Source organism: Anser anser, assembly GCF_964211835.1.
Source record: "Anser anser genome assembly, contig: HAP1_SCAFFOLD_346, whole genome shotgun sequence".
In the NCBI taxonomy this organism is placed as follows: domain Eukaryota; kingdom Metazoa; phylum Chordata; class Aves; order Anseriformes; family Anatidae; genus Anser; species Anser anser.
This window is the reverse complement of record NW_028153775.1, coordinates 4,701-76,789: the sequence shown is the minus strand read 5'-3', so window position 1 is coordinate 76,789 and position 72,089 is coordinate 4,701. Positions and strand designations below refer to the sequence as shown.

The window sequence follows — 72,089 nt, the reverse complement described above, 5'->3', positions numbered from 1 at the left end:
AGTCCAGAGAGTGCACTGGCACCACTGGGGATGCAGTGCAGTGAGTCCAGAGAGTGCATTGGCACCACTGGTGATGCAGTGCAGTGAGTCCAGAGAGTGCACTGGCAGCACAGAGGATGCAGTGCAGTGAGTCCAGAGAGTGCTCTGGCACCACTGGGGATGCAGTGCAGTGAGTCCAGAGAGTGCACTGGCACCACTGGGGATGCAGTGCAGTGAGTCCAGAGAGTGCAATGGCACCACTGGGGATGCACTGCAGTGAGTCCAGAGAGTGCACTGGCACCAGAGGGAATGCACTGCAGTGAGTCCAGTGAGTGCACTGGCACCACTGGGGATGCAGTGCAGTGAGTGCAGAGAGTGCACTGGCACCACTGGACATGCAGAGCAGTGAGTCCAGAGAGTGCACTGGCACCACTGGGAATGCACTGCAGTGAGTCCAGAGAGTGCACTGGCACCACTGGGGATGCAGTGCAGTGAGTCCAGAGAGTGCACTGGCACCAGAGGGAATGCACTGCAGTGAGTCCAGTGAGTGCACTGGCACCACTGGGGATGCAGTGCAGTGAGTGCAGAGAGTGCACTGGCACCACTGGACATGTAGTGCAGTGAGTCCAGAGAGTGCAGTGGCACCACTGGGGATGCAGTGCAGTGAGTCCAGAGAGTGCACTGGCTGCACTGGGGATGCAGTGCAGTGAGTCCAGAGAGTGCACTGGCAATACTGGGGATGCAGTGCAGTGAGTCCAGAGAGTGCACTGGCACCACTGGGGCTGCAGTGCAGTGAGTCCAGAGAGTGCACTGGCACCACTGGGGATGCAGTGCAGTGAGTCCAGAGAGTGCACTGGCAACACTGGGGTTGCAGTGCAGTGAGTCCAGAGAGTGCACTGGCACCACTGGGGATGCAGTGCAGTGAGTCCAGAGAGTGCACTGGCAGCACAGAAGATGCAGTGCAGTGAGTCCAGAGAGTGCTCTGGCACCACTGGGGATGCAGTGCAGTGAGTCCAGAGAGTGCACTGGCACCACTGGGGATGCAGTGCAGTGAGTCCAGAGAGTGCACTGGCACCACTGGGGATGCAGTGCAGTGAGTCCAGAGAGTGCACTGGCACCACTGGTGATGCACTGCAGTGAGTCCAGAGAGTGCACTGGCACCACTGGTGATGCAGTTTAGTGAGTCCAGAGAGTGCACTGGCACCACTGGGGATGCAGTGCAGTGAGTCCAGAGAGTGCACTGGCACCAGAGGGAATGCACTGCAGTGAGTCCAGTGAGTGTACTGGCACCACTGGGGATGCAGTGCAGTGAGTGCAGAGAGTGCACTGCCACCACTGGGGATGCAGTGCAGTGAGTCCAGAGAGTGCACTGGCAGCACTGGAGAATCAGTGCAGTGAGTCCAGAGAGTGCACTGGCAATACTGGGGATGCAGTGCAGTGAGTCCAGAGAGTGCACTGGCACCACTGGGGCTGCAGTACAGTGAGTCCAGAGAGTGCACTGGCACCACTGGGGATGCACTTCAGTGAGTCCAGAGAGTGCTCTGGCACCACTGGGGATGCACTGAAGTGAGTCCAGAGAGTGCACTGGCACCACTGGGGATGCAGTGCAGTGAGTCCAGAGAGTGCACTGGCAACACTGGGGTTGCAGTGCAGTGAGTCCAGAGAGTGCACTGGCACCACTGGGGATGCAGTGCAGTGAGTCCAGAGTGTGCACTGGCACGACTGGGAATGCAGTGCAGTGAGTCCAGAGATTGCACTGGCACCACTGGAGATGCACTTCAGTGAGTCCAGAGAGTGCACTGGCACCACAGGTTATGCACTGCAGTGAGTCCAGAGAGTGCACTGGCACCACTGGGGATGCAGTGCAGTGAGTCCAGAGAGTGCACTGGCACCACTGGGGATGCACTGCAGTGAGTCCAGAGAGTGCACTGGCACCAGAGGGAATGCACTGCAGTGAGTCCAGTGAGTGCACTGGCACCACTGGGTATGCAGTGCAGTGAGTGCAGAGAGTGCACTGGCACAACTGGGGATGCAGTGCAGTGAGTCCAGAGAGTGCAGTGACACCACTGGGGATGCAGTGCAGTGAGTCCAGAGAGTGCACAGGCACCACTGGGGATGCACTGCAGTGAGTCCACAGAGTGCACTGGCACCACTGGGGATGCAGTGCAGTGAGTCCAGTGAGTGTACTGGCACCACTGGGGATGCACTGCAGTGAGTCCAGAGAGTGCACTGGCACCACTGATAATGCACTTCAGTGAGTCCAGAGAGTGCACTGGCACCACTGGGGATGCAGTGCAGTGAGTCCAGAGAGTGCACTGGCACCACTGAGAATGCACTTCAGTGAGTCCAAAGAGTGCACTGGCACCACTGGGGATGCACTGCAGTGAGTCCAGAGAGTGCACTATCACCACTGGGAATGCAGTACAGTGAGTCCAGTGAGTGCACTGGCACCACTGGGGATGCAGTGCAGTGAGTCCAGAGAGTGCACTGGTACCACTTGGGATGCAGTGCAGTGAGTCCAGTGAGTGCACTGGCACCACTGGGGATGCAGTGCAGTGAGTCCAGAGAGTGCATTGGCACCACTGGGGATGCAGTGCAGTGAGTCCAGAGAGTGCACTGGCACCACTGGGGATGCACTGCAGTCACTCCAGAGAGTGCACTGGCACCACTGATGATGCAGTAGAGTGAGTCCAGTGAGCGCACTGGCACCACTGCGGATGTAGTGCAGTGACTCGAGAGAGTGCACTGGCACCACTGGGTATGCAGTGCAGTGAGTCCAGAGAGTGCACTGGCACCACTTGGGATGCAGTGCAGTGAGTCCAGAGAGTGCACTGGCACCACTGGGGATGCAGTGCAGTGAGTCCAGAGAGTGCATTGGCACCACTGGGGATGCAGTGCAGTGAGTCCAGAGAGTGCACTGGTACCACTGGGGATGCACTGCTGTGAGTCCAGAGAGTGCACTGGCAGCAGTGGGGATGCAGTGCAGTGAGTCCAGAGAGTGCACTGGCACCACTGGGGATGCAGTGCAGTGAGTCCAGAGAGTGCAGTGGCACCACTGGGGATGCAGTGCAGTGAGTCCAGAGAGTGCACTGGCACCACTGGGGATGCAGTGCAGTGAGTCCAGAGAGTGCACTGGCACCACTGGGGATGCAGTGCAGTGAGTCCAGAGAGTGCTCTGGCAGCACTGGGGATGCAGTGCAGTGAGTCCAGAGAGTGCACTGGCACCACTGGGGATGCACTGCAGTGAGTCCAGAGAGTGCACTGGCACCACTGGGGATGCACTGCAGTGAGTCCTCAGAGTGCACTGGAACCACTGAGAATGCACTTCAGTGAGTCCAGAGAGTGCACTGGCACCACTGGGGATGCACTGCAGTGAGTCCAGAGAGTGCACTAGCACCACTGGGGAATGCAGTGCAGTGAGTCCAGTGAGTACACTGGCACCACTGGGGATGCAGTGCAGTGAGTCAAGAGAGTGCACTGGCACCACTGGGGATGCACTGCAGTGAGCCCAGAGAGTGCACTGGCACCACTGGGGATGCGGTGCCGGGAGTCCAGAGAGTGCTTTGGCACCACTGGGGATGCACTGCAGTTACTCCAGAGAGTGAACTGGCAACACTGGGGATGCAGTACAGTGAGTCCAGAGAGTGCACTGGCACCACTCAGGGTGCAGTGCGGTGCGTCCAGAGAATGCACTGGCACCACTGGGGATGCAGTGCAGTGAGTCCAGAGAGCGCACTGGCTCCACTGGGGATGCAGTGCAGTCAGTCTTGTGAGTGTACTGGCACCACTGGGGATGCAGTGCAGTGAGTCCAGAGAGTGCACTGGCACCACTGAGAATGCACTTCAGTGAGTCCAGAGAGTGCACTGGCACCACTGGGGATGCACTGCAGTGAGTCCAGAGAGTGCACTGGCACGAACGGGGATGCACTGCAGTGAGTCCAGAGAGTGCACTGGCACCACTGGGGATGCACTTCAGTGAGTCCAGAGAGTGCACGGGCTCCACTGGGGATGCACTGCAGTGAGTCCAGAGAGTGCACTGGCACCACTGGGGATGCAGTGCAGTGAGTCCAGAGAGTGCACTGACACCACTGGGGATGCAGTGCAGTGAGTCCACAGAGTGCACTGGCACCACTGGGGATGCAGTGCAGTGAGTCCAGAGAGTGCACTGGCACCACTGGGGTTGCAGTGTAGTGAGTGCAGAGAGTGCACTGTGAACACTGGGGATGCAGTGCAGTGATTCCAGAGAGTACACTGGCACCACTGGGGATGCAGTGCAGTGAGTCCAGAGAGTGCTCTGGCACCACTGGGGATGCACTGCAGTGAGTCCAGAGAGTACACTGGCACCACTGGGGATGCAGTGCAGTGAGTGCAGAGAGTGCACTGGCACCACTGGGGATGCAGTGCCGTGACTGCAGAGAGTACACTGGCACCACCGGGGATTCACTGCAGTGAGTCCAGAGAGTGCACTGGCACCACCTGTGATGCAGTGCAGTGAGTCCATTGAGTGCACTGGCACCACTGGGGATGCAGTGCAGTGAGTCCAGAGAGCGCACTGGCACCACTGGGGATGCAGTGCAGTGAGTCCAGAGAGTGCACTGGCACCACTGGGGATGCACTGCAGTGAGTCCAGTGAGTGCACTGGCACCACTGGGGATGCAGTGCAGTGAGTGCAGAGAGTGCACTGGCACCACTGGGGATGCAGTGCAGTGAGTCCAGAGACTGCACTGGCACCACTGGGGATGCAGTGCAGTGAGACCAGAGAGTGCACTGGCACCACTGGGGATGCACTGCAGTCACTCCAGAGAGTGCACTGGCACCACTGGGGATGCAGTACAGTGAGTCCACATAGTGCACTGGCACCAGTGGGGATGCAGTACAGTGAGTCCAGAGAGTGCACTGGCACCACTGGACATGCAGTGCAGTGAGTCCAGAGAGTGCACTGGCACCACTGGGGATGCACTTGAGTGACTCCACAGAGTGCACTGGCAACACTGGGGATGCAGTGCAGTGAGTCCAAAGACTTCACTGGCACCACTGGGGATGCAGTGCAGTGAGTCCAGAGAGTGCACTGGCACCACTGGGGATGCAGTGAAGTCAGTGCAGAGAGTGCACTGGCACCACTGGGGATGCAGTGCAGTGAGTCCACAGAGTGCACTGGCACCACTGGGGATGCAGTGCAGTGAGTCCAGTGAGTGTACTGGCACCACTGGGGATGCACTTCAGTGAGCCCAGAGAGTGCACTGGCACCACTGAGAATGCACTTCAGTGAGTCCAGAGAGTGCACTGGCACCACTGGGGATGCACTGCAGTGAGTCCAGAGAGTGTACTAGCACCACTGGGGATGCAGTGCAGTGAATCCTGTGAGTACACTGGCACCACTGGGGATGCAGAGCAGTGAGTCCAGAGAGCTCCCTGGCACCACTGGCGATGCAGTGCAGTGAGTCCAGAGAGTGCACTGGCACCACTGCAGATGCAGTACAGTGAGTCCAGTGAATGCACTGGAACCACTGGGGATGCAGTGCAGTGAGTCCAGAGAGTGCACTGGCACCACTGGTGATGCAGTACAGTGAGTCCAGTGAGTGCACTGGTACCACTGGGCCTGCAGTGCAGTGAGTCCAGAGAGTGCACTGGCACCACTGGGGATGCAGTGAAGTGAGTCCAGAGAGTGCACTGGCACCACCGATGATGCAGTACAGTGAGTCCAGTGAGTGCACTGGCACCACTGGGGATGTAGTGCAGTGACTCGAGAGAGTGCACTGGCACCATTGGGGATGCAGTGCAGTGAGTCCAGAGAGTGCACTGGCACCACTGGGGATGCAGTGCAGTGAGTCCAGAGAGTGCACTGGCAGCAGTGGGGATGCAGTGCAGTGAGTCCAGAGAGTGCACTGGCACGACTGGGGATGCAGTGCAGTGAGTCCAGAGACTTCACTGGCACCACTGGGAATGCAGTGCAGTGAGTGCAGAGAGTGCACTGGCACCACTGGGGATGCAGTGCAGTGAGTCCAGATAGTGCACTGGCACCACTGGGGATGCACTGCAGTGAGTCCAGAGAGTGCACTGGCACCACTGGGGATGCACTGCAGTGAGTCCAGAGAGTGCACTGGCACCACTGGGGATGCACTACAGTGAGTCCAGAGATTGCACTGGCAGCACTGGGGTGCAGTGCAGTGAGTCCAGAGAGTGCACTGGCACCACTGGTGATGCAGTTTAGTGAGTCCAGAGAGTGCACTGGCACCACTGGGGATGCACTTCAGTGAGTCCAGAGAGTGTACTGACACCACTGGGGATGCGGTGCAATGAGTCCAGAGAGTGCACTGGCACCACTGGGGATGCAGTGCAGTGAGTCCAGAGAGTGCTCTGGCACCACTGGGGATGCACTGCAGTGAGTCCAGAGACTGCACTGGCACCACTGGGGATGCAGTGCAGTGAGTCCAGAGAGTGCACTGGCTCCACAGGGGATGCACTGCAGTGAGTCCAGAGAGTGCACTGGCACCACTGGTGATGCAGTCCAGTGAGTCCAGTGAATGCACTGGCACCACTGGGGATGCTGTGCAGTGAGTGCAGAGAGTGCACTGGCACCACCTGTGATGCAGTACGGTGTGTCCAGTGAGTGCACTGGCACCACTGGGGTTCCAGTGCTGTGACTCCGGAGAGCGCACTGGCACCACTGGGGATGCAGTGCAGTCAGTCCAGTGAGTGCACTGGCACCACTGGGGATGCAGTGCAGTGAGTGCAGAGAGTGCACTGGCACCAATGGGGATGCACTTCAGTGAGTCCAGAGAGTGCACTGGCACCACTGGGGATGCAGTGCAGTGAGTCCAGAGATTGCACTGGCACCACTGGGGATGCAGTGCTGTGACTCCAGAGAGCGCACTGGCACCACTGGGGATGCAGTGCAGTGAGTCCAGAGAGTGCACTGGCACCACTGGGGATGCACTGCAGTGAGTCCAGAGAGTGCACTGGCACCACTGGGGATGCAGTGCAGTGAGTCCAGAGAGTGCACTGGCACCACTGGGGATGCAGTGCAGTGAGTCCAGAGAGTGCACTGGCACCACTGGGGATGCAGTGCAGTGAGTCCAGAGAGTGCACTGGCAGCAGTGGGGATGCAGTGCAGTGAGTCCAGAGAGTGCACTGGCACCACTGGGGATGCAGTGCAGTGAGTCCAGAGACTTCACTGGCACCACTGGTAATGCAGTGCAGTGAGTGCAGAGAGTGCACTGGCAGCACTGGGGATGCAGTGCAGTGAGTCCAGAGAGTGCACTGGCACCACTGGGGATGCACTGCAGTGAGTCCAGAGAGTGCACTGGCACCACTGGGGATGCACTGCAGTGAGTCCAGAGAGTGCACTGGCACCACTGGGGATGCACTACAGTGAGTCCAGAGATTGCACTGGCACCACCGGGGATGCAGTGAAGTGAGTCCAGAGAGTGCACTGGCACCACCGATGATGCAGTACAGTGAGTCCAGTGAGTGCACTGGCACCACTGGGGATGTAGTGCAGTGACTCGAGAGAGTGCACTGGCACCACTGGGGATGCAGTGCAGTGAGTCCAGAGAGTGCACTGGCACCACTGGCGATGCAGTGTAGTGAGTCCAGAGAGTGCACTGGCAGCAGTGGGGATGCAGTGCAGTGAGTCCAGAGAGTGCACTGGCACCACTGGGGATGCAGTGCAGTGAGTCCAGAGACTTCACTGGCACCACTGGGAATGCAGTGCAGTGAGTGCAGAGAGTGCACTGCCACCACTGGGGATGCAGTGCAGTGAGTCCAGAGAGTGCACTGGCACCACTGGGGATGCACTGCAGTGAGTCCAGAGAGTGCACTGGCACCACTGGGGATGCACTGCAGTGAGTCCAGAGAGTGCACTGGCACCACTGGGGATGCACTACAGTGAGTCCAGAGATTGCACTGGCAGCACTGGGGATGCAGTGCAGTGAGTCCAGAGAGTGCACTGGCACCACTGGTGATGCAGTTTAGTGAGTCCAGAGAGTGCACTGGCACCACTGGGGATGCACTTCAGTGAGTCCAGAGAGTGTACTGACACCACTGGGGATGCGGTGCAATGAGTCCAGAGAGTGCACTGGCACCACTGGGGATGCAGTGCAGTGAGTCCAGAGAGTGCTCTGGCACCACTGGGGATGCACTGCAGTGAGTCCAGAGACTGCACTGGCACCACTGGGGATGCAGTGCAGTGAGTCCAGAGAGTGCACTGTCACCACTCGGATGCAGTGCAGTGAGTCCAGAGAGTGCACTGGCACCACTGGTGATGCAGTCCAGTGAGTCCAGTGAATGCACTGGCACCACTGGGGATGCTGTGCAGTGAGTGCAGAGAGTGCACTGGCACCACCTGTGATGCAGTACAGTGTGTCCAGTGAGTGCACTGGCACCACTGGGGATGCAGTGCTGTGACTCCGGAGAGCGCACTGGCACCACTGGGGATGCAGTGCAGTCAGTCCAGTGAGTGCACTGGCACCACTGGGGATGCAGTGCAGTGAGTGCAGAGAGTGCACTGGCACCAATGGGGATGCACTTCAGTGAGTCCAGAGAGTGCACTGGCACCACTGGGGATGCAGTGCAGTGAGTCCAGAGATTGCACTGGCACCACTGGGGATGCAGTGCAGTGAGTCCAGAGAGTGCACTGGCACCACTGGGGATGCACTGCAGTGAGTCCAGAGAGTGCACTGGCACCACTGGGGATGCAGTGCAGTGAGTCCAGAGAGCGCACTGGCACCACTGGCGATGCAGTGCAGTCAGTCCAGTGAGTGCACTGGCACCACTGGGGGTGCAGTACAGTGAGTACAGAGAGTGCACTGACACCACTGGGGATGCACTGCAGTGAGTCCAGACAGTGCACTGGCACCACTGGGGATGCAGTGCAGTGAGTCCAGAGACTGCACTGGCACCACTGGGGATGCAGTGCAGTGAGACCAGAGAGTGCACTGGCACCACTGGGGATGCACTGCAGTGAGTCCAGAGAGTGCACTGGCACCACTGGGGATGCAGTACAGTGAGTCCACATAGTGCACTGGCACCAGTGGGGATGCAGTACAGTGAGTCCAGAGAGTGCACTGGCACCACTGGACATGCAGTGCAGTGAGTCCAGAGAGTGCACTGGCACCACTGGGGATGCACTTGAGTGACTCCACAGAGTGCACTGGCACCACTGGGGATGCAGTGCAGTGAGTCCAAAGACTTCACTGGCACCACTGGGGATGCAGTGCAGTGAGTCCAGAGAGTGCACTGGCACCACTGGGGATGCAGTGAAGTGAGTGCAGAGAGTGCACTGGCACCACTGGGGATGCAGTGCAGTGAGTCCACAGAGTGCACTGGCACCACTGGGGATGCAGTGCAGTGAGTCCAGTGAGTGTACTGGCACCACTGGGGATGCACTTCAGTGAGCCCAGAGAGTGCACTGGCACCACTGAGAATGCACTTCAGTGAGTCCAGAGAGTGCACTGGCACCACTGGGGATGCACTGCAGTGAGTCCAGAGAGTGTACTAGCACCACTGGGGATGCAGTGCAGTGAATCCTGTGAGTACACTGGCACCACTGGGGATGCAGAGCAGTGAGTCCAGAGAGCTCCCTGGCACCACTGGCGATGCAGTGCAGTGAGTCCAGAGAGTGCACTGGCACCACTGCAGATGCAGTACAGTGAGTCCAGTGAATGCACTGGAACCACTGGGGATGCAGCGCAGTGAGTCCAGAGAGTGCACTGGCACCACTGGTGATGCAGTACAGTGAGTCCAGTGAGTGCACTGGTACCACTGGGCCTGCAGTGCAGTGAGTCCAGAGAGTGCACTGGCACCACTGGGGATGCAGTGAAGTGAGTCCAGAGAGTGCACTGGCACCACCGATGATGCAGTACAGTGAGTCCAGTGAGTGCACTGGCACCACTGGGGATGTAGTGCAGTGACTCGAGAGAGTGCACTGGCACCACTGGGGATGCAGTGCAGTGAGTCCAGAGAGTGCACTGGCACCACTGGGGATGCAGTGCAGTGAGTCCAGAGAGTGCACTGGCAGCAGTGGGGATGCAGTGCAGTGAGTCCAGAGAGTGCACTGGCACCACTGGGGATGCAGTGCAGTGAGTCCAGAGACTTCACTGGCACCACTGGGAATGCAGTGCAGTGAGTGCAGAGAGTGCACTGGCACCACTGGGGATGCAGTGCAGTGAGTCCAGAGAGTGCACTGGCACCACTGGGGATGCACTGCAGTGAGTCCAGAGAGTGCACTGGCACCACTGGGGATGCACTGCAGTGAGTCCAGAGAGTGCACTGGCACCACTGGGGATGCACTACAGTGAGTCCAGAGATTGCACTGGCAGCACTGGGGATGCAGTGCAGTGAGTCCAGAGAGTGCACTGGCACCACTGGTGATGCAGTTTAGTGAGTCCAGAGAGTGCACTGGCACCACTGGGGATGCACTTCAGTGAGTCCAGAGAGTGTACTGACACCACTGGGGATGCGGTGCAATGAGTCCAGAGAGTGCACTGGCACCACTGGGGATGCAGTGCAGTGAGTCCAGAGAGTGCTCTGGCACCACTGGGGATGCACTGCAGTGAGTCCAGAGACTGCACTGGCACCACTGGGGATGCAGTGCAGTGAGTCCAGAGAGTGCACTGGCACCACTCGGATGCAGTGCAGTGAGTCCAGAGAGTGCACTGGCACCACTGGTGATGCAGTCCAGTGAGTCCAGTGAATGCACTGGCACCACTGGGGATGCTGTGCAGTGAGTGCAGAGAGTGCACTGGCACCACCTGTGATGCAGTACGGTGTGTCCAGTGAGTGCACTGGCACCACTGGTGTTGCAGTGCTGTGACTCCGGAGAGCGCACTGGCACCACTGGGGATGCAGTGCAGTGAGTGCAGAGAGTGCACTGGCACCAATGGGGATGCACTTCAGTGAGTCCAGAGAGTGCACTGGCACCACTGGGGATGCAGTGCAGTGAGTCCAGAGATTGCACTGGCACCACTGGGGATGCAGTGCTGTGACTCCAGAGAGCGCACTGGCACCACTGGGGATGCAGTGCAGTGAGTCCAGAGAGTGCACTGGCACCACTGGGGATGCACTGCAGTGAGTCCAGAGAGTGCACTGGCACCACTGGGGATGCAGTGCAGTGAGTCCAGAGAGTGCACTGGCACCACTGGGGATGCACTGCAGTGAGTCCAGAGAGTGCACTGGCACCACTGGGGATGCAGTGCAGTGAGTCCAGAGAGTGCACTGGCAGCAGTGGGGATGCAGTGCAGTGAGTCCAGAGAGTGCACTGGCACCACTGGGGATGCAGTGCAGTGAGTCCAGAGACTTCACTGGCACCACTGGTAATGCAGTGCAGTGAGTGCAGAGAGTGCACTGGCAGCACTGGGGATGCAGTGCAGTGAGTCCAGAGAGTGCACTGGCACCACTGGGGATGCACTGCAGTGAGTCCAGAGAGTGCACTGGCACCACTGGGGATGCACTGCAGTGAGTCCAGAGAGTGCACTGGCACCACTGGGGATGCACTACAGTGAGTCCAGAGATTGCACTGGCACCACTGGGGATGCAGTGCAGTGAGTCCAGAGAGTGCACTGGCACCACTGGTGATGCAGTTTAGTGAGTCCAGAGAGTGCACTGGCACCACTGGGGATGCACTTCAGTGAGTCCAGAGAGTGTACTGACACCACTGGGGATGCGGTGCAATGAGTCCAGAGAGTGCACTGGCACCACTGGGGATGCAGTGCAGTGAGTCCAGAGAGTGCTCTGGCACCACTGGGGATGCACTGCAGTGAGTCCAGAGACTGCACTGGCACCACTGGGGATGCAGTGCAGTGAGTGCAGAGAGTGCACTGGCACCACTCGGATGCAGTGCAGTGAGTCCAGAGAGTGCACTGGCACCACTGGTGATGCAGTCCAGTGAGTCCAGTGAATGCACTGGCACCACTGGGGATGCTGTGCAGTGAGTGCAGAGAGTGCACTGGCACCACCTGTGATGCAGTACAGTGTGTCCAGTGAGTGCACTGGCACCACTGGGGATGCAGTGCTGTGACTCCGGAGAGCGCACTGGCACCACTGGGGATGCAGTGCAGTCAGTCCAGTGAGTGCACTGGCACCACTGGGGATGCAGTGCAGTGAGTGCAGAGAGTGCAATGGCACCACTGGGGATGCACTTCAGTGAGTCCAGAGAGTGCTCTGGCACCACTGGGGATGCAGTGCAGTGAGTCCAGAGAGTGCACTGGCAGCAGTGGGGATGCAGTGCAGTGAGTCCACAGAGTGCACTGGCACCACTGGGGATGCTCTGCAGTGAGTCCAGAGATTGCACTGGCACCACTGGGGATGCAGTGCAGTGAGTGCAGAGAGTGCACTGGCACCACTGGGAATGCACTTCAGTGAGTTCAGAGAGTGCACTTGCACCACTGGGGATGGGTTTCAAGCCAACTGCATTAACCGCTCATGCTTCTTTCTTATGAGACGTTAGTAAACCAATTACATAGCCTTGTCAAGACTAAATCACAGGTAAAAATCCTGTACATCTCATGTGGCCAACCACTCCCAACTAGGATTCCAAGAACCAGGAGGTTCGGTGAAAATAGGGCTAGTGCTATTAGAGGGGTGATTATTAGGGTAAGCCCTAAGCTGTCTTTAATGGAGAAGTATGGGTGGAATGGGATTTTGTCGCAGTCTGATACGATTCCTAGTGGGTTATTTGAGCCTGATTCGTGTAGGAAGGTTAGGTGGACTAGGGTGATTCCTGCAATTAGGAAGGGCAGTAGGAAGTGGATGGCGAAGAATCGGGTTAAGGTTGGATTGTCTACTGAGAATCCTCCTCAGGCTCATTCTACTAGAGTTTGCCCAATGTACGGGATGGCTGAGAATAGGTTGGTGATTACGGTGGCCCCTCAGAATGACATTTGTCCTCATGGTAGGACATACCCTACGAAGGCAGTTGCTATTAGGGTGAGTAGGAGGATTACTCCTGTGTTTCAGGTTTCTTTGTATAGGTAGGAGCCGTAGTAGAGGCCTCGTCCGATGTGTAAGTAGATGCAGATAAAGAAGAGCGAAGCACCGTTGGCGTGGAGGTTGCGGATGAGCCATCCGTACTGGACGTCTCGGCATGTGTGAGCTACTGAGGAGAAGGCGAGTGAAGTGTCTGCGGTGTAGTGTATGGCTAGTAGCAGGCCTGTTAGGATTTGTGTGGCTAAGCAGATGGCTAGAAGGGAGCCGAAGTTTCATCAGGCAGAGATGTTGGAGGGGGCGGGTAGGTCGATTAGGGAGTTGTTGATTATTTTTAGTAGGGGATGGGATTTGCGGATGTTAGGGGCCATTAGTGAGTCTGTGTGTTATTAGGATTATTACCAGGATGGAGAGGGCGAAGGATCCTAGGTAGGCCTTAATTAGCCCTGTGTGTATTGAGGTTGCGGCTTTGCTTGCGGCTACTTGTAGTTCAGCAAGGCCCTCTGGCCCTATTTTTTTGAGTCAGGAGAGGTCGATCAAGTGTAGGGCAATGTTTTGTCCCTTTTCTAGTAGGTTTTTGGAGAAGAATCGGTGTACTAGGGGGTTGAAGTACCCTAATGCAGAGGAGAAGTTTATGAGGGGGTTTGGTTTGGGGTGAGTGAGGGTGTGTGTTATGTTCGATAGTTCTAGGGCTAGGATGATTCCTAGGATTGTTATGAGGATGGCAGCGGTTTTGGTGATAAGGGGTATGGTTATTGGGGGGGTTTTGGTTGGTGTGATGAAAGAGGTAATGATTATTCCTGCTGTAATGCTGCCTAGGGCGAGTCGGGTTAGGGGGGCGGTGATTAGTGGGTTGTTTTCGTTTATTGATACTATTGGGGGGATTCGGGTTTGTCCAGCTTGGACTAGGATGGTTATGCGGATGCTGTAGGTTGCGGTGAATGCTGTGGCTATAAGGGTTAGGAGTAGGGCTCAAGTATTTAGGTATGATGTGTTTAAGCTTTCGATGATGAGGTCTTTTGAGTAGAATCCGGCTAGGAATGGGGTTCCTATCAGCGCCAGGTTTCCGATGGTTAGGCAGGAAGTAGTGACTGGGAGTATTTTCTGTAGGCCTCCTATCTTTCGGATATCTTGTTCTCCGTTTAGGTTGTGGATGATAGACCCTGAGCATAGGAATAGTATGGCTTTAAAGAAGGCATGGGTTGAGATGTGTAGGAAGGCTAGTTGTGGGAGGTTTAGTCCGATAGTGACTATTATTAGTCCTAGTTGGCTGGATGTTGAGAAAGCAATGATTTTTTTGATGTCATTTTGGGTTAGGGCGCATGTGGCAGCGAATAGGGTTGATAGAGCACCTAGGCATAGGCAGGCAGTTAGGGCTGTCTGGTTGGTGGCTAGCAGGGGGTGCATGCGGATGAGCAGGAAGATTCCGGCTACTACTATGGTACTGGAGTGCAGTAGGGCTGATACTGGGGTGGGGCCTTCTATTGCTGCGGGCAGTCATGGGTGGAGTCCAAATTGGGCGGATTTTCCTGCGGCTGCGAGGATTAATCCTATGAGGGGGAGGATTGGGGTTTGGTGGGGGTGTACGGCTTGTTGGATCTCTCAGGTGTTGAATGTTGAAGCTAGTCATGCTATGCTCAGGATCAGTCCGACGTCTCCGATTCGGTTGTAGATTACGGCTTGTAGGGCGGCGGTGTTGGCATCTGCTCGGCCTTGTCATCAGCCGATGAGAAGGAAGGACATGATTCGTACTCCTTCCCAGCCTACGAATAGGAGGAATATGTTGTTTGCGGTTGTTAGGAGGAGTATGGCGACTAGGAATGTCAGTAGGTAGGTGAAAAATTTTGTTACGTATGGCTCTGAGGCCATGTATCATATGGCGAATTGTAGGATTGATCATGTTACAAATAGGGCGATTGGAAGAAATGTTATTGAGTATTGGTCTATTTTTAGGCTCAGGGGGATTTTAAAGTTTATAATGAATTTTCACTCCCAGTGGCAGGTGACAGATTCTACTCCCGAGTAGATGAATGCGGTTGTAGGGGCTAGGCTAATTAGGAATGCGGTTTTAACAGCGCGGGTGGTGGCTTGTGGGGTGTTTTTAAAGTTTTTAAATAGAAATGGCAGGATGATTGGGGTTAGGAGGATTGTCAGCGTGAGTAGTGTGAGGGAGTTGATTAGTAGTGTGGGGTTCACTACTTTTACTTGGATTTGCACCAAGATGGGTGGTTCCTAAGACCAGTGGATTGCTGTTATCCTTTAAAAGTAAGGGGGCTGAGGTTTTAGGCTCAGATGTAAGAGTTAGCAGCTCTTGTTGGTTAAACCCTCCCCTCGGCAGGTAAGAAGGTTTGAACTTCTATTCTTAGAATCACAGTCTAATGTTTGGTTTAAACTATACTTGCATGAGGGGATTCCGGAGATCAGTTCGGGTTTGAGGATTAGGAGGAATATTGGGATAATGTGGAGTGTTATGAGCAGGTGTTCTCGCGTGGTTGAGTTTTGCATAGATGTGATGTGGGAGGGGATTGAGCCTCGTTGGGTCATTAGTAGTATGAATAAGGTGTAGGAGGCGGTTAGTAGGGTTGCGATTCCTGTTAGGATGATCGTGAAGGCAGATCAGTTGAATAAGGTGATTATAATGGTTAGCTCTGCTATGAGGTTTGTTGTTGGGGGTAAGGCTATGTTTGTTAGATTGGCCAGCAATCATCAGGTAGCTATGAGTGGTAGGAGAGGTTGTAGGCCTCGTGTGAGTAGTAGAATTCGGCTGTGCGTACGTTCATAGTTTGTGTTGGCTAGGCAGAATAGTATGGAGGAAGTTAGTCCATGGGAAATTATTAGGATCATTGCCCCTGAGAATGATCAGTGGGTTTGGATTATTCCTGCGGCGATAACTAGGCCTATGTGGCTAACGGATGAATAAGCGATTAGTGATTTTAGGTCTGTCTGTCGTAGGCAGATTGAGCTAGTCATTAGGGCGCCTCATAGGGCCAGGGTTAGGAAGGGGTAGTGCAGGAGGTTGGACAGTGGGCCCATAAATAGAGTGACTCGTATAATTCCGTATCCTCCTAGCTTTAGTAGTAGGGCGGCGAGGAGTATTGAGCCTGCGATGGGTGCTTCTACGTGGGCTTTTGGCAGTCAGAGGTGTAGGCCGTATAGTGGGGCTTTTACTATGAATGCTATGAGCAGTGCTAGACCTGATAGTATTCCTGTCCATGAGGTGGATAGGGTTGGGTGGGTTAGTTGTAGGGTTGGCAGGTGCAGGGTGCCAATTTTCACGTATAGGTGTATGATTGTGATTAGCAGGGGTAGAGAGCTTACTGGCGTGTAGAATAGCAGGTAGATGCCAGCGCTTAGGCGTTCTGGTTGGTTCCCCCATCGGGTGATTAAGATTAGGGTGGGAATGAGGGTTGCTTCAAATGAGATGTAAAATAGTGCTAGTTCTGTGGTGGAAAAGGCTAGTAGGATGAATGGCTGGACTGCGACTAAGGTTGAGATAAAGATTCGTTTGCGTTGTAGGGGTTCTTGTTGCAGGTGGTTTTGGCTTGCTATGATTATGAGTGGGAGTAGTCAGCAGGATAGTACTAGGAGGGGGGATGAGATTTGGTCAATTCCTGTTCAGTTGGATAAAAATTTGTAGGGGTAGTAGGTTGGGATTAATCACTGTAGGCTTAGGGCAGCGATTAGGAGGCTGTATAAGGTGGTGTTAGTCCATAGAAATTTTGGTGGAGACAGCAGGGCTGTTGGAAGAAGTATGATTGTGGGTAGGATGATTTTTAGCATTGCAGGAGGTTTAGGTTGTGTAGATGGTCAGAGCCATGTGTGCGGGTGGAGGCTACTAGGATGGCCAGGCCTGTGCCCGCCTCACACGCTGAGAAGGTTAGCATGAGAATTGGTACCATGGTGAATGAGGAGACTTGGTTTTCGATGGATCATATTGATAGGCCTACGAATATCGATAATATTATGCTTTCAAGGCATAGTAGGGCGGATACTAGGTGGGTTCGGTGGAAGGCTAGTCCTAGTCCGCTGAAAATGAAGGCTGAGTAGAAGCTTAAATGTAGGGGCGACATAAGAAAGTTACAGGGTTGGCTGTAATCTGCTGGGTCGAAACCAGCTATCTTTTTGGTTAGACTAACTTTCTGTTATTCTGCTCATTCTAGGCCCCCTTGAATTCACTCGTAGGCCAGTCCGAGTGTTAGGAGAAGGAGGATCACTACAGTTCAGGTGAGGGTCATTAGGGGGGATTGGAGTTGGACGGCTCATGGCAGGGGGAGTAGGAGGGCGATTTCTAGGTCGAATAGGACGAACAGGATGGCTACTGAGGAAGAATCGGACTGAGAATGGTAATCGAGCAGATCCAAGTGGGTCGAATCCACATTCGTACGGTGAGAGTTTCTCTGAGTCGGGGTTTATTTGGGCGAGTCAGAAGTTTAATGCGGTTAGGGCGGCGCTTAGGATTGATGATAGGGCGAATATGAACATGAGTGCGTTCATTGCTCTCCTCTGGGTTTATACCAGATTCTAGAGATTGGAAGTCAATTGTAATTAATATACTAGAAGAGCAAGATCCTCATCAGTAGATGGTTATGTAGAGGAATAGTCAGATGACGTCTACGAAGTGTCAGTATCAGGCTGCTGCCTCGAATCCGAAGTGGTGGTCTGATGTAAAGTGGAACTTGATCAGTCGGAAGAGGCAGACGGTCAGGAAGGAGGATCCGATGATTACGTGGAGTCCGTGGAATCCAGTGGCAACGAAGAAGGTAGATCCGTAGACGCTATCGGCGATTGAGAATGGGGCTTCGTGGTATTCTATTGCTTGTAGGGCTGTGAAGTAGAATCCCAGGAGGATCGTTAGGGTTAGGGCGTGGATGGCGTGTTTTCGGTTTCCTTCTGTGATGCTGTGATGGGCTCACGTTACGGTAACGCCTGAGGCTAGTAGGATGGCTGTGTTTAGTAGGGGGACTTCTATCGGGTTGAGTGGTTTAATTCCTGTTGGGGGTCATTGGCCTCCTAGTTCTGGGGTTGGGGCCAGGCTCGAGTGGAAGAACGCTCAGAAGAACCCTAAGAAGAAGAATGCTTCGGATGTGATGAAAAGGATTATGCCGTATCGTAGGCCTTTTTGGACTGTGGGAGTGTGATGGCCTTGGAAGGTGCTTTCTCGTACAATGTCTCGTCATCATTGGAGTATTACTAGGAGTATTGAGATGAGGCCTAGGGTTAGTAGTATGGATGAGTTGTAGTGGAATCACATGATTAATCCTGAGGTTGTGAGTAGGGCGGCGGCTGCCCCGAAGATTGGTCAAGGGCTTGGGTCAACTATGTGGTATGAGTGTGCTTGGTGTGCCATTAGATGTTTTCTTGTAAGTATAGGCTTAGAAGGAGCACGAAGACGTAGGCCTGGATTATGGCTACTGCTACTTCTAGGATGGTTAGGAGTAGTAGGATGATTATTGTTAGGATGGATACTGCAGGAAGGGTGGGTATTAATGCAATGGAGGCTGTAGAGATGAGTTGGATGAGTAAGTGTCCTGCTGTAAGGTTGGCTGTAAGGCGGACTCCGAGGGCTAGGGGGCGGATTAGTAGGCTGGTTGTTTCGATCAGGATTAGTGCGGGGATTAGGGGTGTAGGGGTACCTTCGGGTAATAGGTGGGCTAAAGAGGCTGATGGTTGGTTTCGTAGGCCTGTTAGTAGTGTGGCGAGCCATAGTGGGAAGGCTAGGGCTATGTTCATAGATAATTGGGTGGTTGGGGTGAATGTATATGGAAGGAGGCCTAGAAGGTTGATTGTAAGAAGTATGATTATTAGGGATGTAAATATTATGGCTCATTTGTGGCCATTTTTGTTGAGTGGGACTATTAGTTGTTTTGTGATTAGGTGAAGGAGTCATGTTTGGATAGTAGAAAGGCGGTTGTCGATTCATCGGTTGTTTGGGGACGGGAATAGTAGGGCTGGGAAGAGTAGGGATAGTAGGATTAAGGGGATGCCGAATAGATTGGGGCTGGAAAATTGGTCAAAGAAGCTTAGGTTCATGGTCAGGATCATGGTGTGGGTTTGGTAGTGAGGGAGGTCTTATTTGATGGGGGGTTGGTTGTGGTGAAGGCTAGTAGTTTTGGTTGGATGAGGAGTGCTAGGGTTAATCAGGTTATAATTATGATTGAAAATCATGGTGCGGGGTTAAGCTGTGGCATATCATTAAGGAGGGGGAAGTCCCTCTTTGGCTAGCTTAAAAGGCTAGTGCTGTTGCATAGCTTCTTAATGATTAGGATGATGATAGAAGGGACGATCAGGCCTCGAAATGTGGGAGTGGGGTTGATTCTACTACAATGGGTATGTAGCTGTGATTAGCCCCGCAAATTTCTGAGCATTGTCCGTAAAAAATCCCAGGCCGGGTGGTAATGAATGAAGTTTGGTTTAGTCGGCCTGGGATTGCGTCTGTTTTAACTCCGAGCGTTGGGACTGCTCAGGAGTGGAGTACGTCTCCTGCAGTAATGATCACGCGGATGGGGGATTCTATTGGGATAACTACGCGGTGGTCAACTTCTAGCAGTCGGAAGTGGCCGTTGGGTAAGTCTGGGGTGGGCACTATGTAGGAGTCGAATGATAGGTCTTTGAAGTCTGTGTATTCGTAGCTTCAGTATCATTGGTGGCCGATGGCTTTTAGGGTGAGGTCTGGTTCATCGATTTTGTCCATTATGTAGAGGATTTGTAGGGATGGGAGGGCGAGGAGTACCAGGACGATAGCAGGTAGGATTGTCCAGATCAGCTCTACTTCTTGGGCGTCTACAGCATTGGACGAGAGTTTTTCTGTTAGTATGTGGGCTAAAAGGTAGAGAACTAGGCTGCAGATAGCTAGGGCAACGATTAGGGCGTGGTCGTGGAATTCAACGAGTTCTTCTATGATGGGTGATGAGGCGTCTTGGAATCCTAGTTGGGAGTGGTTGGCCACATGAGATGTACAGGATTTTTACCTGTGATTTAGTCTTGACAAGGCTATGTAATTGGTTTACTAACGTCTCATAAGAAAGAAGCATGAGCGGTTAATGCAGTTGGCTTGAAACCAGCATGTGAGGGTTCGATTCCTTCCTTTCTTGTACTTGGACGAAGGCCGGTTCCTCGAAAGTATGGCATGGGGGAGGGCAGCCGTGGATTCATTCAACGTTTGTGGTAGTTAGTTCTGGTTGTAGGACTTTTCGTTTGGCCGAAAAGGCTTCTCAGATGATGAATATTAGTATGATTACGGCTACTATTGAGATTAGGGAGCCGATGGAGGAAATGGTGTTTCATAGTGTGTAGGCGTCGGGATAGTCCGAGTATCGTCGGGGTATTCCTGCTAGGCCTAGGAAGTGCTGGGGGAAGAACGTTAGGTTTACTCCTGTAAATATTACCCCGAAGTGGGCTTTTGCTCATGTTTGGTGTAGGGTAAACCCAGTGAGTAGTGGGAATCAGTGAGTAAATCCTGCTAGAATGGCAAAGACGGCGCCTATGGATAGGACGTAGTGGAAGTGGGCAACTACGTAGTACGTGTCGTGCAGGGCGATGTCTAGGGAAGAGTTTGCAAGAACGATTCCTGTTAATCCTCCGATGGTAAATAGGAAGATAAATCCTAGAGCTCATAGTATTGGGGGGGTCTCATTTGATTGTTCCTCCGTGCAGGGTGGCTAGTCAGCTAAATACTTTGATTCCGGTAGGGATGGCAATGATTATAGTGGCTGATGTAAAGTAGGCTTGGGTATCAACGTCTATTCCTACTGTAAACATGTGGTGAGCTCAGACGATGAATCCTAGGAAGCCGATGGATAGTATGGCTCAGACTATTCCCATGTAGCCGAAGGGCTCCTTTTTGCCTGAGTAGTATGTGACTACGTGTGAGATGATTCCGAACCCCGGTAGGATCAGAATATAGACTTCTGGGTGTCCGAAGAATCAGAATAGGTGTTGGTACAGGATTGGGTCTCCTCCTCCAGCGGGGTCGAAGAATGTGGTGTTTAGGTTTCGATCAGTTAGTAATATTGTAATACCGGCGGCGAGTACGGGGAGTGATAGAAGGAGTAGGATGGCGGTAATTAGTACGGATCAGACAAATAGTGTCCACTTCCACTACGTCCTATCCATAGGCGCCGTCTTTGCCATTCTAGCAGGATTTACTCACTGATTCCCACTACTCACTGGGTTTACCCTACACCAAACATGAGCAAAAGCCCACTTCGGGGTAATATTTACAGGAGTAAACCTAACGTTCTTCCCCCAGCACTTCCTAGGCCTAGCAGGAATACCCCGACGATACTCGGACTATCCCGACGCCTACACACTATGAAACACCATTTCCTCCTAGTCCTAGGACTTAGAGAAACTCCAGTACTAAAAATAGTAAACACAAGCAATAATTTCATATACTTCACTCTCACTCACCACTCAACTATCAGCTAACCACACCCCCGTCCACATAGCTTAACACAAAGCATGGCACTGAAGTTGCCAAGATGGCATAAAACATGCCTGCGGACAAAAGACTTAGTCCTAACCTTACGGTTGGTTTTTGCTAAATATATACATGCAAGTATCCGCGCCCCAGTGTAAACGCCCTCGACCACCTACCCCCATACAGGCCTTGAGGAGCGGGTATCAGGCACACCCAAGTAGTAGCCCAAGACGCCTCGCTAAGCCACGCCCCCACGGGTATTCAGCAGTAATTAACATTAAGCAATGAGTGCAAACTTGACTTAGTTATAGCAACAGCCTAACTTCAAGGGTTGGTAAATCTTGTGCCAGCCACCGCGGTCATACAAGAAACCCAAATCAACCGTCCTATTGACACGGCGTAAAGAGTGGTAAAATGCCTATCCTAGCTAACTAAGATCAAAATGCAACTGAGCTGTCATAAGCCCAAGATGCACCTAAACACACCATTAAGATGATCTTAGGAACTAACGACTGATTTAAACCCACGAAAGCCAGGGCCCAAACTGGGATTAGATACCCCACTATGCCTGGCCCTAAATCTTGATACTTACTTTACCGAAGTATCCGCCAGAGAACTACGAGCACAAACGCTTAAAACTCTAAGGACTTGGCGGTGCCCCAAACCCACCTAGAGGAGCCTGTTCTACAATCGATAATCCCCGATTAACCCAACCACCCCTTGCCAACACAGCCTACATACCGCCGTCGCCAGCCCACCTCGAATGAGAGCACAACAGTGGACACAATAGCACCCCGCTAATAAGACAGGTCAAGGTATAGCCTATGGAGTGGAAGAAATGGGCTACATTCCCTATTCATAGGGCACACGGAAAGAAGCGTGAAACCACTTCTGGAAGGCGGATTTAGCAGTAAAGTGGGACAATAGAGCCTACTTTAAGCCGGCCCTGGGGCACGTACATACCGCCCGTCACCCTCCTCAAAAGCCACATCCCACATAACTAATACCATAAATACGCTGAAGATGAGGTAAGTCGTAACAAGGTAAGTGTACCGGAAGGTGTACTTAGAATATCAAGACGTAGCTATAACACCAAAGCACTCAGCTTACACCTGAAAGATATCTACTAGACCGGATCGTCTTGAAGCCCCCCCTCTAGCTCAACCACACAAATAGTACACCAAAACTAAAGAATTTACTAAACTAATTAAACTAAAGCATTTTACAGTCTTAGTATAGGCGATAGAAAAGACACTTAGACGCGATAGAGACCCCAGTACCGTAAGGGAAAGATGAAATAGCAGTGAAACAATCAAAGCGACAGACAGCAAAGATCAACCCTTGTACCTTTTGCATCATGGTTTAGCGAGAACAACCAAGCAAAGTGAACTAAAGTTTGCCCCCCCGAAACCCAAGCGAGCTACTTTCAAGCAGTTAAAGAGAGCGAACCCGTCTCTGTTGCAAAAGAGTGGGATGACTTGTCAGTAGAGGTGAAAAGCCAACCGAGCTGGGTGATAGCTGGTTACCTGTGAAACGAATCTAAGTTCCCCCTTAATCCTCCCTACCGGACATCCTGAACCCTAATGAGATGATTAAGAGCTATTTAATGGAGGGACAGCTCCATTAAAAAAGGACACAACCTCGACTAGCGGATAATTCTTACTACTGATCCTACCGTGGGCCCTAAAGCAGCCATCAAAAAAGAGTGCGTCAAAGCTCCACCACCTAAAAATACCAAAATAAGATGATTCCCTTATCACAAACAGGTCAACCTATGAATATAGGAGAATTAATGCTAAAATAAGTAACTCAGGGCCACACCCCTCTAACGGCGCAAGCTTACATAGAAACATTATTAACAGACCTAGACAGATACAAAAACCCCTACAAGACCACGTATTAACTAACCCTGTTAACCCGACTCAGGAGCGCCTATAAGAGCGATTAAAATCTGTGAAAGGAACTCGGCAAATTAATAAGGCCCGACTGTTTACCAAAAACATAGCCTTCAGCAAATTAAACAAGTATTGAAGGTGATGCCTGCCCGGTGACTTAGGTTTAACGGCCGCGGTATCCTAACCGTGCAAAGGTAGCGCAATCAATTGTCCCATAAATCGAGACTTGTATGAATGGCTAAACGAGGTCTTAACTGTCTCTCACAGATAATCAGTGAAATTGATCTCCCCGTGCAAAAGCGGGGATGTGAACATAAGACGAGAAGACCCTGTGGAACTTAAAAATCAACGACCACCGCGAATCCTCAATCAACCCCACTGGGGCCACTACCATCGCAGAGCCTGGTCGATATTTTTCGGTTGGGGCGACCTTGGAGGAGAACAAATCCTCCAAAAACAAGACCATACCTCTTTACCTAGAGCTACCCCTCAAAGTGCTAACAGTGACCAGACCCAATATAATTGATTAATGGACCAAGCTACCCCAGGGATAACAGCGCAATCCCCCTCAAGAGCCCATATCGACAGGGGGGTTTACGACCTCGATGTTGGATCAGGACATCCTAATGGTGCAGCCGCTATTAAGGGTTCGTTTGTTCAACGATTAACAGTCCTACGTGATCTGAGTTCAGACCGGAGCAATCCAGGTCGGTTTCTATCTATGACACACTCTCCCCAGTACGAAAGGACCGGGAAAGTGGGGCCAATACCACAAGCACGCCCCCCCCCTCTAAGCAGTGAAACCAACTAAACCGTGAAGAGGGCCTTCCCCCACCACTTTCAATCCTAGAAAAGGACCAGCTAGAGTGGCAGAGCCCGGCAAGTGCAGAAGGCTTAAGCCCTTTCCCCAGAGGTTCAAATCCTCTCCCTAGCTTCACCCATGATTCAAATAACAACACTAAGCTGCCTCGTTATATCCCTCCTATACATCATCCCAATCCTGATTGCCGTAGCCTTCCTAACCCTAGTAGAACGGAAAATCCTAAGCTACATACAATCCCGCAAAGGCCCTAACGTTGTCGGGCCTTTTGGCCTACTTCAACCATTTGCGGACGGACTGAAACTATTTACCAAAGAGCCCATCCGACCCTCTACCTCTTCCCCACTTCTATTCATTCTGATACCAATACTAGCCCTTGTCCTAGCCCTCACCACTTGAGCACCACTACCACTCCCATTTCCCCTAGCAGATCTAAACCTCGGAGTTCTCTTCCTAATAGCCATGTCAAGCCTAGCCGTCTACTCAGTCCTATGATCAGGCTGAGCCTCGAACTCAAAATACGCACTAATCGGAGCCCTACGGGCAGTAGCACAGACCATTTCATACGAAGTGACACTGGCCATAATCCTGCTATCAATAATCATACTAAGCGGAAGCTACACACTCAGCTCCTTTGCCGTCGCACAGGAGCCTCTATACTTCATTTTCTCCTCATGACCCCTAGCAATAATATGATACGTATCCACCCTAGCAGAGACAAACCGAGCTCCTTTTGACCTCACAGAGGGTGAATCTGAGCTAGTCTCAGGGTTTAACGTTGAATACGCCGCAGGACCCTTCGCCTTATTCTTCCTAGCTGAATATGCGAACATTATGCTAATAAATACACTTACAGCCATCATATTCCTAAACCCAAGCGCCCTAGGGCCACCCACAGAACTATTCCCCGTCATCCTAGCCACAAAAGTCCTCCTACTATCTTCTGGTTTCTTATGGGTCCGAGCTTCATACCCACGATTCCGATATGACCAACTAATGCACCTACTATGAAAAAACTTCCTACCCCTCACACTAGCTCTGTGCCTCTGACACATCAGCATACCTATCTGCTATGCAGGCCTACCTCCTTACATAAGGAAATGTGCCTGAACTACAAAGGGTCACTATGATAAAGTGAACATAGAGGTATAACAGCCCTCTCATTTCCTGTTGACCTTAGAAAAGTAGGAATTGAACCCACACAAGAGAAATCAAAATTCTCCATACTTCCCTTATATTATTTTCTAGTAGAGTCAGCTAATCAAGCTATCGGGCCCATACCCCGAAAATGATGGTTTAACCCCCTCCTCTACTAATGAACCCTTACGCGACCCCAATCATAACCTTCAGCCTCATCTTGGGCACCACAATCACAATTTCCAGCAACCACTGAGTTCTGGCCTGGACAGGACTGGAGATCAACGCACTAGCCATCATTCCCCTAATTGCCAAATCCCACCACCCACGAGCAGTAGAAGCCGCAACGAAATACTTCCTAACCCAAGCAGCTGCTTCCGCCCTGGTCCTATTCTCTAGCATAACCAATGCCTGAGTCACCGGCCAATGAGACATCACACAAATAAACCACCCAACCTCCTGTCTACTACTGACAGCAGCAATCGCTATTAAACTGGGCCTAGTGCCATTTCACTTCTGATTCCCAGAAGTACTACAAGGATCGCCACTAATAACAGCCCTGCTACTCTCGACCCTCATAAAATTCCCCCCACTAACCCTGCTCCTACTAACATCCAAATCCCTCGACCCAGCTCTACTCACCGCCATGGCCCTAGCCTCAACAGCACTAGGAGGCTGAATAGGACTGAACCAAACACAAACACGCAAAATCCTAGCCTTCTCATCCATCTCCCACTTAGGCTGAATCGCCATCATCCTAGTTTACAGCCCCAAATTGGCCTTACTTACCTTCTACCTATACACAATCATAACATCAGCCGTATTCCTAGCCCTTAACAAAATCAAAGCCCTTAACCTATCCATGATCACAACCTCATGAACAAAAACCCCAGTGCTAAACGCCACCCTAATACTAGTACTTTTATCCCTAGCAGGCCTCCCCCCATTAACAGGCTTTATACCAAAGTGACTTATCATCCAAGAACTAACTAAACAGGAAATAACACCAGCAGCCATGGCAATTGCCATGCTATCACTGCTCAGCCTCTTCTTCTACCTACGCCTCGCATACCACTCAACAATTACCCTTCCCCCCAACTCCTCTAACCACATAAAACAATGATACACTAGCAAAGCCCCAAGCACACCTACTGCGGTCCTTGCCTCACTATCAATCCTCTTACTTCCCCTGTCCCCAATAATACATGCCATTGTCTAGAAACTTAGGATAACACCCCAAACCGAAGGCCTTCAAAGCCTTAAATAAGAGTTAAACCCTCTTAGTTTCTGCACATTAAGACTTACAGAATATTAACCTGTATCTTCTGAATGCAAGTCAGACGCTTTAATTAAGCTAAAGCCTCCCTAGACAGATGGGCTTCGATCCCACAAAACTCTAGTTAACAGCTAAATGCCTAAACCAATTGGCTTCTGCCTACAAAGACCCTGACGCACCCTAGTGCGCATCGATGAGCTTGCAACTCAACATGAATTTCACTACAGAGCCGATAAGAAGAGGAATTAAACCTCTGTAAAAAGGACTACAGCCTAACGCTTCAACACTCAGCCATCTTACCCGTCACCTTCATCAACCGATGACTATTTTCCACTAACCATAAGGATATTGGCACCCTGTACCTCATCTTCGGGGCATGAGCAGGAATAGTCGGCACCGCACTCAGCCTATTAATCCGCGCAGAACTAGGACAACCAGGAACTCTCCTAGGCGACGACCAAATTTACAATGTAATCGTTACCGCTCACGCCTTTGTAATAAGCTTCTTTATAGTCATACCCATCATGATCGGAGGATTCGGCAACTGATTAGTCCCCCTCATAATCGGTGCCCCCGACATAGCATTCCCGCGAATAAACAACATAAGCTTTTGACTCCTCCCCCCATCATTCCTCCTCCTACTAGCCTCATCCACTGTAGAAGCTGGCGCCGGCACAGGCTGAACTGTCTACCCTCCCCTAGCAGGTGACCTTGCCCACGCCGGAGCTTCAGTAGACCTGGCTATCTTCTCACTCCACTTAGCCGGTATCTCCTCCATCCTTGGGGCCATCAACTTTATCACCACAGCCATCAACATAAAACCCCCCGCACTCTCACAATACCAAACCCCACTATTTGTCTGATCCGTACTAATTACCGCCATCCTACTCCTTCTATCACTCCCCGTACTCGCCGCCGGTATTACAATATTACTAACTGATCGAAACCTAAACACCACATTCTTCGACCCCGCTGGAGGAGGAGACCCAATCCTGTACCAACACCTATTCTGATTCTTCGGACACCCAGAAGTCTATATTCTGATCCTACCGGGGTTCGGAATCATCTCACACGTAGTCACATACTACTCAGGCAAAAAGGAGCCCTTCGGCTACATGGGAATAGTCTGAGCCATACTATCCATCGGCTTCCTAGGATTCATCGTCTGAGCTCACCACATGTTTACAGTAGGAATAGACGTTGATACCCGAGCCTACTTTACATCAGCCACTATAATCATTGCCATCCCTACCGGAATCAAAGTATTTAGCTGACTAGCCACCCTGCACGGAGGAACAATCAAATGAGACCCCCCCAATACTATGAGCTCTAGGATTTATCTTCCTATTTACCATCGGAGGATTAACAGGAATCGTTCTTGCAAACTCTTCCCTAGACATCGCCCTGCACGACACGTACTACGTAGTTGCCCACTTCCACTACGTCCTATCCATAGGCGCCGTCTTTGCCATTCTAGCAGGATTTACTCACTGATTCCCACTACTCACTGGGTTTACCCTACACCAAACATGAGCAAAAGCCCACTTCGGGGTAATATTTACAGGAGTAAACCTAACGTTCTTCCCCCAGCACTTCCTAGGCCTAGCAGGAATACCCCGACGATACTCGGACTATCCCGACGCCTACACACTATGAAACACCATTTCCTCCTAGTCCTAGGACTTAGAGAAACTCCAGTACTAAAAATAGTAAACACAAGCAATAATTTCATATACTTCACTCTCACTCACCACTCAACTATCAGCTAACCACACCCCCGTCCACATAGCTTAACACAAAGCATGGCACTGAAGTTGCCAAGATGGCATAAAACATGCCTGCGGACAAAAGACTTAGTCCTAACCTTACGGTTGGTTTTTGCTAAATATATACATGCAAGTATCCGCGCCCCAGTGTAAACGCCCTCGACCACCTACCCCCATACAGGCCTTGAGGAGCGGGTATCAGGCACACCCAAGTAGTAGCCCAAGACGCCTCGCTAAGCCACGCCCCCACGGGTATTCAGCAGTAATTAACATTAAGCAATGAGTGCAAACTTGACTTAGTTATAGCAACAGCCTAACTTCAAGGGTTGGTAAATCTTGTGCCAGCCACCGCGGTCATACAAGAAACCCAAATCAACCGTCCTATTGACACGGCGTAAAGAGTGGTAAAATGCCTATCCTAGCTAACTAAGATCAAAATGCAACTGAGCTGTCATAAGCCCAAGATGCACCTAAACACACCATTAAGATGATCTTAGGAACTAACGACTGATTTAAACCCACGAAAGCCAGGGCCCAAACTGGGATTAGATACCCCACTATGCCTGGCCCTAAATCTTGATACTTACTTTACCGAAGTATCCGCCAGAGAACTACGAGCACAAACGCTTAAAACTCTAAGGACTTGGCGGTGCCCCAAACCCACCTAGAGGAGCCTGTTCTACAATCGATAATCCCCGATTAACCCAACCACCCCTTGCCAACACAGCCTACATACCGCCGTCGCCAGCCCACCTCGAATGAGAGCACAACAGTGGACACAATAGCACCCCGCTAATAAGACAGGTCAAGGTATAGCCTATGGAGTGGAAGAAATGGGCTACATTCCCTATTCATAGGGCACACGGAAAGAAGCGTGAAACCACTTCTGGAAGGCGGATTTAGCAGTAAAGTGGGACAATAGAGCCTACTTTAAGCCGGCCCTGGGGCACGTACATGGTTAAACATGACTGTTAGTAGTGTGGCGAGCCATAGTGGGAAGGCTAGGGCTATGTTCATAGATAGTTGGGTGGTTGGGGTGAATGTATATGGAAGGAGGCCTAGAAGGTTGATTGTAAGAAGTATGATTATTAGGGATGTAAATATTATGGCTCATTTGTGGCCATTTTTGTTGAGTGGGACTATTAGTTGTTTTGTGATTAGGTGAAGGAGTCATGTTTGGATAGTAGAAAGGCGGTTGTTGATTCATCGGTTGTTTGGGGACGGGAATAGTAGGGCTGGGAAGAGTAGGGATAGTAGGATTAAGGGGATGCCAAATAGATTGGGGCTGGAAAATTGGTCAAAGAAGCTTAGGTTCATGGTCAGGATCATGGTGTGGGTTTGGTAGTGAGGGAGGTCTTATTTGATGGGGGGTTGGTTGTGGTGAAGGCTAGTAGTTTTGGTTGGATGAGGAGTGCTAGGGTTAATCAGGTTATAATTATGATTGAAAATCATGGTGCGGGGTTAAGCTGTGGCATATCATTAAGGAGGGGGAAGTCCCTCTTTGGCTAGCTTAAAAGGCTAGTGCTGTTGCATAGCTTCTTAATGATTAGGATGATGATAGAAGGGACGATCAGGCCTCGAAATGTGGGAGTGGGGTTGATTCTACTACAATGGGTATGTAGCTGTGATTAGCCCCGCAAATTTCTGAGCATTGTCCGTAAAAAATCCCAGGCCGGGTGGTAATGAATGAAGTTTGGTTTAGTCGGCCTGGGATTGCGTCTGTTTTAACTCCGAGCGTTGGGACTGCTCAGGAGTGGAGTACGTCTCCTGCAGTAATGATCACGCGGATGGGGGATTCTATTGGGATAACTACGCGGTGGTCAACTTCTAGCAGTCGGAAGTGGCCGTTGGGTAAGTCTGGGGTGGGCACTATGTAGGAGTCGAATGATAGGTCTTTGAAGTCTGTGTATTCGTAGCTTCAGTATCATTGGTGGCCGATGGCTTTTAGGGTGAGGTCTGGTTCGTCGATTTCGTCCATTATGTAGAGGATTTGTAGGGATGGGAGGGCGAGGAGTACCAGGACGATAGCAGGTAGGATTGTCCAGATCAGCTCTACTTCTTGGGCGTCTACAGCATTGGACGAGAGTTTTTCTGTTAGTATGTGGGCTAAAAGGTAGAGAACTAGGCTGCAGATAGCTAGGGCAACGATTAGGGCGTGGTCGTGGAATTCAACGAGTTCTTCTATGATGGGTGATGAGGCGTCTTGGAATCCTAGTTGGGAGTGGTTGGCCACATGAGATGTACAGGATTTTTACCTGTGATTTAGTCTTGACAAGGCTATGTAATTGGTTTACTAACGTCTCATAAGAAAGAAGCATGAGCGGTTAACCTCCTGGGAGACCCAGAAAACTTCACCCCAGCAAACCCACTAGTAACCCCACCACACATCAAGCCAGAATGATACTTCCTATTCGCCTACGCCATCCTACGTTCAATCCCAAATAAACTAGGAGGCGTATTAGCACTGGCCGCCTCCGTACTGATCCTATTCCTAATCCCATTCCTGCACAAATCAAAACAACGAGCAATAACATTCCGACCACTCTCCCAGCTCCTATTCTGAGTACTAGTCGCCGACCTCCTCGTCCTAACATGAGTAGGAAGCCAACCCGTCGAACACCCATTCATCATCATCGGCCAACTCGCTTCAATCGCCTACTTCACTATCCCCCTATTTCTCCTCCCCGCCGCAAGCGCCCTAGAAAACAAAATACTCAACTGCTAAATACTCTAATAGTTTATAAAAACATTGGTCTTGTAAACCAAAGATTGAAGACTTACCACTTCTTAGAGTACCCCAAACTCAGAAAAAAAGGACTCAAACCTTTATCTCCAGCTCCCAAAGCTGGCATTTTCAATAAACTATTCTCTGACCCTAACCCCTAAACCGCCCGAATAGCACCCCGCGACAACCCCCGCACAAGCTCCAATACAACAAACAAAGTCAACAACAGCCCCCAACCCGCCACTAAAAACATCCCTGCCCCATGTGAATAAAACATGGAAACTCCACTAAAATCCGACCGAACAACAAACACCCCAACATTATTCACAGTAGAAACCCCGAACTTCCAAGCCCCCATAAACCCCCCAAACACCAACCCCCCAAAAACAATTGCCACAAACGCTACTGCACATCCAATCACCCGTCAATCCCCCCAAGCCCCAGGGAAAGGCTCCGCTGCTAAAGCTACTGAATAAACAAACACCACCAGCATACCCCCCAAATACACCATAAACAGCACTAAAGCCACGAACGAAACCCCAAGGCCCAGCAACCACCCGCACCCCGCCACAGACGCTAACACCAAACCAACAACCCCATAATACGGCGAAGGATTCGACGCCACACCCAAAACACCCACCGCAAAGCAAATCCCTAAAAAAAACATAAAATAAGTCATTATTCCTGCCCGGACACTACCCGAGGCCTGCGGCTCGAAAAGCCGCCATTGTTCTCAACTACAGGAACTAACCGCAAGCCCCCAATAATTCTACCCCATCTATGCCATTATGCTTAACCCCCCCCCCCCTCCCCCCCCGAGGCGGGGGTATTTGGTTATGCATATTCGTGCATAAATTTATATACCCCATATACATACATACTATAGTACCAGTAATATACATTATATACGGACTATCTTATAAGCAGGTGCTAAACCCATACATGTACACGGCCATTAAACCCTTAAACACACTCCTACCAAACCACCCGGCATGAATGTTCTAGGACCATACCCCACAACACCCAATACAACTCCACTCAAGCGCATAACAAGACCCCATTTTAATGAATGCTCACAGGACATGCTCCAACAACAACTCTCCACCACATATCTCATGCAGTTCGTATCAGACGGATTTATTAATCGTACTCCTCACGTGAAATCAGCAACCCGTTGCACATAATGTCCGGTATGACTAGCTTCAGGCCCATACGTTCCCCCTAAACCCCTCGCCCTCCTCACATTTTTGCGCCTCTGGTTCCTCGGTCAGGGCCATCCATTGGGTTCACTCACCCCTCCTTGCCCTTCAAAGTGGCATCTGTGAGTACTTTCACCTTCTCAATGCGTAATCGCGGCATGTTCCAGCTTTTTGGCGCCTCTGGTTCCTCTTATTTTTTCCGGGGTTACCTCACAGGTGGCTATTCCCAGTGATCTCGGGGGTCCCACAATCTAAGCCTGGACACACCTGCCTCACGGCCTATCCTATATTTCAAGGGTCCCTCGATGAGACGGTTGGCGTATATGGGGAATCATCCTGACACTGATGCACTTTGACCACATTCAGTTAATGTTACCTCCACCCTCCGGGTTAAATGGGGCTATTGGATGAATGCTCGTTGGACATAGCACAAAACAACAAATCATTAAGCGCAACCCCTGCGCTTCACAAACTAAACCAGTAAACTTTCGCTAACCACCATGTAGCATAAACCTTCATCGCCCAATCCCAGCAAACTACCTCTAAAACTCCATTAATCATCCCTTCCATGACATCATCGGAACGATGTATATATACACACAAACACATACAAAATAACTTAAACTTATTAGAGAAACTCCAGTACTAAAAATAGTAAACACAAGCAATAATTTCATATACTTCACTCTCACTCACCACTCAACTATCAGCTAACCACACCCCCGTCCACATAGCTTAACACAAAGCATGGCACTGAAGTTGCCAAGATGGCATAAAACATGCCTGCGGACAAAAGACTTAGTCCTAACCTTACGGTTGGTTTTTGCTAAATATATACATGCAAGTATCCGCGCCCCAGTGTAAACGCCCTCGACCACCTACCCCCATACAGGCCTTGAGGAGCGGGTATCAGGCACACCCAAGTAGTAGCCCAAGACGCCTCGCTAAGCCACGCCCCCACGGGTATTCAGCAGTAATTAACATTAAGCAATGAGTGCAAACTTGACTTAGTTATAGCAACAGCCTAACTTCAAGGGTTGGTAAATCTTGTGCCAGCCACCGCGGTCATACAAGAAACCCAAATCAACCGTCCTATTGACACGGCGTAAAGAGTGGTAAAATGCCTATCCTAGCTAACTAAGATCAAAATGCAACTGAGCTGTCATAAGCCCAAGATGCACCTAAACACACCATTAAGATGATCTTAGGAACTAACGACTGATTTAAACCCACGAAAGCCAGGGCCCAAACTGGGATTAGATACCCCACTATGCCTGGCCCTAAATCTTGATACTTACTTTACCGAAGTATCCGCCAGAGAACTACGAGCACAAACGCTTAAAACTCTAAGGACTTGGCGGTGCCCCAAACCCACCTAGAGGAGCCTGTTCTACAATCGATAATCCCCGATTAACCCAACCACCCCTTGCCAACACAGCCTACATACCGCCGTCGCCAGCCCACCTCGAATGAGAGCACAACAGTGGACACAATAGCACCCCGCTAATAAGACAGGTCAAGGTATAGCCTATGGAGTGGAAGAAATGGGCTACATTCCCTATTCATAGGGCACACGGAAAGAAGCGTGAAACCACTTCTGGAAGGCGGATTTAGCAGTAAAGTGGGACAATAGAGCCTACTTTAAGCCGGCCCTGGGGCACGTACATGGTTAAACATGACTGTTAGTAGTGTGGCGAGCCATAGTGGGAAGGCTAGGGCTATGTTCATAGATAGTTGGGTGGTTGGGGTGAATGTATATGGAAGGAGGCCTAGAAGGTTGATTGTAAGAAGTATGATTATTAGGGATGTAAATATTATGGCTCATTTGTGGCCATTTTTGTTGAGTGGGACTATTAGTTGTTTTGTGATTAGGTGAAGGAGTCATGTTTGGATAGTAGAAAGGCGGTTGTTGATTCATCGGTTGTTTGGGGACGGGAATAGTAGGGCTGGGAAGAGTAGGGATAGTAGGATTAAGGGGATGCCAAATAGATTGGGGCTGGAAAATTGGTCAAAGAAGCTTAGGTTCATGGTCAGGATCATGGTGTGGGTTTGGTAGTGAGGGAGGTCTTATTTGATGGGGGGTTGGTTGTGGTGAAGGCTAGTAGTTTTGGTTGGATGAGGAGTGCTAGGGTTAATCAGGTTATAATTATGATTGAAAATCATGGTGCGGGGTTAAGCTGTGGCATATCATTAAGGAGGGGGAAGTCCCTCTTTGGCTAGCTTAAAAGGCTAGTGCTGTTGCATAGCTTCTTAATGATTAGGATGATGATAGAAGGGACGATCAGGCCTCGAAATGTGGGAGTGGGGTTGATTCTACTACAATGGGTATGTAGCTGTGATTAGCCCCGCAAATTTCTGAGCATTGTCCGTAAAAAATCCCAGGCCGGGTGGTAATGAATGAAGTTTGGTTTAGTCGGCCTGGGATTGCATCTGTTTTAACTCCGAGCGTTGGGACTGCTCAGGAGTGGAGTACGTCTCCTGCAGTAATGATCACGCGGATGGGGGATTCTATTGGGATAACTACGCGGTGGTCAACTTCTAGCAGTCGGAAGTGGCCGTTGGGTAAGTCTGGGGTGGGCACTATGTAGGAGTCGAATGATAGGTCTTTGAAGTCTGTGTATTCGTAGCTTCAGTATCATTGGTGGCCGATGGCTTTTAGGGTGAGGTCTGGTTCGTCGATTTCGTCCATTATGTAGAGGATTTGTAGGGATGGGAGGGCGAGGAGTACCAGGACGATAGCAGGTAGGATTGTCCAGATCAGCTCTACTTCTTGGGCGTCTACAGCATTGGACGAGAGTTTTTCTGTTAGTATGTGGGCTAAAAGGTAGAGAACTAGGCTGCAGATAGCTAGGGCAACGATTAGGGCGTGGTCGTGGAATTCAACGAGTTCTTCTATGATGGGTGATGAGGCGTCTTGGAATCCTAGTTGGGAGTGGTTGGCCACATGAGATGTACAGGATTTTTACCTGTGATTTAGTCTTGACAAGGCTATGTAATTGGTTTACTAACGTCTCATAAGAAAGAAGCATGAGCGGTTAACCTCCTGGGAGACCCAGAAAACTTCACCCCAGCAAACCCACTAGTAACCCCACCACACATCAAGCCAGAATGATACTTCCTATTCGCCTACGCCATCCTACGTTCAATCCCAAATAAACTAGGAGGCGTATTAGCACTGGCCGCCTCCGTACTGATCCTATTCCTAATCCCATTCCTGCACAAATCAAAACAACGAGCAATAACATTCCGACCACTCTCCCAGCTCCTATTCTGAGTACTAGTCGCCGACCTCCTCGTCCTAACATGAGTAGGAAGCCAACCCGTCGAACACCCATTCATCATCATCGGCCAACTCGCTTCAATCGCCTACTTCACTATCCCCCTATTTCTCCTCCCCGCCGCAAGCGCCCTAGAAAACAAAATACTCAACTGCTAAATACTCTAATAGTTTATAAAAACATTGGTCTTGTAAACCAAAGATTGAAGACTTACCACTTCTTAGAGTACCCCAAACTCAGAAAAAAAGGACTCAAACCTTTATCTCCAGCTCCCAAAGCTGGCATTTTCAATAAACTATTCTCTGACCCTAACCCCTAAACCGCCCGAATAGCACCCCGCGACAACCCCCGCACAAGCTCCAATACAACAAACAAAGTCAACAACAGCCCCCAACCCGCCACTAAAAACATCCCTGCCCCATGTGAATAAAACATGGAAACTCCACTAAAATCCGACCGAACAACAAACACCCCAACATTATTCACAGTAGAAACCCCGAACTTCCAAGCCCCCATAAACCCCCCAAACACCAACCCCCCAAAAACAATTGCCACAAACGCTACTGCACATCCAATCACCCGTCAATCCCCCCAAGCCCCAGGGAAAGGCTCCGCTGCTAAAGCTACTGAATAAACAAACACCACCAGCATACCCCCCAAATACACCATAAACAGCACTAAAGCCACGAACGAAACCCCAAGGCCCAGCAACCACCCGCACCCCGCCACAGACGCTAACACCAAACCAACAACCCCATAATACGGCGAAGGATTCGACGCCACACCCAAAACACCCACCGCAAAGCAAATCCCTAAAAAAAACATAAAATAAGTCATTATTCCTGCCCGGACACTACCCGAGGCCTGCGGCTCGAAAAGCCGCCATTGTTCTCAACTACAGGAACTAACCGCAAGCCCCCAATAATTCTACCCCATCTATGCCATTATGCTTAACCCCCCCCCCCTCCCCCCCCGAGGCGGGGGTATTTGGTTATGCATATTCGTGCATAAATTTATATACCCCATATACATACATACTATAGTACCAGTAATATACATTATATACGGACTATCTTATAAGCAGGTGCTAAACCCATACATGTACACGGCCATTAAACCCTTAAACACACTCCTACCAAACCACCCGGCATGAATGTTCTAGGACCATACCCCACAACACCCAATACAACTCCACTCAAGCGCATAACAAGACCCCATTTTAATGAATGCTCACAGGACATGCTCCAACAACAACTCTCCACCACATATCTCATGCAGTTCGTATCAGACGGATTTATTAATCGTACTCCTCACGTGAAATCAGCAACCCGTTGCACATAATGTCCGGTATGACTAGCTTCAGGCCCATACGTTCCCCCTAAACCCCTCGCCCTCCTCACATTTTTGCGCCTCTGGTTCCTCGGTCAGGGCCATCCATTGGGTTCACTCACCCCTCCTTGCCCTTCAAAGTGGCATCTGTGAGTACTTTCACCTTCTCAATGCGTAATCGCGGCATGTTCCAGCTTTTTGGCGCCTCTGGTTCCTCTTATTTTTTCCGGGGTTACCTCACAGGTGGCTATTCCCAGTGATCTCGGGGGTCCCACAATCTAAGCCTGGACACACCTGCCTCACGGCCTATCCTATATTTCAAGGGTCCCTCGATGAGACGGTTGGCGTATATGGGGAATCATCCTGACACTGATGCACTTTGACCACATTCAGTTAATGTTACCTCCACCCTCCGGGTTAAATGGGGCTATTGGATGAATGCTCGTTGGACATAGCACAAAACAACAAATCATTAAGCGCAACCCCTGCGCTTCACAAACTAAACCAGTAAACTTTCGCTAACCACCATGTAGCATAAACCTTCATCGCCCAATCCCAGCAAACTACCTCTAAAACTCCATTAATCATCCCTTCCATGACATCATCGGAACGATGTATATATACACACAAACACATACAAAATAACTTAAACTTATTAGAGAAACTCCAGTACTAAAAATAGTAAACACAAGCAATAATTTCATATACTTCACTCTCACTCACCACTCAACTATCAGCTAACCACACCCCCGTCCACATAGCTTAACACAAAGCATGGCACTGAAGTTGCCAAGATGGCATAAAACATGCCTGCGGACAAAAGACTTAGTCCTAACCTTACGGTTGGTTTTTGCTAAATATATACATGCAAGTATCCGCGCCCCAGTGTAAACGCCCTCGACCACCTACCCCCATACAGGCCTTGAGGAGCGGGTATCAGGCACACCCAAGTAGTAGCCCAAGACGCCTCGCTAAGCCACGCCCCCACGGGTATTCAGCAGTAATTAACATTAAGCAATGAGTGCAAACTTGACTTAGTTATAGCAACAGCCTAACTTCAAGGGTTGGTAAATCTTGTGCCAGCCACCGCGGTCATACAAGAAACCCAAATCAACCGTCCTATTGACACGGCGTAAAGAGTGGTAAAATGCCTATCCTAGCTAACTAAGATCAAAATGCAACTGAGCTGTCATAAGCCCAAGATGCACCTAAACACACCATTAAGATGATCTTAGGAACTAACGACTGATTTAAACCCACGAAAGCCAGGGCCCAAACTGGGATTAGATACCCCACTATGCCTGGCCCTAAATCTTGATACTTACTTTACCGAAGTATCCGCCAGAGAACTACGAGCACAAACGCTTAAAACTCTAAGGACTTGGCGGTGCCCCAAACCCACCTAGAGGAGCCTGTTCTACAATCGATAATCCCCGATTAACCCAACCACCCCTTGCCAACACAGCCTACATACCGCCGTCGCCAGCCCACCTCGAATGAGAGCACAACAGTGGACACAATAGCACCCCGCTAATAAGACAGGTCAAGGTATAGCCTATGGAGTGGAAGAAATGGGCTACATTCCCTATTCATAGGGCACACGGAAAGAAGCGTGAAACCACTTCTGGAAGGCGGATTTAGCAGTAAAGTGGGACAATAGAGCCTACTTTAAGCCGGCCCTGGGGCACGTACATGGTTAAACATGACTGTTAGTAGTGTGGCGAGCCATAGTGGGAAGGCTAGGGCTATGTTCATAGATAGTTGGGTGGTTGGGGTGAATGTATATGGAAGGAGGCCTAGAAGGTTGATTGTAAGAAGTATGATTATTAGGGATGTAAATATTATGGCTCATTTGTGGCCATTTTTGTTGAGTGGGACTATTAGTTGTTTTGTGATTAGGTGAAGGAGTCATGTTTGGATAGTAGAGAGGCGGTTGTCGATTCATCGGTTGTTTGGGGACGGGAATAGTAGGGCTGGGAAGAGTAGGGATAGTAGGATTAAGGGGATGCCAAATAGATTGGGGCTGGAAAATTGGTCAAAGAAGCTTAGGTTCATGGTCAGGATCATGGTGTGGGTTTGGTAGTGAGGGAGGTCTTATTTGATGGGGGGTTGGTTGTGGTGAAGGCTAGTAGTTTTGGTTGGATGAGGAGTGCTAGGGTTAATCAGGTTATAATTATGATTGAAAATCATGGTGCGGGGTTAAGCTGTGGCATATCATTAAGGAGGGGGAAGTCCCTCTTTGGCTAGCTTAAAAGGCTAGTGCTGTTGCATAGCTTCTTAATGATTAGGATGATGATAGAAGGGACGATCAGGCCTCGAAATGTGGGAGTGGGGTTGATTCTACTACAATGGGTATGTAGCTGTGATTAGCCCCGCAAATTTCTGAGCATTGTCCGTAAAAAATCCCAGGCCGGGTGGTAATGAATGAAGTTTGGTTTAGTCGGCCTGGGATTGCGTCTGTTTTAACTCCGAGCGTTGGGACTGCTCAGGAGTGGAGTACGTCTCCTGCAGTAATGATCACGCGGATGGGGGATTCTATTGGGATAACTACGCGGTGGTCAACTTCTAGCAGTCGGAAGTGGCCGTTGGGTAAGTCTGGGGTGGGCACTATGTAGGAGTCGAATGATAGGTCTTTGAAGTCTGTGTATTCGTAGCTTCAGTATCATTGGTGGCCGATGGCTTTTAGGGTGAGGTCTGGTTCATCGATTTTGTCCATTATGTAGAGGATTTGTAGGGATGGGAGGGCGAGGAGTACCAGGACGATAGCAGGTAGGATTGTCCAGATCAGCTCTACTTCTTGGGCGTCTACAGCATTGGACGAGAGTTTTTCTGTTAGTATGTGGGCTAAAAGGTAGAGAACTAGGCTGCAGATAGCTAGGGCAACGATTAGGGCGTGGTCGTGGAATTCAACGAGTTCTTCTATGATGGGTGATGAGGCGTCTTGGAATCCTAGTTGGGAGTGGTTGGCCACATGAGATGTACAGGATTTTTACCTGTGATTTAGTCTTGACAAGGCTATGTAATTGGTTTACTAACGTCTCATAAGAAAGAAGCATGAGCGGTTAATGCAGTTGGCTTGAAACCAGCATGTGAGGGTTCGATTCCTTCCTTTCTTGTACTTGGACGAAGGCCGGTTCCTCGAAAGTATGGTATGGGGGAGGGCAGCCGTGGATTCATTCAACGTTTGTGGTAGTTAGTTCTGGTTGTAGGACTTTTCGTTTGGCCGGAAAGGCTTCTCAGATGATGAATATTAGTATGATTACGGCTACTATTGAGATTAGGGAGCCGATGGAGGAAATGGTGTTTCATAGTGTGTAGGCGTCGGGATAGTCCGAGTATCGTCGGGGTATTCCTGCTAGGCCTAGGAAGTGCTGGGGGAAGAACGTTAGGTTTACTCTTGTAAATATTACCCCGAAGTGGGCTTTTGCTCATGTTTGGTGTAGGGTAAACCCAGTGAGTAGTGGGAATCAGTGAGTAAATCCTGCTAGAATGGCAAAGACGGCGCCTATGGATAGGACGTAGTGGAAGTGGGCAACTACGTAGTACGTGTCGTGCAGGGCGATGTCTAGGGAAGAGTTTGCAAGAACGATTCCTGTTAATCCTCCGATGGTAAATAGGAAGATAAATCCTAGAGCTCATAGTATTGGGGGGGTCTCATTTGATTGTTCCTCCGTGCAGGGTGGCTAGTCAGCTAAATACTTTGATTCCGGTAGGGATGGCAATGATTATAGTGGCTGATGTAAAGTAGGCTCGGGTATCAACGTCTATTCCTACTGTAAACATGTGGTGAGCTCAGACGATGAATCCTAGGAAGCCGATGGATAGTATGGCTCAGACTATTCCCATGTAGCCGAAGGGCTCCTTTTTGCCTGAGTAGTACGTGACTACGTGTGAGATGATTCCGAACCCCGGTAGGATCAGAATATAGACTTCTGGGTGTCCGAAGAATCAGAATAGGTGTTGGTACAGGATTGGGTCTCCTCCTCCAGCGGGGTCGAAGAATGTGGTGTTTAGGTTTCGATCAGTTAGTAATATTGTAATACCGGCGGCGAGTACGGGGAGTGATAGAAGGAGTAGGATGGCGGTAATTAGTACGGATCAGACAAATAGTGGGGTTTGGTATTGTGAGAGTGCGGGGGGTTTTATGTTGATGGCTGTGGTGATAAAGTTGATGGCCCCAAGGATGGAGGAGATACCGGCTAAGTGGAGTGAGAAGATAGCCAGGTCTACTGAAGCTCCGGCGTGGGCAAGGTTACCTGCTAGGGGAGGGCAGACAGTTCAGCCTGTGCCGGCGCCAGCTTCTACAGTGGATGAGACTAGTAGTAGGAGGAATGATGGGGGGAGGAGTCAAAAGCTTATGTTGTTTATTCGCGGGAATGCTATGTCGGGGGCACCGATTATGAGGGGGACTACTCAGTTGCCGAATCCTCCGATCATGAGCGGATGCAGTGCAGTGAGTCCAGAGAGTGCACTGGCACCACTGGGCATGCAGTGCAGTGAGTCCAGAGAGTGCACTGGCACCACTGGGGATGCACTTCAGTGACTCCAGAGAGTGCACTGGCACCACTGGGGATGCAGTGCAGTGAGTCCAAAGACTTCACTGGCAAAACTGGGGATGCAGTGCAGTGAGTCCAGAGAGTGCACTGGCACCACTGGGGATGCAGTGCAGTGAGTCCAGAGATTGCACTGGCACCACCGGGGCTGCAGTGCAGTGAGTCCAGAGAGTGCACTGGCACCACTGGGGATGCACTGCAGTGAGTCCAGAGAGTGCACTGGCACCACTGGTGATGCAGTACAGTGAGTCCAGAGAGTGCACTGGCACCACTGGGGATGCACTGCAGTGAGTCCAGAGAGTGCACTGGCACCACTGGGGATGCAGTGCAGTGAGTCCAAAGACTTCACTGGCACCACTGGGGATGCAGTGCAGTGAGTCCAGAGAGTGCACTGGCACCACTGGGGATGCAGTGAAGTGAGTGCAGAGAGTGCACTGGCACCACTGGGGATGCACTGCAGTGAGTCCAGAGAGTGCACTGGCACCACTGGGGATGCAGTACAGTGAGTCCAGAGAGTGCACTGGCACCACTGGGGATGCAGTGCAGTGAGTCCAGAGAGTGCACTGGCACCACTGGGGATGCAGTGCAGTGAGTCCAGAGAGTGCACTGGCACCACTGGAGATGCAGTACAGTGAGTCCAGTGAATGCACTGGAACCACTGGGGATGCAGTGCAGTGAGTCCAGAGAGTGCACTGGCACCACTGGTGATGCAGTACAGTGAGTCCAGTGAGTGCACTGGTACCACTGGGCCTGCAGTGCAGTGAGTCCAGAGAGTACACTGGCACCACTGGGGATGCACTGCAGTGAGTCCAGAGAGTGCACTGGCACCACCGATGATGCAGTACAGTGAGTCCAGTGAAGTGCACTGGCACTACTGGGGACGTAGTGCAGTGACTCGAGAGAGTGCACTGGCGCCACTGGGGATGCAGTGCAGTGAGTCCAGAGAGTGCACTGGCCGCAGTGGGGATGCAGTGCAGTGAGTCCAGAGAGTGCACTGGCACCACTGGGGATGCAGTGCAGTGAGTCCAGAGACTTCACTGGCACCACTGGGAATGCAGTGCAGTGAGTGCAGAGAGTGCACTGGCACCACTGGGGATGCAGTGCAGTGAGTCCAGAGAGTGCACTGGCGCCACTGGGGATGCACTGCAGTGAGTCCAGAGAGTGCACTGGCACCACTGGGGATGCACTGCAGTGAGTCCAGAGAGTGCACTGGCACCACTGGTGATGCAGTACAGTGAGTCCAGAGAGTGCACTGGCACCACTGGGGATGCACTGCAGTGAGTCCAGAGAGTGCACTGGCACCACTGGGGATGCACTGCAGTTAGTCCAGAGAGTGCACTGTCACCACTGGGGATGCAGTACAGTGAGTCCACATAGTGCACTGGCACCAGTGGGGATGCAGTACAGTGAGTCCAGAGAGTGCACTGGCACCACTGGACATGCAGTGCAGTGAGTCCAGAGAGTGCACTGGCACCACTGGGGATGCACTTCAGTGACTCCACAGAGTGCACTGGCACCACTGGGGATGCAGTGCAGTGAGTCCAAAGACTTCACTGGCACCACTGGGGATGCAGTGCAGTGAGTCCAGAGAGTGCACTGGCACCACTGGGGATGCACTGCAGTGAGTCCAGAGAGTGCACTAGCACCACTGGGGATGCAGTGCAGTGAATCCTGTTAGTACACTGGCACCACTGGGGATGCAGTGCAGTGAGTCCAGAGAGCTCACTGGCACCACTGGGGATGCAGTGCAGTGAGTCCAGAGAGTGCACTGGCACCACTGGTGATGCAGTACAGTGAGTCCAGTGAATGCACTGGAACCACTGGGGATGCAGTGCAGTGAGTCCAGAGAGTGCACTGGCAGCACTGGTGATGCAGTACAGTGAGTCCAGTGAGTGCACTGGCACCACTGGGTCTGCAGTGCAGTGAGTCCAGAGAGTGCACTGGCACCACTGGGGATGCAGTGTAGTGAGTCCAGAGAGTGCACTGGCACCAACGATGATGCAGTACAGTGAGTCCAGAGAGTGCAATGGCACCACTGGGGATGTAGTGCAGTGAGTCCAGAGAGTGCACTGGCACCACTGGGGATGCAGTGCAGTGAGTCCAGAGAGTACACTGGCACCACTGGTGATGCAGTGCAGTGAGTCCAGCGAGTGCACTGGCACCACTGGGGATGCAGTGCTGTGACTCCAGAGAGCGCACTGGCACCACTGGGGATGCAGTGCAGTGAGTGCAGAGAGTGCACTGGCACCACTGGGGATGCACTTCAGTGAGTTCAGAGAGTGCACTGGCACCACTGGGGATGGGTTTCAAGCCAACTGCATTAACCGCTCATGCTTCTTTCTTATGAGATGTTAGTAAACCAATTACATAGCCTTGTCAAACTAAATCACAGGTAAAAATCCTGTACATCTCATGTGGCCAACCACTCCCAACTAGGATTCCAAGAACCAGGAGTTTCGGTGAAAATAGGGCTAGTGCTATTAGAGGGGTGATTATTAGGGTAAGCCCTAAGCTGTCTTTAATGGAGAAGTATGGGTGGAATGGGATTTTGTCGCAGTCTGATACGATTCCTAGTGGGTTATTTGAGCCTGATTCGTGTAGGAAGGTTAGGTGGACTAGGGTGATTCCTGCAATTAGGAAGGGCAGTAGGAAGTGGATGGCGAAGAATCGGGTTAAGGTTGGATTGTCTACTGAGAATCCTCCTCAGGCTCATTCTACTAGAGTTTGCCCAATGTACGGTGTTGTGGTTTAACCCGGCTGGCAGCTAAACACCACACAGCCGTTCGCTCACCCTCCCCCCTCCCTCTCTGGGATGGGGGAGAGAAACGGGAAAGTGAAGCCTGTGAGTTGAGATAAAGACAGTTTATTAAGACAGGAAAATAATAATAACAATAATAATAATAATAGTGATAATGGTAATAGTATTAACAATAATAATGTGTAAGAAAACAAGTGATGCACAATGCAATTGCTCACCACCCGCTGACCGATGCCCAGCCTATTCCCGAGCAGCCGGCCCCCCCCACCCCGGCCAGCCACCCCTATATATTGTTTAGCATGACGTCAGATGGTATGGAATACCCCTTTGGCCAGTTTGGGTCAGCTGTCCTGGGTCTGTCCCCTCCCAGCTCCTGCTGCACCCCCAGCCTGCTCGCTGGCAGGACAGAGCAAGAAGCCGAAAAGTCCTTGGCCTGGTGTAAACACTGCTCTGCAACAATTAAAACATCAGCATGTTATCAGCGCTCTTCTCATCCTAATCCAAAACATAGCACCCTACCAGCTACTATGAGCTACTTAACTCTGTCCTAACTGGAACCAGGACATACGGGATGGCTGAGAATAGGTTGGTGATTACGGTGGCCCCTCAGAATGACATTTGTCCTCATGGTAGGACATACCCTACGAAGGCAGTTGCTATTAGGGTGAGTAGGAGGATTACTCCTGTGTTTCAGGTTTCTTTGTATAGGTAGGAGCCGTAGTAGAGGCCTCGTCCGATGTGTAAGTAGATGCAGATAAAGAAGAGCGAAGCACCGTTGGCGTGGAGGTTGCGGATGAGCCATCCGTACTGGACGTCTCGGCATGTGTGAGCTACTGAGGAGAAGGCGAGTGAAGTGTCTGCGGTGTAGTGTATGGCTAGTAGCAGGCCTGTTAGGATTTGTGTGGCTAAGCAGATGGCTAGAAGGGAGCCGAAGTTTCATCAGGCAGAGATGTTGGAGGGGGCGGGTAGGTCGATTAGGGAGTTGTTGATTATTTTTAGTAGGGGATGGGATTTGCGGATGTTAGGGGCCATTAGTGAGTCTGTGTGTTATTAGGATTATTACCAGGATGGAGAGGGCGAAGGATCCTAGGTAGGCCTTAATTAGCCCTGTGTGTATTGAGGTTGCGGCTTTGCTTGCGGCTACTTGTAGTTCAGCAAGGCCCTCTGGCCCTATTTTTTTGAGTCAGGAGAGGTCGATCAAGTGTAGGGCAATGTTTTGTCCCTTTTCTAGTAGGTTTTTGGAGAAGAATCGGTGTACTAGGGGGTTGAAGTACCCTAATGCAGAGGAGAAGTTTATGAGGGGGTTTGGTTTGGGGTGAGTGAGGGTGTGTGTTATGTTCGATAGTTCTAGGGCTAGGATGATTCCTAGGATTGTTATGAGGATGGCAGCGGTTTTGGTGATAAGGGGTATGGTTATTGGGGGGGTTTTGGTTGGTGTGATGAAAGAGGTAATGATTATTCCTGCTGTAATGCTGCCTAGGGCGAGTCGGGTTAGGGGGGCGGTGATTAGTGGGTTGTTTTCGTTTATTGATACTATTGGGGGGATTCGGGTTTGTCCAGCTTGGACTAGGATGGTTATGCGGATGCTGTAGGTTGCGGTGAATGCTGTGGCTATAAGGGTTAGGAGTAGGGCTCAAGTATTTAGGTATGATGTGTTTAAGCTTTCGATGATGAGGTCTTTTGAGTAGAATCCGGCTAGGAATGGGGTTCCTATCAGCGCCAGGTTTCCGATGGTTAGGCAGGAAGTAGTGACTGGGAGTATTTTCTGTAGGCCTCCTATCTTTCGGATATCTTGTTCTCCGTTTAGGTTGTGGATGATAGACCCTGAGCATAGGAATAGTATGGCTTTAAAGAAGGCATGGGTTGAGATGTGTAGGAAGGCTAGTTGTGGGAGGTTTAGTCCGATAGTGACTATTATTAGTCCTAGTTGGCTGGATGTTGAGAAAGCAATGATTTTTTTGATGTCATTTTGGGTTAGGGCGCATGTGGCAGCGAATAGGGTTGATAGAGCACCTAGGCATAGGCAGGCAGTTAGGGCTGTCTGGTTGGTGGCTAGCAGGGGGTGCATGCGGATGAGCAGGAAGATTCCGGCTACTACTATGGTACTGGAGTGCAGTAGGGCTGATACTGGGGTGGGGCCTTCTATTGCTGCGGGCAGTCATGGGTGGAGTCCAAATTGGGCGGATTTTCCTGCGGCTGCGAGGATTAATCCTATGAGGGGGAGGATTGGGGTTTGGTGGGGGTGTACGGCTTGTTGGATCTCTCAGGTGTTGAATGTTGAAGCTAGTCATGCTATGCTCAGGATCAGTCCGACGTCTCCGATTCGGTTGTAGATTACGGCTCGTAGGGCGGCGGTGTTGGCATCTGCTCGGCCTTGTCATCAGCCGATGAGAAGGAAGGACATGATTCGTACTCCTTCCCAGCCTACGAATAGGAGGAATATGTTGTTTGCGGTTGTTAGGAGGAGTATGGCGACTAGGAATGTCAGTAGGTAGGTGAAAAATTTTGTTACGTATGGCTCTGAGGCCATGTATCATATGGCGAATTGTAGGATTGATCATGTTACAAATAGGGCGATTGGAAGAAATGTTATTGAGTATTGGTCTATTTTTAGGCTCAGGGGGATTTTAAAGTTTATAATGAATTTTCACTCCCAGTGGCAGGTGACAGATTCTACTCCCGAGTAGATGAATGCGGTTGTAGGGGCTAGGCTAATTAGGAATGCGGTTTTAACAGCGCGGGTGGTGGCTTGTGGGGTGTTTTTAAAGTTTTTAAATAGAAATGGCAGGATGATTGGGGTTAGGAGGATTGTCAGCGTGAGTAGTGTGAGGGAGTTGATTAGTAGTGTGGGGTTCACTACTTTTACTTGGATTTGCACCAAGATGGGTGGTTCCTAAGACCAGTGGATTGCTGTTATCCTTTAAAAGTAAGGGGGCTGAGGTTTTAGGCTCAGATGTAAGAGTTAGCAGCTCTTGTTGGTTAAACCCTCCCCTCGGCAGGTAAGAAGGTTTGAACTTCTATTCTTAGAATCACAGTCTAATGTTTGGTTTAAACTATACTTGCATGAGGGGATTCCGGAGATCAGTTCGGGTTTGAGGATTAGGAGGAATATTGGGATAATGTGGAGTGTTATGAGCAGGTGTTCTCGCGTGGTTGAGTTTTGCATAGATGTGATGTGGGAGGGGATTGAGCCTCGTTGGGTCATTAGTAGTATGAATAAGGTGTAGGAGGCGGTTAGTAGGGTTGCGATTCCTGTTAGGATGATCGTGAAGGCAGATCAGTTGAATAAGGTGATTATAATGGTTAGCTCTGCTATGAGGTTTGTTGTTGGGGGTAAGGCTATGTTTGTTAGATTGGCCAGCAATCATCAGGTAGCTATGAGTGGTAGGAGAGGTTGTAGGCCTCGTGTGAGTAGTAGAATTCGGCTGTGCGTACGTTCATAGTTTGTGTTGGCTAGGCAGAATAGTATGGAGGAAGTTAGTCCATGGGAAATTATTAGGATCATTGCCCCTGAGAATGATCAGTGGGTTTGGATTATTCCTGCGGCGATAACTAGGCCTATGTGGCTAACGGATGAATAAGCGATTAGTGATTTTAGGTCTGTCTGTCGTAGGCAGATTGAGCTAGTCATTAGGGCGCCTCATAGGGCCAGGGTTAGGAAGGGGTAGTGCAGGAGGTTGGACAGTGGGCCCATAAATAGAGTGACTCGTATAATTCCGTATCCTCCTAGCTTTAGTAGTAGGGCGGCGAGGAGTATTGAGCCTGCGATGGGTGCTTCTACGTGGGCTTTTGGCAGTCAGAGGTGTAGGCCGTATAGTGGGGCTTTTACTATGAATGCTATGAGCAGTGCTAGACCTGATAGTATTCCTGTCCATGAGGTGGATAGGGTTGGGTGGGTTAGTTGTAGGGTTGGCAGGTGCAGGGTGCCAATTTTCACGTATAGGTGTATGATTGTGATTAGCAGGGGTAGAGAGCTTACTGGCGTGTAGAATAGCAGGTAGATGCCAGCGCTTAGGCGTTCTGGTTGGTTCCCCCATCGGGTGATTAAGATTAGGGTGGGAATGAGGGTTGCTTCAAATGAGATGTAAAATAGTGCTAGTTCTGTGGTGGAAAAGGCTAGTAGGATGAATGGCTGGACTGCGACTAAGGTTGAGATAAAGATTCGTTTGCGTTGTAGGGGTTCTTGTTGCAGGTGGTTTTGGCTTGCTATGATTATGAGTGGGAGTAGTCAGCAGGATAGTACTAGGAGGGGGGATGAGATTTGGTCAATTCCTGTTCAGTTGGATAAAAATTTGTAGGGGTAGTAGGTTGGGATTAATCACTGTAGGCTTAGGGCAGCGATTAGGAGGCTGTATAAGGTGGTGTTAGTCCATAGAAATTTTGGTGGAGACAGCAGGGCTGTTGGAAGAAGTATGATTGTGGGTAGGATGATTTTTAGCATTGCAGGAGGTTTAGGTTGTGTAGATGGTCGGAGCCATGTGTGCGGGTGGAGGCTACTAGGATGGCCAGGCCTGTGCCCGCCTCACACGCTGAGAAGGTTAGCATGAGAATTGGTACCATGGTGAATGAGGAGACTTGGTTTTCGATGGATCATATTGATAGGCCTACGAATATCGATAATATTATGCTTTCAAGGCATAGTAGGGCGGATACTAGGTGGGTTCGGTGGAAGGCTAGTCCTAGTCCGCTGAAAATGAAGGCTGAGTAGAAGCTTAAATGTAGGGGCGACATAAGAAAGTTACAGGGTTGGCTGTAATCTGCTGGGTCGAAACCAGCTATCTTTTTGGTTAGACTAACTTTCTGTTATTCTGCTCATTCTAGGCCCCCTTGAATTCACTCGTAGGCCAGTCCGAGTGTTAGGAGAAGGAGGATCACTACAGTTCAGGTGAGGGTCATTAGGGGGGATTGGAGTTGGACGGCTCATGGCAGGGGGAGTAGGAGGGCGATTTCTAGGTCGAATAGGACGAACAGGATGGCTACTGAGGAAGAATCGGACTGAGAATGGTAATCGAGCAGATCCAAGTGGGTCGAATCCACATTCGTACGGTGAGAGTTTCTCTGAGTCGGGGTTTATTTGGGCGAGTCAGAAGTTTAATGCGGTTAGGGCGGCGCTTAGGATTGATGATAGGGCGAATATGAACATGAGTGCGTTCATTGCTCTCCTCTGGGTTTATACCAGATTCTAGAGATTGGAAGTCAATTGTAATTAATATACTAGAAGAGCAAGATCCTCATCAGTAGATGGTTATGTAGAGGAATAGTCAGATGACGTCTACGAAGTGTCAGTATCAGGCTGCTGCCTCGAATCCGAAGTGGTGGTCTGATGTAAAGTGGAACTTGATCAGTCGGAAGAGGCAGACGGTCAGGAAGGAGGATCCGATGATTACGTGGAGTCCGTGGAATCCGGTGGCAACGAAGAAGGTAGATCCGTAGACGCTATCGGCGATTGAGAATGGGGCTTCGTGGTATTCTATTGCTTGTAGGGCTGTGAAGTAGAATCCCAGGAGGATCGTTAGGGTTAGGGCGTGGATGGCGTGTTTTCGGTTTCCTTCTGTGATGCTGTGATGGGCTCACGTTACGGTAACGCCTGAGGCTAGTAGGATGGCTGTGTTTAGTAGGGGGACTTCTATCGGGTTGAGTGGTTTAATTCCTGTTGGGGGTCATTGGCCTCCTAGTTCTGGGGTTGGGGCCAGGCTCGAGTGGAAGAACGCTCAGAAGAACCCTAAGAAGAAGAATGCTTCGGATGTGATGAAAAGGATTATGCCGTATCGTAGGCCTTTTTGGACTGTGGGAGTGTGATGGCCTTGGAAGGTGCTTTCTCGTACAATGTCTCGTCATCATTGGAGTATTACTAGGAGTATTGAGATGAGGCCTAGGGTTAGTAGTATGGATGAGTTGTAGTGGAATCACATGATTAATCCTGAGGTTGTGAGTAGGGCGGCGGCTGCCCCGAAGATTGGTCAAGGGCTTGGGTCAACTATGTGGTATGAGTGTGCTTGGTGTGCCATTAGATGTTTTCTTGTAAGTATAGGCTTAGAAGGAGCACGAAGACGTAGGCCTGGATTATGGCTACTGCTACTTCTAGGATGGTTAGGAGTAGTAGGATGATTATTGTTAGGATGGATACTGCAGGAAGGGTGGGTATTAATGCAATGGAGGCTGTAGAGATGAGTTGGATGAGTAAGTGTCCTGCTGTAAGGTTGGCTGTAAGGCGGACTCCGAGGGCTAGGGGGCGGATTAGTAGGCTGGTTGTTTCGATCAGGATTAGTGCGGGGATTAGGGGTGTAGGGGTACCTTCGGGTAATAGGTGGGCTAAAGAGGCTGATGGTTGGTTTCGTAGGCCTGTTAGTAGTGTGGCGAGCCATAGTGGGAAGGCTAGGGCTATGTTCATAGATAGTTGGGTGGTTGGGGTGAATGTATATGGAAGGAGGCCTAGAAGGTTGATTGTAAGAAGTATGATTATTAGGGATGTAAATATTATGGCTCATTTGTGGCCATTTTTGTTGAGTGGGACTATTAGTTGTTTTGTGATTAGGTGAAGGAGTCATGTTTGGATAGTAGAAAGGCGGTTGTTGATTCATCGGTTGTTTGGGGACGGGAATAGTAGGGCTGGGAAGAGTAGGGATAGTAGGATTAAGGGGATGCCGAATAGATTGGGGCTGGAAAATTGGTCAAAGAAGCTTAGGTTCATGGTCAGGATCATGGTGTGGGTTTGGTAGTGAGGGAGGTCTTATTTGATGGGGGGTTGGTTGTGGTGAAGGCTAGTAGTTTTGGTTGGATGAGGAGTGCTAGGGTTAATCAGGTTATAATTATGATTGAAAATCATGGTGCGGGGTTAAGCTGTGGCATATCATTAAGGAGGGGGAAGTCCCTCTTTGGCTAGCTTAAAAGGCTAGTGCTGTTGCATAGCTTCTTAATGATTAGGATGATGATAGAAGGGACGATCAGGCCTCGAAATGTGGGAGTGGGGTTGATTCTACTACAATGGGTATGTAGCTGTGATTAGCCCCGCAAATTTCTGAGCATTGTCCGTAAAAAATCCCAGGCCGGGTGGTAATGAATGAAGTTTGGTTTAGTCGGCCTGGGATTGCGTCTGTTTTAACTCCGAGCGTTGGGACTGCTCAGGAGTGGAGTACGTCTCCTGCAGTAATGATCACGCGGATGGGGGATTCTATTGGGATAACTACGCGGTGGTCAACTTCTAGCAGTCGGAAGTGGCCGTTGGGTAAGTCTGGGGTGGGCACTATGTAGGAGTCGAATGATAGGTCTTTGAAGTCTGTGTATTCGTAGCTTCAGTATCATTGGTGGCCGATGGCTTTTAGGGTGAGGTCTGGTTCGTCGATTTCGTCCATTATGTAGAGGATTTGTAGGGATGGGAGGGCGAGGAGTACCAGGACGATAGCAGGTAGGATTGTCCAGATCAGCTCTACTTCTTGGGCGTCTACAGCATTGGACGAGAGTTTTTCTGTTAGTATGTGGGCTAAAAGGTAGAGAACTAGGCTGCAGATAGCTAGGGCAACGATTAGGGCGTGGTCGTGGAATTCAACGAGTTCTTCTATGATGGGTGATGAGGCGTCTTGGAATCCTAGTTGGGAGTGGTTGGCCACATGAGATGTACAGGATTTTTACCTGTGATTTAGTCTTGACAAGGCTATGTAATTGGTTTACTAACGTCTCATAAGAAAGAAGCATGAGCGGTTAATGCAGTTGGCTTGAAACCAGCATGTGAGGGTTCGATTCCTTCCTTTCTTGTACTTGGACGAAGGCCGGTTCCTCGGAAGTATGGTATGGGGGAGGGCAGCCGTGGATTCATTCAACGTTTGTGGTAGTTAGTTCTGGTTGTAGGACTTTTCGTTTGGCCGAAAAGGCTTCTCAGATGATGAATATTAGTATGATTACGGCTACTATTGAGATTAGGGAGCCGATGGAGGAAATGGTGTTTCATAGTGTGTAGGCGTCGGGATAGTCCGAGTATCGTCGGGGTATTCCTGCTAGGCCTAGGAAGTGCTGGGGGAAGAACGTTAGGTTTACTCCTGTAAATATTACCCCGAAGTGGGCTTTTGCTCATGTTTGGTGTAGGGTAAACCCAGTGAGTAGTGGGAATCAGTGAGTAAATCCTGCTAGAGGCCATCCTAGTATAGGTAGAAGGTAAGTAAGGCCAATTTGGGGCTGTAAACTAGGATGATGGCGATTCAGCCTAAGTGGGAGATGGACGAGAAGGCTAGGATTTTGCGTGTTTGTGTTTGGTTCAGTCCTATTCAGCCTCCTAGTGCTGTTGAGGCTAGGGCCATGGCGGTGAGTAGAGCTGGGTCGAGGGATTTGGATGTTAGTAGGAGCAGGGTTAGTGGGGGGAATTTTATGAGGGTCGAGAGTAGCAGGGCTGTTATTAGTGGCGATCCTTGTAGTACTTCTGGGAATCAGAAGTGAAATGGCACTAGGCCCAGTTTAATAGCGATTGCTGCTGTCAGTAGTAGACAGGAGGTTGGGTGGTTTATTTGTGTGATGTCTCATTGGCCAGTGACTCAGGCATTAGTTATGCTAGAGAATAGGACCAGGGCGGAAGCAGCTGCTTGGGTTAGGAAGTATTTCGTTGCGGCTTCTACTGCTCATGGGTGGTGGGATTTGGCAATTAGGGGAATGATGGCTAGTGTGTTGATCTCCAGTCCTGTCCAGGCCAGAACTCAGTGGTTGCTGGAAATTGTGATTGTGGTGCCCAAGATGAGGCTGAAGGTTATGATTGGGGTCGCGTAAGGGTTCATTAGTAGAGGAGGGGGTTAAACCATCATTTTCGGGGTATGGGCCCGATAGCTTGATTAGCTGACTCTACTAGAAAATAATATAAGGGAAGTATGGAGAATTTTGATTTCTCTTGTGTGGGTTCAATTCCTACTTTTCTAAGGTCAACAGGAAATGAGAGGGCTGTTATACCTCTATGTTCACTTTATCATAGTGACCCTTTGTAGTTCAGGCACATTTCCTTATGTAAGGAGGTAGGCCTGCATAGCAGATAGGTATGCTGATGTGTCAGAGGCACAGAGCTAGTGTGAGGGGTAGGAAGTTTTTTCATAGTAGGTGCATTAGTTGGTCATATCGGAATCGTGGGTATGAAGCTCGGACCCATAAGAAACCAGAAGATAGTTGGAGGACTTTTGTGGCTAGGATGACGGGGAATAGTTCTGTGGGTGGCCCTAGGGCGCTTGGGTTTAGGAATATGATGGCTGTAAGTGTATTTATTAGCATAATGTTCGCATATTCAGCTAGGAAGAATAAGGCGAAGGGTCCTGCGGCGTATTCAACGTTAAACCCTGAGACTAGCTCAGATTCACCCTCTGTGAGGTCAAAAGGAGCTCGGTTTGTCTCTGCTAGGGTGGATACGTATCATATTATTGCTAGGGGTCATGAGGAGAAAATGAAGTATAGAGGCTCCTGTGCGACGGCAAAGGAGCTGAGTGTGTAGCTTCCGCTTAGTATGATTATTGATAGCAGGATTATGGCCAGTGTCACTTCGTATGAAATGGTCTGTGCTACTGCCCGTAGGGCTCCGATTAGTGCGTATTTTGAGTTCGAGGCTCAGCCTGATCATAGGACTGAGTAGACGGCTAGGCTTGACATGGCTATTAGGAAGAGAACTCCGAGGTTTAGATCTGCTAGGGGAAATGGGAGTGGTAGTGGTGCTCAAGTGGTGAGGGCTAGGACAAGGGCTAGTATTGGTATCAGAATGAATAGAAGTGGGGAAGAGGTAGAGGGTCGGATGGGCTCTTTGGTAAATAGTTTCAGTCCGTCCGCAAATGGTTGAAGTAGGCCAAAAGGCCCGACAACGTTAGGGCCTTTGCGGGATTGTATGTAGCTTAGGATTTTCCGTTCTACTAGGGTTAGGAAGGCTACGGCAATCAGGATTGGGATGATGTATAGGAGGGATATAACGAGGCAGCTTAGTGTTGTTATTTGAATCATGGGTGAAGCTAGGGAGAGGATTTGAACCTCTGGGGAAAGGGCTTAAGCCTTCTGCACTTGCCGGGCTCTGCCACTCTAGCTGGTCCTTTTCTAGGATTGAAAGTGGTGGGGGAAGGCCCTCTTCACGGTTTAGTTGGTTTCACTGCTTAGAGGGGGGGGGCGTGCTTGTGGTATTGGCCCCACTTTCCCGGTCCTTTCGTACTGGGGAGAGTGTGTCATAGATAGAAACCGACCTGGATTGCTCCGGTCTGAACTCAGATCACGTAGGACTGTTAATCGTTGAACAAACGAACCCTTAATAGCGGCTGCACCATTAGGATGTCCTGATCCAACATCGAGGTCGTAAACCCCCCTGTCGATATGGGCTCTTGAGGGGGATTGCGCTGTTATCCCTGGGGTAGCTTGGTCCATTAATCAATTATATTGGGTCTGGTCACTGTTAGCACTTTGAGGGGTAGCTCTAGGTAAAGAGGTATGGTCTTGTTTTTGGAGGATTTGTTCTCCTCCAAGGTCGCCCCAACCGAAAAATATCGACCAGGCTCTGCGATGGTAGTGGCCCCAGTGGGGTTGATTGAGGATTCGCGGTGGTCGTTGATTTTTAAGTTCCACAGGGTCTTCTCGTCTTATGTTCACATCCCCGCTTTTGCACGGGGAGATCAATTTCACTGATTATCTGTGAGAGACAGTTAAGACCTCGTTTAGCCATTCATACAAGTCTCGATTTATGGGACAATTGATTGCGCTACCTTTGCACGGTTAGGATACCGCGGCCGTTAAACCTAAGTCACCGGGCAGGCATCACCTTCAATACTTGTTTAATTTGCTGAAGGCTATGTTTTTGGTAAACAGTCGGGCCTTATTAATTTGCCGAGTTCCTTTCACAGATTTTAATCGCTCTTATAGGCGCTCCTGAGTCGGGTTAACAGGGTTAGTTAATACGTGGTCTTGTAGGGGTTTTTGTATCTGTCTAGGTCTGTTAATAATGTTTCTATGTAAGCTTGCGCCGTTAGAGGGGTGTGGCCCTGAGTTACTTATTTTAGCATTAATTCTCCTATATTCATAGGTTGACCTGTTTGTGATAAGGGAATCATCTTATTTTGGTATTTTTAGGTGGTGGAGCTTTGACGCACTCTTTTTTGATGGCTGCTTTAGGGCCCACGGTAGGATCAGTAGTAAGAATTATCCGCTAGTCGAGGTTGTGTCCTTTTTTAATGGAGCTGTCCCTCCATTAAATAGCTCTTAATCATCTCATTAGGGTTCAGGATGTCCGGTAGGGAGGATTAAGGGGGAACTTAGATTCGTTTCACAGGTAACCAGCTATCACCCAGCTCGGTTGGCTTTTCACCTCTACTGACAAGTCATCCCACTCTTTTGCAACAGAGACGGGTTCGCTCTCTTTAACTGCTTGAAAGTAGCTCGCTTGGGTTTCGGGGGGGCAAACTTTAGTTCACTTTGCTTGGCTGTTCTCGCTAAACCATGATGCAAAAGGTACAAGGGTTGATCTTTGCTGTCTGTCGCTTTGATTGTTTCACTGCTATTTCATCTTTCCCTTACGGTACTGGGGTCTCTATCGCGTCTAAGTGTCTTTTCTATCGCCTATACTAAGACTGTAAAATGCTTTAGTTTAATTAGTTTAGTAAATTCTTTAGTTTTGGTGTACTATTTGTGTGGTTGAGCTAGAGGGGGGGCTTCAAGACGATCCGGTCTAGTAGATATCTTTCAGGTGTAAGCTGAGTGCTTTGGTGTTATAGCTACGTCTTGATATTCTAAGTACACCTTCCGGTACACTTACCTTGTTACGACTTACCTCATCTTCAGCGTATTTATGGTATTAGTTATGTGGGATGTGGCTTTTGAGGAGGGTGACGGGCGGTATGTACGTGCCCCAGGGCCGGCTTAAAGTAGGCTCTATTGTCCCACTTTACTGCTAAATCCGCCTTCCAGAAGTGGTTTCACGCTTCTTTCCGTGTGCCCTATGAATAGGGAATGTAGCCCATTTCTTCCACTCCATAGGCTATACCTTGACCTGTCTTATTAGCGGGGTGCTATTGTGTCCACTGTTGTGCTCTCATTCGAGGTGGGCTGGCGACGGCGGTATGTAGTCTGTGTTGGCAAGGGGTGGTTGGGTTAATCGGGGATTATCGATTGTAGAACAGGCTCCTCTAGGTGGGTTTGGGGCACCGCCAAGTCCTTAGAGTTTTAAGCGTTTGTGCTCGTAGTTCTCTGGCGGATACTTCGGTAAAGTAAGTATCAAGATTTAGGGCCAGGCATAGTGGGGTATCTAATCCCAGTTTGGGCCCTGGCTTTCGTGGGTTTAAATCAGTCGTTAGTTCCTAAGATCATCTTAATGGTGTGTTTAGGTGCATCTTGGGCTTATGACAGCTCAGTTGCATTTTGATCTTAGTTAGCTAGGATAGGCATTTTACCACTCTTTACGCCGTGTCAATAGGACGGTTGATTTGGGTTTCTTGTATGACCGCGGTGGCTGGCACAAGATTTACCAACCCTTGAAGTTAGGCTGTTGCTATAACTAAGTCAAGTTTGCACTCATTGCTTAATGTTAATTACTGCTGAATACCCGTGGGGGCGTGGCTTAGCGAGGCGTCTTGGGCTACTACTTGGGTGTGCCTGATACCCGCTCCTCAAGGCCTGTATGGGGGTAGGTGGTCGAGGGCGTTTACACTGGGGCGCGGATACTTGCATGTATATATTTAGCAAAAACCAACCGTAAGGTTAGGACTAAGTCTTTTGTCCGCAGGCATGTTTTATGCCATCTTGGCAACTTCAGTGCCATGCTTTGTGTTAAGCTATGTGGACGGGGGTGTGGTTAGCTGATAGTTGAGTGGTGAGTGAGAGTGAAGTATATGAAATTATTGCTTGTGTTTACTATTTTTAGTACTGGAGTTTCTCTAATAAGTTTAAGTTATTTTGTATGTGTTTGTGTGTATATATACATCGTTCCGATGATGTCATGGAAGGGATGATTAATGGAGTTTTAGAGGTAGTTTGCTGGGATTGGGCGATGAAGGTTTATGCTACATGGTGGTTAGCGAAAGTTTACTGGTTTAGTTTGTGAAGCGCAGGGGTTGCGCTTAATGATTTGTTGTTTTGTGCTATGTCCAACGAGCATTCATCCAATAGCCCCATTTAACCCGGAGGGTGGAGGTAACATTAACTGAATGTGGTCAAAGTGCATCAGTGTCAGGATGATTCCCCATATACGCCAACCGTCTCATCGAGGGACCCTTGAAATATAGGATAGGCCGTGAGGCGGGTGTGTCCAGGCTTAGATTGTGGGACCCCCGAGATCACTGGGAATAGCCACCTGTGAGGTAACCCCGGAAAAAATAAGAGGAACCAGAGGCGCCAAAAAGCTGGAACATGCCGCGATTACGCATTGAGAAGGTGAAAGTACTCACAGATGCCACTTTGAAGGGCAAGGAGGGGTGAGTGAACCCAATGGATGGCCCTGACCGAGGAACCAGAGGCGCAAAAATGTGAGGAGGGCGAGGGGTTTAGGGGGAACGTATGGGCCTGAAGCTAGTCATACCGGACATTATGTGCAACGGGTTGCTGATTTCACGTGAGGAGTACGATTAATAAATCCGTCTGATACGAACTGCATGAGATATGTGGTGGAGAGTTGTTGTTGGAGCATGTCCTGTGAGCATTCATTAAAATGGGGTCTTGTTATGCGCTTGAGTGGAGTTGTATTGGGTGTTGTGGGGTATGGTCCTAGAACATTCATGCCGGGTGGTTTGGTAGGAGTGTGTTTAAGGGTTTAATGGCCGTGTACATGTATGGGTTTAGCACCTGCTTATAAGATAGTCCGTATATAATGTATATTACTGGTACTATAGTATGTATGTATATGGGGTATATAAATTTATGCACGAATATGCATAACCAAATACCCCCGCCTCGGGGGGGGAGGGGGGGGGGGTTAAGCATAATGGCATAGATGGGGTAGAATTATTGGGGGCTTGCGGTTAGTTCCTGTAGTTGAGAACAATGGCGGCTTTTCGAGCCGCAGGCCTCGGGTAGTGTCCGGGCAGGAATAATGACTTATTTTATGTTTTTTTTAGGGATTTGCTTTGCGGTGGGTGTTTTGGGTGTGGCGTCGAATCCTTCGCCGTATTATGGGGTTGTTGGTTTGGTGTTAGCGTCTGTGGCGGGGTGCGGGTGGTTGCTGGGCCTTGGGGTTTCGTTCGTGGCTTTAGTGCTGTTTATGGTGTATTTGGGGGGTATGCTGGTGGTGTTTGTTTATTCAGTAGCTTTAGCAGCGGAGCCTTTCCCTGGGGCTTGGGGGGATTGACGGGTGATTGGATGTGCAGTAGCGTTTGTGGCAATTGTTTTTGGGGGGTTGGTGTTTGGGGGGTTTATGGGGGCTTGGAAGTTCGGGGTTTCTACTGTGAATAATGTTGGGGTGTTTGTTGTTCGGTCGGATTTTAGTGGAGTTTCCATGTTTTATTCACATGGGGCAGGGATGTTTTTAGTGGCGGGTTGGGGGCTGTTGTTGACTTTGTTTGTTGTATTGGAGCTTGTGCGGGGGTTGTCGCGGGGTGCTATTCGGGCGGTTTAGGGGTTAGGGTCAGAGAATAGTTTATTGAAAATGCCAGCTTTGGGAGCTGGAGATAAAGGTTTGAGTCCTTTTTTTCTGAGTTTGGGGTACTCTAAGAAGTGGTAAGTCTTCAATCTTTGGTTTACAAGACCAATGTTTTTATAAACTATTAGAGTATTTAGCAGTTGAGTATTTTGTTTTCTAGGGCGCTTGCGGCGGGGAGGAGAAATAGGAGGATAGTGAAGTAGGCGATTGAAGCGAGTTGGCCGATGATGATGAATGGGTGTTCGACGGGTTGGCTTCCTACTCATGTTAGGACGAGGAGGTCGGCGACTAGTACTCAGAATAGGAGCTGGGAGAGTGGTCGGAATGTTATTGCTCGTTGTTTTGATTTGTGCAGGAATGGGATTAGGAATAGGATCAGTACGGAGGCGGCCAGTGCTAATACGCCTCCTAGTTTATTTGGGATTGAACGTAGGATGGCGTAGGCGAATAGGAAGTATCATTCTGGCTTGATGTGTGGTGGGGTTACTAGTGGGTTTGCTGGGGTGAAGTTTTCTGGGTCTCCCAGGAGGTTAACCGCTCATGCTTCTTTCTTATGAGACGTTAGTAAACCAATTACATAGCCTTGTCAAGACTAAATCACAGGTAAAAATCCTGTACATCTCATGTGGCCAACCACTCCCAACTAGGATTCCAAGACGCCTCATCACCCATCATAGAAGAACTCGTTGAATTCCACGACCACGCCCTAATCGTTGCCCTAGCTATCTGCAGCCTAGTTCTCTACCTTTTAGCCCACATACTAACAGAAAAACTCTCGTCCAATGCTGTAGACGCCCAAGAAGTAGAGCTGATCTGGACAATCCTACCTGCTATCGTCCTGGTACTCCTCGCCCTCCCATCCCTACAAATCCTCTACATAATGGACGAAATCGACGAACCAGACCTCACCCTAAAAGCCATCGGCCACCAATGATACTGAAGCTACGAATACACAGACTTCAAAGACCTATCATTCGACTCCTACATAGTGCCCACCCCAGACTTACCCAACGGCCACTTCCGACTGCTAGAAGTTGACCACCGCGTAGTTATCCCAATAGAATCCCCCATCCGCGTGATCATTACTGCAGGAGACGTACTCCACTCCTGAGCAGTCCCAACGCTCGGAGTTAAAACAGACGCAATCCCAGGCCGACTAAACCAAACTTCATTCATTACCACCCGGCCTGGGATTTTTTACGGACAATGCTCAGAAATTTGCGGGGCTAATCACAGCTACATACCCATTGTAGTAGAATCAACCCCACTCCCACATTTCGAGGCCTGATCGTCCCTTCTATCATCATCCTAATCATTAAGAAGCTATGCAACAGCACTAGCCTTTTAAGCTAGCCAAAGAGGGACTTCCCCCTCCTTAATGATATGCCACAGCTTAACCCCGCACCATGATTTTCAATCATAATTATAACCTGATTAACCCTAGCACTCCTCATCCAACCAAAACTACTAGCCTTCACCACAACCAACCCCCCATCAAATAAGACCTCCCTCACTACCAAACCCACACCATGATCCTGACCATGAACCTAAGCTTCTTTGACCAATTTTCCAGCCCCAATCTATTTGGCATCCCCTTAATCCTACTATCCCTACTCTTCCCAGCCCTACTATTCCCGTCCCCAAACAACCGATGAATCGACAACCGCCTTTCTACTATCCAAACATGACTCCTTCACCTAATCACAAAACAACTAATAGTCCCACTCAACAAAAATGGCCACAAATGAGCCATAATATTTACATCCCTAATAATCATACTTCTTACAATCAACCTTCTAGGCCTCCTTCCATATACATTCACCCCAACCACCCAACTATCTATGAACATAGCCCTAGCCTTCCCACTATGGCTCGCCACACTACTAACAGTCATGTTTAACCATGTACGTGCCCCAGGGCCGGCTTAAAGTAGGCTCTATTGTCCCACTTTACTGCTAAATCCGCCTTCCAGAAGTGGTTTCACGCTTCTTTCCGTGTGCCCTATGAATAGGGAATGTAGCCCATTTCTTCCACTCCATAGGCTATACCTTGACCTGTCTTATTAGCGGGGTGCTATTGTGTCCACTGTTGTGCTCTCATTCGAGGTGGGCTGGCGACGGCGGTATGTAGGCTGTGTTGGCAAGGGGTGGTTGGGTTAATCGGGGATTATCGATTGTAGAACAGGCTCCTCTAGGTGGGTTTGGGGCACCGCCAAGTCCTTAGAGTTTTAAGCGTTTGTGCTCGTAGTTCTCTGGCGGATACTTCGGTAAAGTAAGTATCAAGATTTAGGGCCAGGCATAGTGGGGTATCTAATCCCAGTTTGGGCCCTGGCTTTCGTGGGTTTAAATCAGTCGTTAGTTCCTAAGATCATCTTAATGGTGTGTTTAGGTGCATCTTGGGCTTATGACAGCTCAGTTGCATTTTGATCTTAGTTAGCTAGGATAGGCATTTTACCACTCTTTACGCCGTGTCAATAGGACGGTTGATTTGGGTTTCTTGTATGACCGCGGTGGCTGGCACAAGATTTACCAACCCTTGAAGTTAGGCTGTTGCTATAACTAAGTCAAGTTTGCACTCATTGCTTAATGTTAATTACTGCTGAATACCCGTGGGGGCGTGGCTTAGCGAGGCGTCTTGGGCTACTACTTGGGTGTGCCTGATACCCGCTCCTCAAGGCCTGTATGGGGGTAGGTGGTCGAGGGCGTTTACACTGGGGCGCGGATACTTGCATGTATATATTTAGCAAAAACCAACCGTAAGGTTAGGACTAAGTCTTTTGTCCGCAGGCATGTTTTATGCCATCTTGGCAACTTCAGTGCCATGCTTTGTGTTAAGCTATGTGGACGGGGGTGTGGTTAGCTGATAGTTGAGTGGTGAGTGAGAGTGAAGTATATGAAATTATTGCTTGTGTTTACTATTTTTAGTACTGGAGTTTCTCTAATAAGTTTAAGTTATTTTGTATGTGTTTGTGTGTATATATACATCGTTCCGATGATGTCATGGAAGGGATGATTAATGGAGTTTTAGAGGTAGTTTGCTGGGATTGGGCGATGAAGGTTTATGCTACATGGTGGTTAGCGAAAGTTTACTGGTTTAGTTTGTGAAGCGCAGGGGTTGCGCTTAATGATTTGTTGTTTTGTGCTATGTCCAACGAGCATTCATCCAATAGCCCCATTTAACCCGGAGGGTGGAGGTAACATTAACTGAATGTGGTCAAAGTGCATCAGTGTCAGGATGATTCCCCATATACGCCAACCGTCTCATCGAGGGACCCTTGAAATATAGGATAGGCCGTGAGGCGGGTGTGTCCAGGCTTAGATTGTGGGACCCCCGAGATCACTGGGAATAGCCACCTGTGAGGTAACCCCGGAAAAAATAAGAGGAACCAGAGGCGCCAAAAAGCTGGAACATGCCGCGATTACGCATTGAGAAGGTGAAAGTACTCACAGATGCCACTTTGAAGGGCAAGGAGGGGTGAGTGAACCCAATGGATGGCCCTGACCGAGGAACCAGAGGCGCAAAAATGTGAGGAGGGCGAGGGGTTTAGGGGGAACGTATGGGCCTGAAGCTAGTCATACCGGACATTATGTGCAACGGGTTGCTGATTTCACGTGAGGAGTACGATTAATAAATCCGTCTGATACGAACTGCATGAGATATGTGGTGGAGAGTTGTTGTTGGAGCATGTCCTGTGAGCATTCATTAAAATGGGGTCTTGTTATGCGCTTGAGTGGAGTTGTATTGGGTGTTGTGGGGTATGGTCCTAGAACATTCATGCCGGGTGGTTTGGTAGGAGTGTGTTTAAGGGTTTAATGGCCGTGTACATGTATGGGTTTAGCACCTGCTTATAAGATAGTCCGTATATAATGTATATTACTGGTACTATAGTATGTATGTATATGGGGTATATAAATTTATGCACGAATATGCATAACCAAATACCCCCGCCTCGGGGGGGGAGGGGGGGGGGGTTAAGCATAATGGCATAGATGGGGTAGAATTATTGGGGGCTTGCGGTTAGTTCCTGTAGTTGAGAACAATGGCGGCTTTTCGAGCCGCAGGCCTCGGGTAGTGTCCGGGCAGGAATAATGACTTATTTTATGTTTTTTTTAGGGATTTGCTTTGCGGTGGGTGTTTTGGGTGTGGCGTCGAATCCTTCGCCGTATTATGGGGTTGTTGGTTTGGTGTTAGCGTCTGTGGCGGGGTGCGGGTGGTTGCTGGGCCTTGGGGTTTCGTTCGTGGCTTTAGTGCTGTTTATGGTGTATTTGGGGGGTATGCTGGTGGTGTTTGTTTATTCAGTAGCTTTAGCAGCGGAGCCTTTCCCTGGGGCTTGGGGGGATTGACGGGTGATTGGATGTGCAGTAGCGTTTGTGGCAATTGTTTTTGGGGGGTTGGTGTTTGGGGGGTTTATGGGGGCTTGGAAGTTCGGGGTTTCTACTGTGAATAATGTTGGGGTGTTTGTTGTTCGGTCGGATTTTAGTGGAGTTTCCATGTTTTATTCACATGGGGCAGGGATGTTTTTAGTGGCGGGTTGGGGGCTGTTGTTGACTTTGTTTGTTGTATTGGAGCTTGTGCGGGGGTTGTCGCGGGGTGCTATTCGGGCGGTTTAGGGGTTAGGGTCAGAGAATAGTTTATTGAAAATGCCAGCTTTGGGAGCTGGAGATAAAGGTTTGAGTCCTTTTTTTCTGAGTTTGGGGTACTCTAAGAAGTGGTAAGTCTTCAATCTTTGGTTTACAAGACCAATGTTTTTATAAACTATTAGAGTATTTAGCAGTTGAGTATTTTGTTTTCTAGGGCGCTTGCGGCGGGGAGGAGAAATAGGAGGATAGTGAAGTAGGCGATTGAAGCGAGTTGGCCGATGATGATGAATGGGTGTTCGACGGGTTGGCTTCCTACTCATGTTAGGACGAGGAGGTCGGCGACTAGTACTCAGAATAGGAGCTGGGAGAGTGGTCGGAATGTTATTGCTCGTTGTTTTGATTTGTGCAGGAATGGGATTAGGAATAGGATCAGTACGGAGGCGGCCAGTGCTAATACGCCTCCTAGTTTATTTGGGATTGAACGTAGGATGGCGTAGGCGAATAGGAAGTATCATTCTGGCTTGATGTGTGGTGGGGTTACTAGTGGGTTTGCTGGGGTGAAGTTTTCTGGGTCTCCCAGGAGGTTAACCGCTCATGCTTCTTTCTTATGAGACGTTAGTAAACCAATTACATAGCCTTGTCAAGACTAAATCACAGGTAAAAATCCTGTACATCTCATGTGGCCAACCACTCCCAACTAGGATTCCAAGACGCCTCATCACCCATCATAGAAGAACTCGTTGAATTCCACGACCACGCCCTAATCGTTGCCCTAGCTATCTGCAGCCTAGTTCTCTACCTTTTAGCCCACATACTAACAGAAAAACTCTCGTCCAATGCTGTAGACGCCCAAGAAGTAGAGCTGATCTGGACAATCCTACCTGCTATCGTCCTGGTACTCCTCGCCCTCCCATCCCTACAAATCCTCTACATAATGGACGAAATCGACGAACCAGACCTCACCCTAAAAGCCATCGGCCACCAATGATACTGAAGCTACGAATACACAGACTTCAAAGACCTATCATTCGACTCCTACATAGTGCCCACCCCAGACTTACCCAACGGCCACTTCCGACTGCTAGAAGTTGACCACCGCGTAGTTATCCCAATAGAATCCCCCATCCGCGTGATCATTACTGCAGGAGACGTACTCCACTCCTGAGCAGTCCCAACGCTCGGAGTTAAAACAGACGCAATCCCAGGCCGACTAAACCAAACTTCATTCATTACCACCCGGCCTGGGATTTTTTACGGACAATGCTCAGAAATTTGCGGGGCTAATCACAGCTACATACCCATTGTAGTAGAATCAACCCCACTCCCACATTTCGAGGCCTGATCGTCCCTTCTATCATCATCCTAATCATTAAGAAGCTATGCAACAGCACTAGCCTTTTAAGCTAGCCAAAGAGGGACTTCCCCCTCCTTAATGATATGCCACAGCTTAACCCCGCACCATGATTTTCAATCATAATTATAACCTGATTAACCCTAGCACTCCTCATCCAACCAAAACTACTAGCCTTCACCACAACCAACCCCCCATCAAATAAGACCTCCCTCACTACCAAACCCACACCATGATCCTGACCATGAACCTAAGCTTCTTTGACCAATTTTCCAGCCCCAATCTATTTGGCATCCCCTTAATCCTACTATCCCTACTCTTCCCAGCCCTACTATTCCCGTCCCCAAACAACCGATGAATCGACAACCGCCTTTCTACTATCCAAACATGACTCCTTCACCTAATCACAAAACAACTAATAGTCCCACTCAACAAAAATGGCCACAAATGAGCCATAATATTTACATCCCTAATAATCATACTTCTTACAATCAACCTTCTAGGCCTCCTTCCATATACATTCACCCCAACCACCCAACTATCTATGAACATAGCCCTAGCCTTCCCACTATGGCTCGCCACACTACTAACAGTCATGTTTAACCATGTACGTGCCCCAGGGCCGGCTTAAAGTAGGCTCTATTGTCCCACTTTACTGCTAAATCCGCCTTCCAGAAGTGGTTTCACGCTTCTTTCCGTGTGCCCTATGAATAGGGAATGTAGCCCATTTCTTCCACTCCATAGGCTATACCTTGACCTGTCTTATTAGCGGGGTGCTATTGTGTCCACTGTTGTGCTCTCATTCGAGGTGGGCTGGCGACGGCGGTATGTAGGCTGTGTTGGCAAGGGGTGGTTGGGTTAATCGGGGATTATCGATTGTAGAACAGGCTCCTCTAGGTGGGTTTGGGGCACCGCCAAGTCCTTAGAGTTTTAAGCGTTTGTGCTCGTAGTTCTCTGGCGGATACTTCGGTAAAGTAAGTATCAAGATTTAGGGCCAGGCATAGTGGGGTATCTAATCCCAGTTTGGGCCCTGGCTTTCGTGGGTTTAAATCAGTCGTTAGTTCCTAAGATCATCTTAATGGTGTGTTTAGGTGCATCTTGGGCTTATGACAGCTCAGTTGCATTTTGATCTTAGTTAGCTAGGATAGGCATTTTACCACTCTTTACGCCGTGTCAATAGGACGGTTGATTTGGGTTTCTTGTATGACCGCGGTGGCTGGCACAAGATTTACCAACCCTTGAAGTTAGGCTGTTGCTATAACTAAGTCAAGTTTGCACTCATTGCTTAATGTTAATTACTGCTGAATACCCGTGGGGGCGTGGCTTAGCGAGGCGTCTTGGGCTACTACTTGGGTGTGCCTGATACCCGCTCCTCAAGGCCTGTATGGGGGTAGGTGGTCGAGGGCGTTTACACTGGGGCGCGGATACTTGCATGTATATATTTAGCAAAAACCAACCGTAAGGTTAGGACTAAGTCTTTTGTCCGCAGGCATGTTTTATGCCATCTTGGCAACTTCAGTGCCATGCTTTGTGTTAAGCTATGTGGACGGGGGTGTGGTTAGCTGATAGTTGAGTGGTGAGTGAGAGTGAAGTATATGAAATTATTGCTTGTGTTTACTATTTTTAGTACTGGAGTTTCTCTAATAAGTTTAAGTTATTTTGTATGTGTTTGTGTGTATATATACATCGTTCCGATGATGTCATGGAAGGGATGATTAATGGAGTTTTAGAGGTAGTTTGCTGGGATTGGGCGATGAAGGTTTATGCTACATGGTGGTTAGCGAAAGTTTACTGGTTTAGTTTGTGAAGCGCAGGGGTTGCGCTTAATGATTTGTTGTTTTGTGCTATGTCCAACGAGCATTCATCCAATAGCCCCATTTAACCCGGAGGGTGGAGGTAACATTAACTGAATGTGGTCAAAGTGCATCAGTGTCAGGATGATTCCCCATATACGCCAACCGTCTCATCGAGGGACCCTTGAAATATAGGATAGGCCGTGAGGCGGGTGTGTCCAGGCTTAGATTGTGGGACCCCCGAGATCACTGGGAATAGCCACCTGTGAGGTAACCCCGGAAAAAATAAGAGGAACCAGAGGCGCCAAAAAGCTGGAACATGCCGCGATTACGCATTGAGAAGGTGAAAGTACTCACAGATGCCACTTTGAAGGGCAAGGAGGGGTGAGTGAACCCAATGGATGGCCCTGACCGAGGAACCAGAGGCGCAAAAATGTGAGGAGGGCGAGGGGTTTAGGGGGAACGTATGGGCCTGAAGCTAGTCATACCGGACATTATGTGCAACGGGTTGCTGATTTCACGTGAGGAGTACGATTAATAAATCCGTCTGATACGAACTGCATGAGATATGTGGTGGAGAGTTGTTGTTGGAGCATGTCCTGTGAGCATTCATTAAAATGGGGTCTTGTTATGCGCTTGAGTGGAGTTGTATTGGGTGTTGTGGGGTATGGTCCTAGAACATTCATGCCGGGTGGTTTGGTAGGAGTGTGTTTAAGGGTTTAATGGCCGTGTACATGTATGGGTTTAGCACCTGCTTATAAGATAGTCCGTATATAATGTATATTACTGGTACTATAGTATGTATGTATATGGGGTATATAAATTTATGCACGAATATGCATAACCAAATACCCCCGCCTCGGGGGGGGAGGGGGGGGGGGTTAAGCATAATGGCATAGATGGGGTAGAATTATTGGGGGCTTGCGGTTAGTTCCTGTAGTTGAGAACAATGGCGGCTTTTCGAGCCGCAGGCCTCGGGTAGTGTCCGGGCAGGAATAATGACTTATTTTATGTTTTTTTTAGGGATTTGCTTTGCGGTGGGTGTTTTGGGTGTGGCGTCGAATCCTTCGCCGTATTATGGGGTTGTTGGTTTGGTGTTAGCGTCTGTGGCGGGGTGCGGGTGGTTGCTGGGCCTTGGGGTTTCGTTCGTGGCTTTAGTGCTGTTTATGGTGTATTTGGGGGGTATGCTGGTGGTGTTTGTTTATTCAGTAGCTTTAGCAGCGGAGCCTTTCCCTGGGGCTTGGGGGGATTGACGGGTGATTGGATGTGCAGTAGCGTTTGTGGCAATTGTTTTTGGGGGGTTGGTGTTTGGGGGGTTTATGGGGGCTTGGAAGTTCGGGGTTTCTACTGTGAATAATGTTGGGGTGTTTGTTGTTCGGTCGGATTTTAGTGGAGTTTCCATGTTTTATTCACATGGGGCAGGGATGTTTTTAGTGGCGGGTTGGGGGCTGTTGTTGACTTTGTTTGTTGTATTGGAGCTTGTGCGGGGGTTGTCGCGGGGTGCTATTCGGGCGGTTTAGGGGTTAGGGTCAGAGAATAGTTTATTGAAAATGCCAGCTTTGGGAGCTGGAGATAAAGGTTTGAGTCCTTTTTTTCTGAGTTTGGGGTACTCTAAGAAGTGGTAAGTCTTCAATCTTTGGTTTACAAGACCAATGTTTTTATAAACTATTAGAGTATTTAGCAGTTGAGTATTTTGTTTTCTAGGGCGCTTGCGGCGGGGAGGAGAAATAGGAGGATAGTGAAGTAGGCGATTGAAGCGAGTTGGCCGATGATGATGAATGGGTGTTCGACGGGTTGGCTTCCTACTCATGTTAGGACGAGGAGGTCGGCGACTAGTACTCAGAATAGGAGCTGGGAGAGTGGTCGGAATGTTATTGCTCGTTGTTTTGATTTGTGCAGGAATGGGATTAGGAATAGGATCAGTACGGAGGCGGCCAGTGCTAATACGCCTCCTAGTTTATTTGGGATTGAACGTAGGATGGCGTAGGCGAATAGGAAGTATCATTCTGGCTTGATGTGTGGTGGGGTTACTAGTGGGTTTGCTGGGGTGAAGTTTTCTGGGTCTCCCAGGAGGTTAACCGCTCATGCTTCTTTCTTATGAGACGTTAGTAAACCAATTACATAGCCTTGTCAAGACTAAATCACAGGTAAAAATCCTGTACATCTCATGTGGCCAACCACTCCCAACTAGGATTCCAAGACGCCTCATCACCCATCATAGAAGAACTCGTTGAATTCCACGACCACGCCCTAATCGTTGCCCTAGCTATCTGCAGCCTAGTTCTCTACCTTTTAGCCCACATACTAACAGAAAAACTCTCGTCCAATGCTGTAGACGCCCAAGAAGTAGAGCTGATCTGGACAATCCTACCTGCTATCGTCCTGGTACTCCTCGCCCTCCCATCCCTACAAATCCTCTACATAATGGACGAAATCGACGAACCAGACCTCACCCTAAAAGCCATCGGCCACCAATGATACTGAAGCTACGAATACACAGACTTCAAAGACCTATCATTCGACTCCTACATAGTGCCCACCCCAGACTTACCCAACGGCCACTTCCGACTGCTAGAAGTTGACCACCGCGTAGTTATCCCAATAGAATCCCCCATCCGCGTGATCATTACTGCAGGAGACGTACTCCACTCCTGAGCAGTCCCAACGCTCGGAGTTAAAACAGACGCAATCCCAGGCCGACTAAACCAAACTTCATTCATTACCACCCGGCCTGGGATTTTTTACGGACAATGCTCAGAAATTTGCGGGGCTAATCACAGCTACATACCCATTGTAGTAGAATCAACCCCACTCCCACATTTCGAGGCCTGATCGTCCCTTCTATCATCATCCTAATCATTAAGAAGCTATGCAACAGCACTAGCCTTTTAAGCTAGCCAAAGAGGGACTTCCCCCTCCTTAATGATATGCCACAGCTTAACCCCGCACCATGATTTTCAATCATAATTATAACCTGATTAACCCTAGCACTCCTCATCCAACCAAAACTACTAGCCTTCACCACAACCAACCCCCCATCAAATAAGACCTCCCTCACTACCAAACCCACACCATGATCCTGACCATGAACCTAAGCTTCTTTGACCAATTTTCCAGCCCCAATCTATTTGGCATCCCCTTAATCCTACTATCCCTACTCTTCCCAGCCCTACTATTCCCGTCCCCAAACAACCGATGAATCGACAACCGCCTTTCTACTATCCAAACATGACTCCTTCACCTAATCACAAAACAACTAATAGTCCCACTCAACAAAAATGGCCACAAATGAGCCATAATATTTACATCCCTAATAATCATACTTCTTACAATCAACCTTCTAGGCCTCCTTCCATATACATTCACCCCAACCACCCAACTATCTATGAACATAGCCCTAGCCTTCCCACTATGGCTCGCCACACTACTAACAGTCATGTTTAACCATGTACGTGCCCCAGGGCCGGCTTAAAGTAGGCTCTATTGTCCCACTTTACTGCTAAATCCGCCTTCCAGAAGTGGTTTCACGCTTCTTTCCGTGTGCCCTATGAATAGGGAATGTAGCCCATTTCTTCCACTCCATAGGCTATACCTTGACCTGTCTTATTAGCGGGGTGCTATTGTGTCCACTGTTGTGCTCTCATTCGAGGTGGGCTGGCGACGGCGGTATGTAGGCTGTGTTGGCAAGGGGTGGTTGGGTTAATCGGGGATTATCGATTGTAGAACAGGCTCCTCTAGGTGGGTTTGGGGCACCGCCAAGTCCTTAGAGTTTTAAGCGTTTGTGCTCGTAGTTCTCTGGCGGATACTTCGGTAAAGTAAGTATCAAGATTTAGGGCCAGGCATAGTGGGGTATCTAATCCCAGTTTGGGCCCTGGCTTTCGTGGGTTTAAATCAGTCGTTAGTTCCTAAGATCATCTTAATGGTGTGTTTAGGTGCATCTTGGGCTTATGACAGCTCAGTTGCATTTTGATCTTAGTTAGCTAGGATAGGCATTTTACCACTCTTTACGCCGTGTCAATAGGACGGTTGATTTGGGTTTCTTGTATGACCGCGGTGGCTGGCACAAGATTTACCAACCCTTGAAGTTAGGCTGTTGCTATAACTAAGTCAAGTTTGCACTCATTGCTTAATGTTAATTACTGCTGAATACCCGTGGGGGCGTGGCTTAGCGAGGCGTCTTGGGCTACTACTTGGGTGTGCCTGATACCCGCTCCTCAAGGCCTGTATGGGGGTAGGTGGTCGAGGGCGTTTACACTGGGGCGCGGATACTTGCATGTATATATTTAGCAAAAACCAACCGTAAGGTTAGGACTAAGTCTTTTGTCCGCAGGCATGTTTTATGCCATCTTGGCAACTTCAGTGCCATGCTTTGTGTTAAGCTATGTGGACGGGGGTGTGGTTAGCTGATAGTTGAGTGGTGAGTGAGAGTGAAGTATATGAAATTATTGCTTGTGTTTACTATTTTTAGTACTGGAGTTTCTCTAATAAGTTTAAGTTATTTTGTATGTGTTTGTGTGTATATATACATCGTTCCGATGATGTCATGGAAGGGATGATTAATGGAGTTTTAGAGGTAGTTTGCTGGGATTGGGCGATGAAGGTTTATGCTACATGGTGGTTAGCGAAAGTTTACTGGTTTAGTTTGTGAAGCGCAGGGGTTGCGCTTAATGATTTGTTGTTTTGTGCTATGTCCAACGAGCATTCATCCAATAGCCCCATTTAACCCGGAGGGTGGAGGTAACATTAACTGAATGTGGTCAAAGTGCATCAGTGTCAGGATGATTCCCCATATACGCCAACCGTCTCATCGAGGGACCCTTGAAATATAGGATAGGCCGTGAGGCGGGTGTGTCCAGGCTTAGATTGTGGGACCCCCGAGATCACTGGGAATAGCCACCTGTGAGGTAACCCCGGAAAAAATAAGAGGAACCAGAGGCGCCAAAAAGCTGGAACATGCCGCGATTACGCATTGAGAAGGTGAAAGTACTCACAGATGCCACTTTGAAGGGCAAGGAGGGGTGAGTGAACCCAATGGATGGCCCTGACCGAGGAACCAGAGGCGCAAAAATGTGAGGAGGGCGAGGGGTTTAGGGGGAACGTATGGGCCTGAAGCTAGTCATACCGGACATTATGTGCAACGGGTTGCTGATTTCACGTGAGGAGTACGATTAATAAATCCGTCTGATACGAACTGCATGAGATATGTGGTGGAGAGTTGTTGTTGGAGCATGTCCTGTGAGCATTCATTAAAATGGGGTCTTGTTATGCGCTTGAGTGGAGTTGTATTGGGTGTTGTGGGGTATGGTCCTAGAACATTCATGCCGGGTGGTTTGGTAGGAGTGTGTTTAAGGGTTTAATGGCCGTGTACATGTATGGGTTTAGCACCTGCTTATAAGATAGTCCGTATATAATGTATATTACTGGTACTATAGTATGTATGTATATGGGGTATATAAATTTATGCACGAATATGCATAACCAAATACCCCCGCCTCGGGGGGGGAGGGGGGGGGGGTTAAGCATAATGGCATAGATGGGGTAGAATTATTGGGGGCTTGCGGTTAGTTCCTGTAGTTGAGAACAATGGCGGCTTTTCGAGCCGCAGGCCTCGGGTAGTGTCCGGGCAGGAATAATGACTTATTTTATGTTTTTTTTAGGGATTTGCTTTGCGGTGGGTGTTTTGGGTGTGGCGTCGAATCCTTCGCCGTATTATGGGGTTGTTGGTTTGGTGTTAGCGTCTGTGGCGGGGT

At 49.6% G+C, this 72,089-nt stretch overlaps 1 long non-coding RNA gene across 1 annotated transcript; it reads right to left on the bottom strand.

Moving 5' to 3' along the window:
- Nucleotides 1-17,463: 17,463 nt before the first annotated feature.
- LOC310891490 lies at nt 17,464-39,021 on the bottom strand. Its single transcript, XR_014577609.1, has 2 exons — nt 38,452-39,021; nt 17,464-18,581 (listed from the first exon to the last, which is right to left on the bottom strand). It is a non-coding gene; the product is annotated as an uncharacterized lncRNA (long non-coding RNA).
- Between the last annotated feature and the right edge of the window lie 33,068 nt (nt 39,022-72,089).